This window comes from Coptis chinensis, chromosome 1, assembly GCF_015680905.1.
Source record: "Coptis chinensis isolate HL-2020 chromosome 1, ASM1568090v1, whole genome shotgun sequence".
NCBI classification, from domain to species: Eukaryota; Viridiplantae; Streptophyta; class Magnoliopsida; order Ranunculales; family Ranunculaceae; genus Coptis; species Coptis chinensis.
In genome coordinates, this window is record NC_141456.1 from 6,849,316 (window position 1) to 6,921,404 (window position 72,089).

General features: G+C 37.1%; 3 protein-coding genes, 1 long non-coding RNA gene and 3 pseudogenes across 5 annotated transcripts in view; 6 read left to right on the plus strand and 1 right to left on the minus strand.

Annotated features, from left to right (window-relative positions):
• The window catches only part of LOC147521746 (uncharacterized), a 1,962-nt gene extending 1,258 nt beyond the window's left edge, over window positions 1-704 (minus strand). Inside the window, exons 1-3 of the long non-coding RNA XR_015194477.1 lie at window positions 565-704; window positions 408-472; window positions 177-316 (exon numbers count right to left, since the gene is read on the minus strand). This is a non-coding gene — a long non-coding RNA (uncharacterized LOC147521746). The remainder of the gene's footprint in view (window positions 1-176; window positions 317-407; window positions 473-564) is intronic.
• Window positions 705-4,781: 4,077 nt separating this feature from the next.
• LOC147521747 (peptidyl-prolyl cis-trans isomerase 2-like) lies at window positions 4,782-5,800 on the plus strand (annotated as a pseudogene).
• A 7,163-nt stretch (window positions 5,801-12,963) lies between these two features.
• On the plus strand, window positions 12,964-15,767 carry LOC147521748 (GDSL esterase/lipase 7-like). The gene is made up of 5 exons (XM_086559138.1): window positions 12,964-13,439; window positions 13,613-13,740; window positions 13,919-14,167; window positions 15,119-15,371; window positions 15,488-15,767. Exons 1-5 carry the CDS (start codon window positions 13,112-13,114, stop codon window positions 15,706-15,708), a joined length of 1,179 nt encoding a protein of 392 aa, XP_086415264.1. The 5' UTR covers window positions 12,964-13,111; the 3' UTR covers window positions 15,709-15,767.
• Window positions 15,768-36,533: 20,766 nt separating this feature from the next.
• LOC147521749 (uncharacterized) lies at window positions 36,534-40,620 on the plus strand (annotated as a pseudogene). The gene is made up of 7 exons (XR_015209716.1): window positions 36,534-36,968; window positions 37,281-37,317; window positions 37,418-37,655; window positions 37,762-37,809; window positions 38,802-39,307; window positions 39,412-39,499; window positions 40,029-40,620. The product of XR_015209716.1 is annotated as an uncharacterized LOC147521749 (transcript).
• A 1,967-nt stretch (window positions 40,621-42,587) lies between these two features.
• On the plus strand, window positions 42,588-46,064 carry LOC147521750 (putative TPR repeat-containing protein At2g32450 pseudogene; annotated as a pseudogene).
• Window positions 46,065-55,055: 8,991 nt separating this feature from the next.
• Window positions 55,056-55,925, plus strand: LOC147521751 (uncharacterized). The gene has a single exon (XM_086566273.1). The coding sequence runs from the start codon at window positions 55,056-55,058 to the stop codon at window positions 55,923-55,925; it is 870 nt and encodes a 289-aa protein (XP_086422399.1).
• Window positions 55,926-65,540: 9,615 nt separating this feature from the next.
• On the plus strand, window positions 65,541-71,496 carry CR88 (Chaperone protein htpG family protein). The gene is made up of 19 exons (XM_086585437.1): window positions 65,541-66,040; window positions 66,336-66,409; window positions 66,544-66,669; window positions 66,755-66,848; window positions 66,964-67,047; window positions 67,205-67,348; window positions 67,433-67,549; window positions 67,720-67,764; window positions 67,839-67,919; window positions 68,036-68,140; window positions 68,218-68,358; window positions 68,491-68,583; window positions 69,230-69,307; window positions 69,394-69,648; window positions 70,069-70,171; window positions 70,295-70,469; window positions 70,590-70,695; window positions 70,899-70,988; window positions 71,109-71,496. Exons 1-19 carry the CDS (start codon window positions 65,768-65,770, stop codon window positions 71,298-71,300), a joined length of 2,376 nt encoding a protein of 791 aa, XP_086441563.1. The 5' UTR covers window positions 65,541-65,767; the 3' UTR covers window positions 71,301-71,496.
• The last annotated feature ends 593 nt before the right edge of the window (window positions 71,497-72,089 follow it).

Genomic DNA, 72,089 nt, shown 5'->3' on the forward strand with positions numbered 1-72,089 from the left:
TCTTCAGTTGTTCTTAGGTGGGTGAGGTATGGCCATATGATAATCAGCACTAAAAGCTATGAAACCGCCCTTATTCAACTTCGCAGGAAGGAGACTTCTGTCACGGATAAGTTTACATTTTACATTCAACTCTTTCTTCCCATCATTATCACATTTTCCAACAGAATGGGTTGCACCTGAAATCTTTGAAGCATCTCTCTCAAGTCCATTATTTATAGTGTCCTTCATTACGGAAATGTCCCCAGTACCATTTTCCTTCCTCCAAGTTGTTGTTTACTAACCACAGCGCCCGCTGCCGGGCTGCATCAAGAAGCTCCTGAGGACAAAAATTAAGTTGGTTTAATGAGCAAAACAATAAGAACACTAGTTTGAATAAATTATAAATGAAGACTGTAGTCCTTAACTACCTTGTGGAATGATACAACACTTCCATCAGGCGCCGCTACATAAGCCACTTTCGTCGTCTCAAGAACTGAAAAAGGGGCCAGGACTGAATATTTAGAAGTTTAATCTTCCATAGAAAACTGATCACAAGACACAATTACATGAAGTGTAAGTTATTACCTTGTTGGGCATCTGTAGTAGAGGCCCTAAGGACATGCAGATGAGTAAAATGAAGCCATAATACTAAGCATAAAAACGTCAAAGGCATCATCACGTTCTTCCTTCTTTCCTTTAGGAATATATGTTGGTTTTCAGCAACAAAAGAGAAGAGAAACGGAAACCAAAACTTGGGTTTTATAGAGGAACCAAAATTCAAACCCAAGTCAAACCTAGGGTTCCAATGTCTACTTTTTCACCATTATCATTATAATATGATCATTGGGAGTATAGAATTTACTATCACTTCAAGAAAAAAAATTATTTTAAGCTTATAAAGTTGAATGTGGTGTTGTGGGCAAGTTTGAAGATGTGTACTATTTCGTGATATTGAAGGTACGGGGTGTTGAGCCTGTCTGCCGCCATGCATGCAACGTTGGTAGGTTGGCCACCAACTGAACCTAGGGTTTCGATGTTTATAACTATATATTATTTGATTCTCCATTCCCCATGTGAACAAATATTTAGGCTAATGTCTAGAGTTGTTGTTGTTGTCGTTGTTTTTTCTTTAAAAATAAAAAAATGAATTTGTGAGCTCTGGAAAAGAAAGGTCATGGCTAGCTAGAAGAGATTCAGACCATCTTGATCTGCTTACGGGATACTTCTTAATGGCATAAACCAGGGTGTTGCAAATTGCAACGGGTGGGGAGTTTTTTCTTTTTTTTTCGGTTTTTGATTGAAATGTCACCAATAATACACCAAATTAAAATTACCTTCTGTAGTGAGGTAGTATTTTTTGAGTTACCATTTGACATGGTTTGACTATCACGCGTTTTAGGTTGACTCTAGATTCAGTCAAGTTCAATATACCTGCTTAGGGTGACAGTGAATTTGATTTTTTTTTTTTTTAGAAATGATGCTCGCATTTTGCAGAGCTCCATCTGGATTATAACTTCTCATAAATATCAGTTACATCTTCCTCTAGCTACTATAGAACTTAATCTATTACATAAAGGGGCCGGGGTGTAATTAAATACAAGAGGCTGCAAAGATTACCGAAAGTTTTGCCAGATGATATGTTGCTCTGTTTTTCTCTCTGTAAACATGAATTAAATTCACTTCATCATGAAGCCTTAGTAAGAGACTTTTAATTGAAGTTATGAGATTTCAGTACGTCCATGAAGGTTGCTCAATCTCTATTTCCTTTAGAATTTGTATTAATCTCAAAAAATCTGAAGCTACTACTACCTTTTGTGTAATCCTAGCAATATTACACAAGCTAATCCCAATCTCCACGGCTTTCAATTCCAATCCCAATATAATCCCAATCTGTATTGGATTATTAACGGCGTGTGAACATGAAAGTTGAGATTTGAGACAGTAAATTGACCTCATAAGAGGCAATTACTCTAACAGTTCAGCTTGTACGTATAGAATCTGACAAGCAATCCAGCTTGTTTTGGCATAGACCAAGGCAAGTCTTGCAAATAGTCTGAATCTTGGATACCTGATCTTCCAAATGGTAAAATCCCACCGGATATAACATATAACCATCTATATACACATGTATCTGATCTTATTAGATATAAATAATAGGGCTTAGAAAATAATTAAATATTTTGAATAACCTGTTTGATGTACATACTTCTCTTAAGATACAGAACATATATCTATCAAAGTTCAATCTTAGGGATATAATAAAATTGAGCTTAATAAAGATTGGGAAACATAGTGTAAAATCTATGTATCACCAATTGACTATAAGGACACAAACTAACACGTGGCACACACAACACAACTGTAGCATTGCGGGATAATACCTTGAACCCGAGAGCTACGCTATTTATTTGGAAATGCTATCATTTTATAGTACCAACTAGGGCTGGCAATGGGTCGGGTAAGAACCAATACCCGATCCGGTCCGAACCAATAAAAACGGGTCTGGGACAGGTAGTTAGTATATTGGACCGGTTCTGAGTCTTGAAAATCAGAACCGGACTCTTATTGGATTGGTTCTGGATTAAGTATGTACCGAACCGTTATGGGCCTAATCCAATTAAAATTTTTAGTCTTATTCTTTCTAATTTTCCTCCACCATATATTTCTATTACCTTATACAACATTGTAATATTTAAAGTTCCAAAATAAGATATACAAAATACATATGTAATATTACGATATTTTTTTACATAATAAAAAGATGGTTTCTACTACAAATTTGGATTTCAAATCATTCATTATGCCTTTTTTATTTGTATATCTTGCTTTTGTATTTAGCAAAAAAAAATTATTTAATATTTATATAACGAAAATTAGGATCCAATTATTAAAAACTCGGTTCACCGGGTTGAAATTGAGCTTATTGGTTCGGAACGGATTGGATCCGGAATAAAAAAAAAGTTTTCGATTCAATTCTGGTTCTCTAACTCAAATATCCGTTCGGGTCGGGTCCAGTTCTAGATCTGTATTGTTGAAAAGCGGATCGGTTTTGGATTTGCCTATATCCGGACCGATCCAACCCATTGCCAGCCCTAATACCAACCAGAGATTATCTAATTTAAGTACTATTATACCTATACCAGATAATATTTGCTTGCTCGATTTGTGATTTAGGAACTTACTAATTTAAAGCGTTGTGGTATGCTACTAAATATTAAACTATGGGACTATGATCACCTGCATGGCTGGATGAGAAGGAATGGATACATTTATGGTATAGGCCACCTAAAAACTGGCCAATAGATAAAATAATTGCCCCCCCCCCCCACCACATCCAAGTCAACTGTTATTTTTTTGGTCAATGCATGTAAAAAGATTTCATTGCTCTTTGTTCTTTTAATAGTTTTCTAGCTTTACCCCCCATAATTTAGGCCAATTAGTTTTATCCTCCCAATTATTTCATCTAGAAGTTTATCCCCAGAACTTAAGCCAATTAGCTTTACCCCCCTAGGTCTTTCATTTAGAGATTTACCCCCCAAGACCACAACACATCCAAGTCAACTGAGTTTGACCATAATGTTTTTGGTCAAGACAAATGAAAAGACTCTAATGCCATTTTCTAGGTATAATTACATAAATACCCTGTGACTTTGGCAAATACAAAATTGGAATTCAAATCATCTAGGACACATGTCACGATATTGTATGTCACGATCTTGTGAACTATATCCGACGGTTATACACCATCACTACCATTTATGGGTGCAAAGGGATAGGTTCGGATTCGGATATGGCTGTATCCGAATCCGAAAATTTATACTGATATCCGAACCCGTATCCGAATCCAATGAATATTAAAAAAATTATCCGAATCCGATTTCGGATATCCGAATCCGATATCGGATAAATATCCGATCCGAAAATTAAAATTAATTAAAATTTTATTTGCTTTGAATAATTCATTTTACCACTATAAAAACTAGTATAAATATATATATTTATCATTTATTATTATTATTTTGTTATTACAATTTTATATTATTAGTTTATGATTTTATATAATATTTTATACAATAAATAAATAAATAAATAAATTATATATTTTATATATTTTATATATTTTGTTATATATCAATCCTTATCAAATGACATCCACACCCTTAGAGTGGTGTATGGCTGTCGGATAGAGTTCACAAGATCATGACACGTGTCATAGATGATTTGAATTCCAATTTTGTATTTGCCAAAGTCACAGGATATTTATGTAATTATACCTAGAAAAGAGCATTAGAATCTTTTCATTTGTCTTGACCAAAAACATTACGGTCAAACTCAGTTGACTTGAATGTGTTGTGGTCTTGGAGGGTAAACCTCTAAATGAAAGAACTAGGAGGTAAAGATAATTGGCTTAAGTTCTGGGGGATAAACCTCTAGATGAAAGAACTAGAAAGATAAAGCTAATTGGCCTAAGTTAGGCGGGGTAAAGCTAGAAAACTATTAAAATGACAAAGGACAATGAAGTCTTTTTACATGCATTGACAAAAAAGATAACAGTTGACTTGGATGTGGTGTGATCTTGGGGGGTAAACTTCTAGATGAAAGAACTGAGAGGAGGATAAAACTAAGGGTTATTTAGACTTTGGTCCTACTTATTTAGGGGTATTTAGGTTTTAGTCCTAAAATTATCGATTATTAGGCTTTAGTCCTACTTTCATCTATTGACCTTGAGTCGTCTCAATTGACTACGGTCAAACCATTTTATAATAATATATTTTTCATTTTTTTATCAAAATGGCCAAACTACCCTTCAGCGTGCTTGACACGCTACTTTATATTGAATTGTTTTTTAACACCACGTGTCAAACTGTGAGGGATGAAATTATATAAGTCTTTTGATCATTTCTTATTCGCATCTCGAGAAAATAGGTGAGATAGAGAGACTCCCCCCATTTTGTTCGACAGTTCGTCTTCTCTCATAAAACCAAAAAATAAAATAAAAAATCAAGATGGCAAACCCTAAAGTTTTTTTCAACATGACCGTCGGTGGGGCACCAGTCGGGCATATCGTGATGGAACTATACGCTGACGTAGTCCCGAAAACTGTTGAAAATTCCGTGCCCTCTACCACGGGGAGAAAGGGTAAAGGTGGCGGTAAACCACTACACTACAAGGGCTCATCATTCCACTATGTGATTCCGGGTTTCATGTGTCAAGGCGGTGACTTCACTCCGGGAATGGAACAGTGGTTAATCAATCTATGGTGCTAAGTTTTCGATGAGAATTTCGTTAGGAAACATCTTGGGCCGGAATTCTCTCAATGGCTAACACTTGGACTCGGAACTAATGGATCTCGTTTTTTTCATCTGATCGATAAGACTGCTTGGCTTGATGGGAAACATGTTATGTTTGGGCAAGTTGTTGAAGGTATGAATTTTGTGAATGACGTTGAGAAGGTTGGATCTCAATCTGGAACTTGTAAAAGGCCTGTTGTCGTTGCTGATTGTGGTCAGCTTTCTTAGATCATCGAGATTTAGTGTATGATCTGGGATTTAGTTGGTTTAGGTTATGGATCTTGTCTTTTGATGTTATGTAAGTCTTGTCAATGGGGTGATGTTATCTTTGTTTCTGTTGAGATGAACATGAGTTTCTACTTCTAAATAATTTTGGCTTTACTCGCTTTTTTAAATCTGATCTGTTTGGAGTTAATTGTTCTTGCTTCGCTTATCTGATATATGCAATGTTGATCGAGTTTTATTGATGAAGATCTGGAGATAACGTTGTAGATCTTTAGATCATTCATTTGATCTGTTAATATTTTAGAGTGGATGATGATTTATTAAAAAAAAATTGTATATATTGTGTTTAAATTAGTTGCGGGGGAATCGATGCCTTCTGATTTGATTTTATGCAATTATTTGTTCTGTATAACTCTAAATAAGAAATGTGAATAAGAAATGATCCAATGGTGGTACGCTGAAGGGTAGTTTGGCCATTTTGATAAAAAATGAAAAATATATTATTATAAAATAGTTTGACCACAGTCAACTGAGACGACTCAAGGTCAACAGATGAAAGTAGGACTAAAGCCTAATAATCGATAATTTTAGGACTAAAACCTAAATACCTCTAAATAAGTAGGACCAAAGTCTAAATAACCCTAAAACTAATTGGCCTAAGTTCTGGAAGGGGGATAAAATTAGAAAACTGTAAACTTAATATTGATGCAAGTTATAATAAGTACACCAACTGTATTGGCATTGGCTATGTTCTACGAGATAATAATGGTTTATTTATAGCCACAAACACAGGAAAGGGCAGATCTGCAGAAGAGGCAGAATGCCAAGGACCTCTCAAGGGGATGCTAAGGACCTCTCAGTACTTCAGTAATAATGGTTTATTGGCTATGTTATACGTAATATAACATAGCCAAAGCACTTCAATTAGAGGACCTCTCATAGCTAAAACACTTCAATTCGATTTTGGACCTAATGCTACTGAAGAACGGAATATTACGTATATGTGTACATACGTACAATGTGTAATTAAGCCCCCCTGGATTAATCTATAAGCAATCTTCTAAAATATCTAAACTCACCGGCTGATCGATATGTAAATTTACAGGCTGCTTTCTTATCAATAAAGACACATACACATTCTTTTGGCCTATACTGCATGCATACTGCATCTATATACCTGCCATACTCTCTCTTAAGTCTTACCTTACATATATTAAGATCTTTTTTACTTCTCATACATTTCGATTATGCATCTAGACTGTTGAGCCTAATTATATATAAGTTCGTTTACACTTTAAACGTAAGTGGTGTTTGATCCCAAAGGTTCTGTTGTGCGCGCTGATCAACAGTCAAAGTGGTCTACCCTTATTTCCATATTAGGGTTGTTACTCTTTCTTAAAAGAAAGCCAAATTTCGATTCACATCTCACGTATCTCTAAATTAAAAGTTTATGCATACCAAATTACCAATTGATTGAGATCAATGAAAACTGTATTGATCAGTACATTATGGTTGCTTATAACACCGACCACATCATTTCAAAAATGTTTTCTCATACACCGTGCTCGACCTTAACAAGCGAACAAGTGGCAAGACATGTGGTCCATCTCGCATGATTTCGACTATGACACGCCGTGTTGCGCGATTTCCGATGTTGATGGAAAGATCTAGATTGTTTTAACTTTTCTACTATGATTTTAGCATGTTGAACTCACACTGTTCTCCATGGACGCTCACTAGTAGAAAGTTGGAGGCTACGCCCTCGTGTTCTAAACTCTTCTTTTATTATGTTTTAAACTGTTAATCATGATGATGGGTGGGTTTAGTGATTCGATGTAGTAAGCACTTAATTTGATGGTCATAAACTTTGGTAACTAATCACCAATTTCCATCCAACAATCTCAATACAACAAACATCAAGTCCCCGGCTGCCAGAGGTCATTGCAACCTGCCAGAATGTTAAACCAAAGGATTCAATTCAAGTTATACATTTACTTGATTGAATTTTAAAGAGGTTATAATTGTTTATATAGAGGTTACAAAATAAGAAACAAAACAGTCGGTGATATGAAGAACACGCAGGTGGTGGGTCGCTCTGCTTTATCGGAGACGAAGCTGGTCGCGCTTCTAGTTATGGAACTTCGGTCCGAGGCGCAGGTCGCTTCTATACATGTTTTATCCGAAGCAGGCCGCGCTCTATACATAAAAAGCAATATACAACTTTCTACACTCTCCCTCAAGTTGATGCATAGATGTCAATCATACCCAACTTGTCAACTGAGCTGTCAAACACCTTGTGAGATACACTTTTAGTAAGAACATCAGCTAATTGCTCCTCTGAGGTTACGAACGGAAAATGAATAACCTTCCTGTCGAGATTTTCTTTAATAAAATAACGATCAACCTCCACATGCTTTGTTCGATCATGCTGAACTGGGTTATGTGCAATTTGAATGGCGGCTTGGTTATCACAATATAAATCCATAGACTTTTGAAGCTTGAAGCCCAATTCCATCAAGACAGTACGGATCCACAACAATTCACATACTCCCTATGCCAGACCTCGAAATTCAGCGTCTGCACTCGATCTAGCAACAACTTTCTACTTCTTACTACGCCAAGTTACAAGATTTCCACCGACAAAAGTGAAATATCCTGATGTAGAATGTCTATCGGCTTTTATCATCACCCAATTCAATCAGATCCGGTGTATCCTACAATATCCAACACATTATATTTTTCAAACAGTAAACCTTTGTCAGGTGCCTTCTTCAAATACTTCAAGATACGATAGACTGCATCTATATGTTCTTCACTAGGACAATGCATAAACTGACTAACCACACTCATAGCATAAGCAATATCAGGTCTAGTATGAGAGAGATAAATTAACCTTCCTACAAGATCGATACCTTCTTTCATCGATAGGAACTTGATCGGGGATGAATGACGAGTCCATGATTCATCTCAATAGGTGTCTCCATAGGTTTGCAATCCAACATTCTGTTTGCTTCAAAGAAGCAAATCTAGGACATACTTCCTATGTGAGAGTGAAATCCCATTTTCAGACCTTACAACTTCAATACCCTTAAAAATACTTCAGCTTGTCCTAAATCCTTCATTTCAAATTCTTCCCACAAATACTTCGTAATTCATTTATTTTCTTGGATTATATCCTTTAAAGATCATGTCATCAACATACACAATTAGAGCTGTAATCTTACCATCCTTGTGTTTGATAAACAAGGTATGGTTAGAATTGCTCTGTTTGTACCCAAAAACTCTCATTGAATATGTAAGTCTTCCAAACCAAGCTCTTGGAGACTGTTTCAGACCATACAAAGCCTTCTTCAGTTTACACACCTTCCCAACATCTTTGGGATGATTATTCACACCTTGAGGCATATCCATGTATACTTTTTCCTCCAAATTCCCATTTAGGAATGCATTCTTCACATCAAGCTGGTGCAAGGGCCAATCTTTATTTGCTGCAAGCGAAATTAAAATTCGGACCGTATTGATTTTCGCCACAGGTGCAAAAGTCTTCTCATAATCAATTCCATAACGCTGTGTATATCCTTTGACAACCAATCTCGCGTTATATCTATTAATAGTTCCATCTGCATTAAGCTTCATAGTAAACACCCAACGACATCCAACAGTCTTCATTCCAACAGGCATATCAACTACCTCCCATGTTACATTCTTTTGAAGGGCTTCTAATTCTTCATTCATTGTTTTCTTCCATTTTGAATCTTTCAAAGCATCCTGCACGGTACTAGGAATAGATACAATAGATAATTGATTTATGACAAGTGCATGTGACTCAGAAAGGCTATGGTTAGACATAGAGTTAGTTATAGGCTGGATATTTGGCATTGGCTTTGATGTCTGGTTCATATTGTTTCTTAGGAACTCCCTTACTAGTTCTTTGTGATTGTCTAGGTTCAAGACTTTCTAACCCAACAAATTCATTAACGGTTATAGGAGGTACCTCAGGCAGATCATTCAGATCGAGATCTTCAGTTATTGATGTAGAAGGGGAAATGTCTTGTACTACAGTTTCAAATACATCCGGATCATGTGCTTCTCGCCTCTACCGCTATGGGATCAATTTCGCTTCAGAACTCATCGTTCCTCCAAGTGTTTCAATTCCCCAAAGACATCAGGATTCCCTTCACCGGTACTCTCCCCCTGAAGGGAAGACTGGGAAACTCCCCCTGAGTAATACGGGTTGGATTCATGGAATGAGACATCAAGAGATATATGCATCTTGTCAGTAATTGGATCATAACACCTATACCCTTTCTGAAACTCGGCATAACCCACAAAAATACACTTCTTCGCACGATGATCAAGTTTACTTCGTTCTGGTTGTGGGATATGGACATAAGTTGTACATCCAAACACCCGAGGCTCCAAGTTAGGCAAAGATGGGATGGACAAAAGTGTATGGAGTTTCTGATAAGGATTATGAAACTCAATTACCCGCAAGGGAGTACAGTTTATGACATAGGCTGTTGATTTCCCTGCTTCACCCCAATAGGATCGAGCTAGATACATTCATGCCAAATAAGGAAGCACGAACAACTTCTAACAACTGCTTGTTCTTTCGTTCTGCTAAACCATTTTGTTGGGGGTACCAGAATTGGAGGTTTGATGACGAATTCCAATTGACCGGCAAAATTCAGATATGAGGTCATTCACAAATTCGCCACCATTATCAGACTGAAAAACCCTGATAGATTGTTAATACTATGTCGCCACTATTTTGTAAAACCCAGTAAACATCTCATATACATCACTTTTGTTTTTCAGTAATGACACCCAAGTCATGCGAGTGCAATCATCAATAAAAGTCACATAATAGCGAACTCCATAAAGTGAAAAAAGTTTAGCAGGACCCCAAACATCAGAGTGAATTTTCATAAAAGGAACATGACATATATTAATACTTGGTGAATATAAAATACGGTGGCTCTTGGCCAGTTCACAAATGTCACAATGAAACTCAAAATCACTAACAACTGAAAATAACGGAGGTTGCAACCTCTTAAGATAACTAAACGAAAGATGACCTAACCTACGATGCCATAACCACACAACTTCTTTTGCATTCTTGACCCTATTGACCTGATTAGCTTGCCCTGAGGAGAATTCTTCTGCTTTCCGGTTTACATCAAATCTAGATAGTAGTTTCCCCTTCTAACATCATAACCAAGGACTTGTCGAGTCAGAATGTCCTGAAAAACACAGAATGATGGATAGAACGTCACAGTATATGTAAGTGCTAGAATGATTTGACAAACAGACAATATATTATAAGCAAGGGATGAAACAACTAAGACAGAATCAAGAGTGAGGGTTTTAGATAACACAATATAACCTTCTCCGCTAACCAGAGTTGGAGTGCCATCTGCAATAGAAACAACGGTTTGAGATGAAACTCTAAGACTTTCCACAAGGCTAGGGTCATTTGTCATATGGTCAGATGCACCCAAATCAATTATCCATGTACTATTCGAAATAACCTTACCATTCATACCTGATTGAGTTACATTAGCCGAAGCATGGTCTGGATGTCCATGCACAGCATTAGCAATGGCACCCTTGCTTATATTCTTTCGTGGCCTCTTTGCGAAGTCCCACCAATTAGGATAGCTAATCACTTCATAATATCTCTCCTTGCTATGACCCAATTCTCCACAAACACTGCACTTTTTACCTGCATAAGGATTGTATTTACCTTTAGGGTGGCGTGAAGAACCAGAGAAATCGGGTGGAGTAATTGTCTTGCTATGAGAAACCAAGATAGAGGATTCAGTTGATACAGCGCGCCCCATAGCATGTTTCGATCTCCGATTGCACCTTGTGAATGTAAGCATAGCTTTGCTCCAAGGAAAATTTAGGGTCCTTGCGAAGAATCTCTCCACGCACCTGATCATACTCCGAATCGAGTCCACGTAAAAACATATGAACCCGCAATCTAGACATTGTTGACGTGTCCTGGACTACAGCTGTAACATTGTTATTCTGTGAGGTCACCCTTTGATCAATCTCCTGAAACATGGCCACCAATTCGTTGTAATAGGAAGGAATATGTCTCCTATTATGCTTCGCTTCAAAACACTTCGTATTCAATTCAAAAATTCGAGTTTCATCAGAATCATCATAGAAGGTCTTCTCCACAGCCTCTCAAATGTCTTTTTGCAAGTAAAAGATTTAATATATCGATTCATAAGAGAAATCTCCATAGAATCAATAAGTCAACTTTTCACCTTTTCATTATCTGTTGCCCAAACTTCATATTCGGTCGAATTCATATCCGGTTCAACCTTTGCGCTAGTCAAAAAACCAATCTTTCCCCTTACTCCAATACGCATCTGCATGAGAGGAGCCTATATGGTATAGTTGGACTCATCTAATGAAATAGATTTTGGGAACGCTGAGTTGTCTTGTGGGGTGTAGTGGTGATGAATGACGTTTGAAGAATTGTTGTCTGATCAAGCCATTGCAGGGGAACACGAAAGGGTGGCTTGAATAACAGCTGGTCCTAGGCCTACTTCATGGTACTACTTAGTGCTGAACATGACTAATTATTGTACGTTTTCTACCTATTAATTTCAATCCAAGTAAATTATTATCAATAGAAATTGTGAGTGTTGCCTTGAAGTGTGTCCGAAGCCCAAACTATCTAGTCTGAAATTCAGAATACTCTTTACTCTGCATCTAGCCTAACTGTCTTTTTCTACAGAATAAGCTAGTTTTTATTACTTGAGATGTGGCCACATGCAATATCAAAGATTTGACTAATACATATATGGACCTAATTTTTTACCCCTTCATTGCAAATGTTGACTTTGCACATATGGGATTACTTCTCAGTTGCTCCAAATTGTACAGCTCCTATTTTTGTTATTGTTGGTTGTCCAACACTCAATAGGGATGATTTGAAGGACAGGTAAGTATTGAAATTGGAACGGAACTATTGACTGTTCCGGTCACGGGTCATTTCGTTCAAAACCAATGGAATCCAGGACAACATGATAACCAAGTGACCAGCCTATGTAGAGTATTAGTGTATCACCGTAACCAATGGAAGTGTAAAGATTTTTGCCAAGTAGTCTTTGGCTCTTCATGAGGGTACATTTCATATACTACAAATTTTCGATTTTGAAATGTGTATATCGAACCTATCCTGAATATAAAAAAAATAGTATAAGTTATTATGATAAAATTCCAAGTTATGGTCAATTGTGCACAGTTCAAATCCAACAATTACTTTTGCACCATTGTTCGGCCATTTTTTTCCATGAATAAGATGGATAGCGGGTTAGGTCTGATCAGATCATGCTGCACGTACTGATGAAGTTATTCTCCTCAGGCAGAGCTTTTACTGACCATGATGGGCATTTTTAAGATTTATGCACTTCATTTAAAGTTGGCACACAAAACATTTATTTTACTTAGAAGAAACAGTACCAACTATAGACAACAGATTCACATGGTGACATAGGTGCAACAGTTGGAATTAGTAAGAGAGTTAAAGGGTGATCAGGTGATGGAAACTTACAACCACCAGATGGCTACCCACACTGCAAGTACAAGACTCATTCATGGATGCGTTTCTTATATCACCTCTGCATACTGAACTAAGAAACCAAAGACGTACACATATGGAGAGAAGTGGCGTAAGAGCTCCAACTGAACTGCTAGTACTGGTTCTTGTGATGTTCGTAAATCTGTTGGGAGATATTCATGTTATCCATGCTGAACCCAAACCACTTGTTCCTGCTTTTTTCATTTTCGGAGACTCCTTGATTGATACTGGAAACAACAACTATATTCTCACGATAGCACGCGCAAATTATCCACCTTATGGGATTGATATTGGTTCTCCCACTGGTCGTTTTAGCAATGGTCTGACCGTCGTGGACTATGGTGGTAATGTGCTTATTTGCTTCAGTAAATATAAGAATGTGTAGTATTCGATGACTGGATCATAGTGCATGACTATTGTACCGTACGCCATGCACAATTCCATTTTACACACCTACTGACAAAAACGTTGTAGATGGTGCTTACCTTTTGTGTTCATGTTTTGTGTCGACTTACAGCTCGTTTCCTAGGATTACCACTCATACTACCGTACTTTAGTCCATCTGCAAGAGGTGGAAATATCCTCAATGGACTCAACTATGCATCAGCAGCAGCTGGGATACTTGAGGAGACCGGAAGAAATTATGTAAGACCACCCTTTTTCTGAGTCTTCTATTTTCATGCAAATTGCCTTTTTCTAGTTTTTTTTATTATTGTATTTTTTTCTTCGGGGATTGCATCTTTGTAGAAATCTCTGTTACATATATTATGCATTTATGCTTGCCACGCCAAAAGTTTTCTTTTACATTTCATTTTCTATGCAGGGTGCAAGACTATCATTCAGTGGTCAACTACTGTTGTTCGAGAAGACAGTGAATATGGATTTACCGCCTTTATTCCAGACTCGCGAGGCGCTCACCAATTATCTTGCGAGATCCATTTTCCTCATCAATATTGGTAGCAATGACTACATCAACAATTATCTCCTCCCTGGTCTCTACTCAACCAGCCAAATGTTCAATGGTGATCAGTTTGCTAATTTCCTCATCACGGCATACTCTCAGCAAATATCGGTACTCTACTTAACCGGCCTTTTTCCAAGTAGTGACTAACATAGTAACATGGTTGATTGGGAACATATGCAAAGTCTGATTTGTACAATTTAGTTTGTGTTGGAAACTTGGAACTTGGAAGTGATGGGTTGAAAGTTATGGCCAAGCTAGTCCTCAAAGTTAAAAAAGTGTCCTTAAGTTTCTTAGGCACCATCCCCTTCTTTATTCAGATAGATATCTCTTTCTTTGATAATATTAAAACATCTTGGGACTTAATTGGGAGTACTACCCCATGTACAGCTACTCCAAAGGAAGAAAGTCCGAAAATTATACTGAAGTCATCAGGCAACAGAACTGAGAAGTTCACCCTCTGTAGTACTCTGTAAGTCTTCATTTGAAAATTAAAACCTGCTTAGTGCTCGCATAGAAGTATTGAACTATAGGAGGAAACTCTTATTTTTCTCCCTATATTAGAACTACGCACTGAGTCAGGTGATCTTAGTGGTTAGGATCACCCTCTAGCTCGCAAATGCTGACTGAATCAGTAACTCTGTAAGAGCACTATCCTAGCATCATTACAGTGCATAATGAACCTAACCAGGCAGCAAGTTTGGCTATATACGCTTCAGAAATTAATTTGGACATAACCACTCTTAACAGCTTTTATATCTGTAACTTCATTACCTTTTCAACTTTATATGGAACTTTTATGTTTTGGATAATTCTTGAATCATGAGTACCACGTAACATGGATAGTCTGTGGAAAACTAGAAAGTAATATGTGTGGTAGTCTGGTATAAGTGTATAACATACAGTCAGTACACTATCTGTTTAATGCATAATTGCATACTTAATCAATTTTCTTACCGGGATGAATATTCCACCTAGATCGACATTGTCAATTTTCAAGTAATTCCTCTTAAAGAAAAAATATATTTTGTGGTTAAAATGGGATTATTGTCGTCTTTGCAGCTATTGCATAGCTTAGGTGCAAGGAAGATTGTGCTGACTGGTATTGGACCATTAGGATGTGCCCCAAGTCAATTATCCATGTCCAGTGGCAATGATGGTTGTGTCCAAAGGGTCAATAATTTGGCCAAGATTTTCAACGGTCGGCTTCTACAGATGATGAAGACGCTCAATGCGTCCCTACCAGGGTCTTTTTTTGTCTACCAGGACACCTACAGTTTTATCTCCGAGTTGATTAAGAACCCTTTCAGATATGGTTAGTACACTTACAAATCAAAGCCAATATAAGAAGTTCATTAATTTTTATTTTGGTTTAAAGTTACGGACTATTGAGATCTTAATAACTTTGTTCGGACTTATGTGATGTTGTAGGATTCAGAGTACCAAACCAAGCCTGCTGTGGAATTGGAAGGTATGGAGGATTATTTACCTGTCTTCCCCTGCAACCGCCATGTCTAAACAGAGATAAGTACATCTTCTGGGATGCCTTCCATCCTACTCAAGCTGTTAATGCCATTGTGGCCAAGAGATGTTACATTCCTAACACGACTGACTGCTATCCAATCAGTATCTTGGAGCTAGCAAACATATAGTGAGCTAGATATGTCAATAATCAAACTACTCATCTATTTCAATTCTTCTAGTTACTCTCTTACTTTTCTTAGATGTGTATTATGTGGGAACTGTTAGAATAGTTGTATCAACACAGCACCTAAAGTAGAACAGAAGGAACAATAGACAATGATAGAATTAACAGGTAATAACCAAGATGCGGATTAGGTTGTCCTTAAGGAAAGATTTCACCCCTTCCAATGGTGCAGAAAGGCAGCAGTGACGTCTTCCTCACAGGATTCAATGGTTAACAGCAGTCTGACTTTGCACTAGAACAGACTACCCTCTAGAACAACAATATAACTCTCTCTGGCGGCTACAGGAAGAAGAGAAGAAGAATATGATAGGTTATAGTTTCTGTTTCTTTGAGATGAGTTTCTGATGAAGTCTCTCCCCTCTATGGATTCACAATCCTATTTATAGAGGTTAGGTCGGTCTCCTAAACAGACAAGGAAGAGAGACCAACTCCTAATAGAACACCAAAACTTGTTGCTCAAGAAAAAAACAAAACAAGTTTAGGCAATTGGTTAAACCACTACCCACAACAGTAAGCTCAAGCCCAAACCCGACCCCGACCCCGACCCCGACCCGATGTGATGGATAACCAATGTGGGACTATCTACTATGCACTAAAGTGGAGAGAATATCATTTGTTCATCTCCTCCACTTTGCACACACACACTAGTATTTAGACATACACAAGAGATTCCAACAATCCCCCACTATTTCAAAATACTAATAGTCCCCCACTATTTTGGAATAGGATATTACAAAAGAAATGGGTTAACTAAATGCCAGAGAGAATCGAAAAAACAATGCATAAAATACTGGTGCTTTACGGGCTTGAACCAATCATAGGATAACATGTCTTATAATACGTGAAAGTGGTGGATTAAAAAAAATATTTGAACCAACATTCCCTTGTAGTAAAAGTGATCACATGCACCCATACTGCTCTTTCATTATATGCCCTGCGAGGGTGTTGGCTTTTTTGGCCCTTGCGTTGCTTTGTGTTCCATGAATGCTCTAGTACTTTGCCCGTGATACTCATAAGAACCTAACCCAATTCTACATTCACGTGGGTGGATATCCATCAAGTGTACATTGCAATTAAAATACACTATCTCATTATAAAATGGACTATGGATTTCAAAGAAGAGTAAAATAACTCATCCTTACTCATTGCAATTCTAGTTATACAAAGTATACTATAGTACCATCTCGCCATAGGGTGAGACGCGTCTCATAAATAAATAAGACGATAGTATCTTGCAGATCTAATGAAGTGACTTGTTTTTCCCTTTGAACCTACTTCATGGGATCTCCATTCACATAGGTAGGGTTGCCGTCAGTGTTGCCCTATATATGGGCATAAGTCCCATCCCCCTCGACGTATAACCACTTGCCTCCAAATAAGTGGTGCGGTCAGACATGTGGCCAAACTAAGTCCGACCTAACATAATCTCTAGCAACTGCTTGATTAAGTTATATCTCATACTTATGTATATACATTTCCCATTGCACATATTCTTTATGTCTTAGCTATTGCAATGAGACAGTTGCAAAGTATAAACACATCAGGAGGCTATTTAGAGCCAATGGGAAGATTTGCCAAGAGGTTGCTAACCCACTCAACATCATCACATGCCTTTTATAAGACAATTAGCTTGGATAATATCCAAGACACTTAATTTCCACCAAGGGTAAACACATAAACATTACTAGATCCAGTTTATAACACATTACCCTTCCAACAATGATGGAAATCTACTAAATATAAGTCCATAATCAATGGCTCCGCTATAATACTTGGATAAACTGACAATATACATCCAATGTTTATTATAAAAACAATGGGTTATCAACTCAATATGCCATTAATGTAGGCAATGTCATGTCTCACATATATAATTCATCAAGTACAATAGGCTACCAATGATATTGACATATTTAGTATGAGAAAACACAAGTAGATTATTTTTCATAAGATGGATATTTGCCACAAAAGGTGTTAACGCATGCTTACTATCAGAATACCCATACTTTTCAATGAAAAATATTTCTACTACGTGCTAAAACAATTTAATAAGACCAATATGAGTTATAATTCCTATATTCACCAGTCATTCAATTATGTAGTGCCCGAAATTCCTCTAAACCATTCGGCCGGTCTGGTTTAAGGTACGATGTGGGCTTCAATCATATTCAAACGTCAACATTTGAACAACTGAATATAGCAGTTACAGAAATGAGTTTAACAACATAATGAACTATCATTTTCAATGACGATCTATTATGTGTTTCAAATAGAAATTTCTCTGTCTCATACACATTCTCAATGCTAGCACTCATGATATTAAATCATCTAAACAAAGAGAGATTAACACATATGCCTTGCTTTACTCTAAAAAAAGGACACATTTTTATCAACAACGGTACTTTGACATCCATACGACACCAATATGTTGTTGAATTGCTCATGCCATTTATAGGCGCTTGAATCAACTCATACAAAGATTTAACTAAATTGTATACCTTAAGCTCATCACCTGGTACTACTTGGTATTGTAGTTCCTCACAACTACTCAACTAGAGTCTTTAGAATTCTAAAGAAGAAATTCTAGTTACATGAGCAAGGTTCCAAAGTAGTATAAATCTTGTCTCTGAGTGAAACCCCATGGCTATTATTATTAGCCTTGTATTTTGCAATACAACTATCATGTTTTAGTTTTCTCTTGAAGATCCAATTCAACCTATAGATCCCCCAATAAATCAAGAGTCCAATTTATAGGAGTTGTATCCTTCAAAAATGACACTTCTCATAGACACACAACTTCCTTATAGGTTAATGAATCTTCCTCAAGAAACATATAAACATCATCACCGTGAATGGTAGATATACTCACTGATAGTCTTCAAAATTTCTTATTCATAAATTATGGGATCCTCTTATGTAGTTCATTATGAACATCCAACCACTCTATGCCAATTTCACAGAAAGCACATCCTCAAATAAAATTAGCATATAAGACATTCAATAATAGTGTGGTATCTACAAAATTGTTATCACGTATGACAACTAAAACAAACATCACTATTATGAGTTTCACCAATGAACATCTACTAGATAGTTCTAGGTCTAAAAAAAAAATCTTTTAGATTCATTCACAATAGCCTTGGCAAGACACCCTCCACATTTTGAAACATTTTTGGATAGACCCAAGACCTTTCCATACTTTGTAGTTCAGAGTCTTTCCAATTATCTTGTAAGAAGAACTATGGTAAAACAGTGTCATGCATATGGGTCACCACCCCCCACAGTTCAATGGTTACTCAATGTTTCGACCAAATATGATCAAAACACCAAGTGTTGATGAAAAAGACGAAGAACGTAGAAAAGTAATTAGAAAAATGATGGTGATCGGGGGAATGATGAGACTGTACCTTGCGGTTGCCTACGTACCCAAATTATCAGTGGGATCAAGTCTCAAGAACGTAGTTCTGAATGAAAAATAGATATGTATTTATATAGGTAGAGTAGAGAATCCTTGTAGTTCAAGTATTCTTGTAGCTTGAGTCATTGTGATAGAATATAACTCTCAACTGATAATTATCTCTTTGATAAGAAATGAATCGGACATAAATCAATGTACATTAGTGGCAAGCCATGTGGCTAAGGTTGACCTTTTAGACACATGAGTTAATGGGCCTAATACATTGATCCATGGTATTGCAAATTGGGCTTTAGCCCTGTCGATTAAATGAATAAAATAGAGACTCCTACCAATGGGCGTTAAGCCCGTAGGTGGGGGGGTCGAAACACCGCCCCTCTTTGTCATGCGAACAAAGTTCACATGGCAAAGAAGAGAAAAAAATCAAAGGAAAACTTGGAATAAAAAAGAGCAAAGGCGGAATGTATAACAAAGTGTCGTGTGGGCGTAAATGATAGGAAAATGGACAATCGGAAAAAATTCGTGAATTATTGGAAGCGAAATAATGTCAAATTAACGCATTATCTGAAAGTGTCGTGTGAAGCGTAAACGATAGGAAAATGACAATCGGAAAAAATTCGTGAATTTATCGGAAAGCGACATAATGTCAAATTAAGCGATATATAGGACGCAATGTAATAAAAGAAGGCCGAAAAGGCATAGAAAAAAAAAAAATATGCACAGAAATAAAATTGCAAAAGAAATCGATTGCCGAAAACTGTATGCGAGCGAATCACGAAAAAAATCTGAAATTTGAATTGACGGACGGCGTGCCAGCGGAATAGCGATACTTGGATTATACCGTTGAAAATTAAACGTAGGGGCAGTATAGTAATAATAATAATAAAAGGAAGTTAAAACGTAATTGGACTCAAAGTGTTCGGATAAGATAAGAATTGAGTGTAGAGATGAAGTCGGAGTTGGAGAAGAATCCCACCAGCACTGGAAAACCTCGTAAACCTATATAAGTGCTGTATCCGCACATCCCACAATCTTATATCATATTTAATTAGAAAGCAACAAGGCCTTGATAGAAACACTGACAGAGAAGAAGAGTAACGCATCTGAGAAGGCGGACAACCAAATCTATAGCCATAGAGTAGTCCATTTCGTTCGGTAGTTTCGTTGTAGCCTTTGCCATAGAGTTAAGAAGTTTGGTCTTGGCATGACCAGGTCGAAGAGCACGTAGAGCATCACAGACATTCTCAGGTTTGATTTCTCCAACTAAAAGTCATACACGTTTACTTCTAATATGAATTCTTGATCAAGTCGGTTTAACTTGATCAAACAGCTGGAAAACTTTCCCTCAGTGTTTCGGTTAGAATCCTCGTTTTTCAAAATCTGCGAGTTCCTGTAAGAATGTGATCAGTTAAAGTATATCGATCGTGAATAATTCCCTCAAACCCATGCAAAGTCGTTCCTGAGTTTTGGAAATCTTGAATAGGTAGTTGAACGTCCACACTCATTGGTTGCGGGATGAGCTAGAACTTTGCTTTTTGGAATCAGTAATTGCTACTGGCTTGAAAAGAAAGGAGTTTGGAGGTTTAGACCACGGTGATGATCAGGCAGCATTGCTAAGCTTAAAATAATTCCGCGCCCTATCCACGGTGATGATCGTTGCATTATCAGTAATTGCTACGTTCTGCTCTTGCATTAGTTCATTGGTTTTTTTTTTTTTTTTTTTAAAACTGTTGAAGCTCCAGAGGAGCCATTAATGGCGTCGACCTCGATTTTGTCAGTATAACAAAATCGCGTTTTGAGGGTATCGGTGGATAGGGGTTTTCTGAGAGAACCAAACCCATTTGGGTTCTTTTGTGTAAAGGTGGCGGTGGTGGGTAGTGATTAAGTGGTGGCGGATTGTTAGTGGTGATGGAGCTAGAAGATGAACGATAATAACAAATCGAACTTGGGCTTGGGCTTGGGTCAAGACTAAAGTGGGTCGGTTAAGGTTTGGGCCGGATTCTATTTTAAGTTGTGTGGGTCGTAATTTAAATGTTTTGTTTGGGCCCAATTTAATTAAGTTTTGGGACCAGTTGTATTTTGTTTTGTTGGGCCGGTTTCTGAGCTTTCTGACCCGATTTTCGACCTATCTGACCCGATGTTATGTGCTTTTTTTCAGGTAGAAACTACCGTAATATACGGATGAAATATAATCGAGAAGAAAAAACTTCGATGTGAGCTAACGCAGACTTGGTGAGGTGGAAAGAAGGTGGCAGAATCTGGCGACCATCGGAAACGCGTCGATGGTAGCTTTAAGGAAATCTGAGAAAATACTAGGACTTCGAGAAATTTGAGATGGATGAAGTGTCACGAGTTTGAAGCGAAAGTCGAAGAAGATGAAGTAGTAATGGCTTACACACAATTAAATTGCGAGGAGCGCAATTCCGTTGAGCAAAGAAATAAGCGCAATTCTTGGAGTGGTGGCAAATTGCACGGGACAACTGCCAATATCGTTACGGCTAATCTTCGAGCGCACCGTTTACAAAATGAATTTAACGAGAAGGTTCGGGGCTCAAGAAATCTTGGCGTTGATCTGACCGAAAGCCATCTCGACGAAAGGGTACATAAAATTTGAAATTGAATTCAAGGATTCAAATAGAAGTTTTAAAAGGGTTTCAAAAGTATACACGGATGGGATAGATTTACGTACGCTTGCGAGGAAGTGGAATCCGGCCGAGTTTAAAGTGCGAACAAATTTGAGGTAAGCCAAAACATAAGTATTGAAAACTATACTACGAGTAAATTTGTTGACTAACACGAGTTATTTTTGTGTCTAACAGAAAATCGCGAGTATGCTACCGGACATTGAATTGGACAAGGAAGTGGAGAGCAATCTTGGTTCTTCTTTCATGAATGCTCGATGAAAGATTGGTAGATCGAGCTACTTTGATAATATCGTCGATTTCGAAATTATGGGAATTATCGAACAACGGCCCGATAGGTCAAAAGGAGACACAAAAGCGAAATGGCAAAGAAGAATAAGAGTCTCGAGAAATGCAATATTCGGCGGCGGCGGTGATAGTGAAAAAAGAAGATGGAGCGGAGTTAAACGGCGAGAATTAGTCTTTGAGTTTGCCAAGCAAAAAAGTGAATTGTACAAAAGAAGATGTGCCACAAGAAAAGCGGGGTGACGGAGACCAAGAGAGACAACCAGCGGTACAATGTATGATGCCTCGAGGGGCGAGACTACAATGCACCAAACATCAGGGCGAAATATAATACATACGGAACACCAAGAGGAAAAGGTATGCACCGTAGAAAACATAGATATGTAAAAGTGTGGTGAAATGTAATATCTCGTTACGGTTTGGTATATCTGAGAGAAAAAGAATGAAAACGGTGATCTGGACAAAAGATAGTGCAATGAACACAAAGTCGGTGAAAGAAAATAAGCGGCAAAGCAAAATGCGGGGAACAACGAATCCAACAACCAGCGGCAAGTGGCGTCGGGGTAATACTACGCATGGAGGAAAACCACGAGAATCTGTTAATGGTAAGTTGATCGTTGATTTTTTATAATTGCGTTAGGGCGGTAAAGAAATGAGTGTCAACACTAATCCGATGAAATTGGTAGTTGAAGCGAGAGATGTTCAAGTCAGGAAGAGGCGAAGTGAAGGAGTCGCCCGGGATTACGCCAATGGAAGGGCTCAAAAAAATATCAAAAATGTGACCGAATCACGAGGAGAACATCGGAGAATATGACGAGCAATGTCAATGATCTTCGATAGTATAAACCAGGTATGATAGTATTATTTTTATCGGTTATTGCAAACTTGTGTTTAAGTCAGAAAAATGATGAACTCATATTTTTTTTCGCGGAGTTAAAACGGCGGAAATGCGGGCCAAAAGAAATTCATGAAAAAGTCGTGAAGAAAAATATCCTTCGAATGAAGTCAATGTGCCTTAGAAGAAATAGAAAGTGAAAATACTCAACCAAAAATTGGAAGAGACAAACAAAGCGTTAAGCGGAACCATCAGAGAGTTAGAAGGCGAAAACAAAAACTTAACGAAAAACCGGACGGAAGAAGCCGAAGGAGAGATCATCTGAAGACTTTGGGAAAGCCCGTGAAATAGCGGAAGAACACAAACACTTAAAAGCAGATGTGATAGAATTAAAGGCACTTCGTGGCGACCAAAGATCGAGGAACTTAAGCGGCGCAAAAAAAGAGGTGAGAAAAATAACAAGCGAATGACCGATTTAAACGGCGGCTTGGCCAAGATCGCGTGCAAATGGCACATTGTGAATAAATCCGTAAGACAATTGACAGAGACTTTAATAGAAAGCGGGAGATGAACTAGAGCGTGAGAAGATGAATTACAAAGATTTATGCGAGTTGTATATGCGAAAAGTTTGTAAGGAACCATTGGATTTGCCCAAACCAATGAACATGTGATTTTTCGCGTTGGTAATACCATAGAGCTAAAATTCTTTTTGAATAAAATAAAGTATGTGTTGGCAATTGAATATCATTGTGTTGTCGGATAACATACGTGGAAAAGCCCGACAATGTTGTTGAATTATATAGATGACCACGAAATAGAATGAAAGCCCAATGCTAACTTTAAGCTTGCAAAATTATATTGAGCGGAAAAATGCTTTCCGATGCGAAACCCGAAAAATAAAGCGGGTAACGCGTCATCGGATGTTGACATAAGCGTGAGTAACCAACTAAAAGCGTAAAATCGTTCAATTTAGATTGACGAAATTAAGCGTGGTAATTTTCGTCATATATTTTGTTGTAGCGATTATCGACTAAGCGGCGTAAAAGCGTTCAACTTAGGACCGACGAAATTAAACGCGTGGTAATTTCGCCCGATTTTATTAATAGCGATAATCGACTAAGCGGCGTAAAAGCGTTCAACTTAGTAGGACGAAATTAAAAGTCGCGTGGTAATTTCGCCCGATTTTGTTGTAGCGATAGTAACGACTAAGGGCGTAAAAGCGTTCAACTTAGACTAACGAAATTAAACGCGTGGTAATTTCGCCCGATTTTTTGTTATAGCGATAGTAGCGACTAAAAGCGGCGTAAAAGCGTTCAACAGACTAACGAAATTCGCGTGGTAATTTCGCGGTCGGATTTTATTGGCGATAGTAACGACTAAAAGCGGCGTAAAGCGTTCAACTTAGGAATTGACGAAATTAAGCGTGGTAATTTCGCCCGGATTTTGTTATAGCGATAGTAACGACTAAGCTAAGCGTAAAAGCGCGTTCAACTTAGGGACCGACGAAATTCGCGTGGTAATTCGCCGGATTTTGTTTATAGCGATAGTAGCGACTAAGCGGCGTAAAAGCGTTCGACTTAGGCGGCGAAATTAAACGTGGTAATTTCGCCCGGATTTTGTTGTAGTGATCATACCATTGAACGAAGTGAAAGAACCGCTTCTTTATTGATTACCAAGTCTTAAAAATGCAAAGATAACAACGGAAAATACATGCTTGGGCGGAAACAAACTAAATATTGTATTATTTTATTTCTCGGGATAGCGGAAAAAAACACAACTAAAATCTACTTATAGAACTTGCGCGGATGAAACGCGATTCCCGCGGCTTATCGAGAACATTCCCATCTAAATCTCGGAGAAAATAAGATCCTTTGGTGGCGGGCGATCTATGATGTATGGACTGTCAATTTTTTCTCAAATTTACCGGAATCTATCAACCTCGTCTTTTCGATGAGTACCCGATCATCTTTCTCAAACACTTTTAAGTCGAACTTTCTTGTCATATTTTCGTTTCATATCGACTTGATAACTTGAATTAACTGTTGAAGACCAACATCTCTTGTCTCATCTATCAAGGCTTTGGCGAGCAAGTGCTTGATCATTTGACTCTAATTCCACGTTAGAAGTTAGGTGTGGTTGGTGTCATCAACTCTGTAGGCAAGACCGCTTCCGTGCACCGTAAGCAAGATTAAGCGGAGAAAATCGGTTGAATGCTTAGGTGTGGTTCGATAAGCCCACATAACGCGAGGAAGTTCCTTAACCCAATTTCCTTTGGCTGTTGAAGTCGTCGGCGAGCATTGCAAGAATGGATTTGTTAGTAGCCCGGCTTGTCCATTAGCTTGAGGATGGTATGGTGAGAAATTGTGACTAATCTTCAAGTCGAACAAAATTGTCGAATTTCTTGACATCAAATTGTTTACCATTGTCGGAAGTCAATGATGTTGGAATACGAAGCGACAAACAATGTCTCGCCATAAGAATTTTTAACATCGAAGCATGGATCGGGCTAAGGGCATAGCTTGAGCCCACTTGGTAAAATAATCGGTTCGCGACGGTAAAAAGCGAACTTGCCGGGGAGCTTTCGGAAGAGGACCGGCGATGTCAAGACCCCACTTTGCAAAGCGGCCAAAGGGCTCAAAATTGGATGAAGTTCCGTTCTTTGGAAGATTTCCCATGTTAGCATATTTCGACAAAGGAACACACTTCTCGGACAAAGCGCTTAGCATCCTTTTGCATATACGGCCACCGGTATCCTTGTGTCATTGCTCTATGGCGAGACTTCGCCCGGGGAGTGGTTCCCACATAGGCTGAATGAATTTCCGCCCGGGGCGAGCAAACCTTCCGACTCTGCTGGAGACAGCGAAGCATAGGGTTAAGACTTGTGCCTTTGCGATAAAGTTGCAATGAACCGTTCGAAGTCGATATGAGACAATATTTCCAAGCATCGCGTTTTACGATCACCCACTTTATGATCGGGAGGCAAGATGTGATCATGTAAATATGTGATATAAGGAAGGCGCCAATCATCTTCGTCACAAGGTGTAAGTGGAAAACTTAGCTCTATATCGGGGAACCTCGGAGCATTGTCGACTTCATGATCGTCGTCGGTATGAACGAGACAATATCATTAACGAGGATCATTGTGGTCATCGATAGCATAAGTTGTGGATCAAAGCGTTTTCTCTGCAATGGCGACTTGATTATCAAGATCACGCTTGCGCCCGAAGTCGGCCGCGGGGAGATATCAAATTGGCATAACATGATTCCTCGAGAAAATGTCTTGATGAAAAAACAACTCGAGTGATGTACATATCGGCGCACATCCTCGATGGACGGTCGATACTTTCGGTTCCTTTTGAAATTCAATGGTTATCTGGCGAGGCTTATCGACTTAAGCTGCAGCGGATAAATAAGCAAGAGAATCCGCATGTCGCGTGCGTCATGCGCGGATTTTACCGCAATCTTGATAGAATCAAAATTTCGAGCAATCCGATGAATTAAGTCCACATAAGCCGCCATTCTATCGTCCACGAGGAACTGCATATCACGATCCACCAACCCGGCTAGCGACTAACTTAGAATCTGAATGAATAATTGTAGCTTAGTAAGCCCCAAGTGAAGAAGCGGTCATGAAGCCCGCAAATGGCTTGACCCGTACTTTCGGCCTCATTATTTGAAGCGTCAAAACCAAAACGACCGTGACTTCTCGATTTTTTTCTCCATTCGGTTGCAAGATTACACACCCAATGCGGAGCCATATTTATTATGCGAACCATCGGGTGTAAACAATCCAACAATCAGCGGATACATCGATAAGTTTGGCAAATCATCATCCACGAGAGGTAATGGCGTGTTGTCGGCGACATTCTCTTAGATCTAGTATGTAGCGTCGGACATAAGAATATCCTCAATTGGAAAATCAGCCATTAAGCGAAGCCAAAGCTTGTCCTTTCTCGGCGATGCGAGTTTCAAACACAATGCTATAAAGCTAAGGTAACTTTCCCATTCTGCGAAGGCGACTTGATTCACGAGCATTACGAAAAGCTTTCGCGATGGATATTCCGTATAAACTTTGGCGACTTCGTCCACGGAAATAAGGTTTAAGGCGTCGCAAAGCATGAACCAAAGCCAATGCAATTTTCTCCACTCGAGAATATCTTGTTTCAGCAGTTGTAAAGAGTCTTGCTAACAAAGAATATAGGGCGCCCATCGCCACCGTTGACAAATAAAGGCGACACTACGGCATGATCGATTGGCAAAAAATGAACCTATAAGGCTGCCCGTTCTTTGGGTCGGGCAAGAACTGGAGGTTGGACTAAGTATGCTTTCAAATGGCGAAATGCAACTTCCGCAGTCCTCCGTCCAAATTGATCGTCTTTCAATGTTTGGAAAAAGGGCGGCATCGATCGAATACCAAGAGATAAAGCGATTTAGGGCGTGCAAAGCGTCCTGTAAGTCGTTGAATTTCTTTCTTTGGCGTCGGAGAAGGCATTTCAAGGACAATTTCGAATCGATCCGATTTGCTTCAATTCAGCGTCTAGTCATCATGTATCCTAAGAATTTACGGATGATAAACCGAAAGAACACTTAGCGGATTCAAGCGCATGTTGACATTGGAGAGTGTCGAAAACAGCTTGCAAATCGATAAGATGATCAGTGCTTTTGTAGATTTGACAACCATGTCATCGATGTATGCCCGAATTGTCTTTCCAAGTAGGTCGAGGAAAAAAATAGTGTTGACTAGCTTTTGATATGTGGCTCCGGCGTTTTTCGGACCGAAAGGCATTACACGGTAACGATGAAATGCCAGTGCGTAATGAATCGATGAACTCTTGGTCCTCAATGAATAGCGGAATCGATGATAAGCGGAATAAGCATCAAAAAGACAAAGCGAAAACCGGATGTTGCATCGACCATTTCAGATATCTGAGGCAATGGATATGGATGAACCGGACAAGCCTTATTGAGATTTGTGAAATCGATACAAACCGTAATTTGCCGTTCTTTTTTAGGCGCTGCGACAACATTTGACATCCATGTTGGATAAGTCCGCGGGCCTTATAAAGTTAACGGACAAAAAGGCGGTCGATTTCGTCTTTCACTTTCATCTTTCTATCGGGGGCCATCTTCCCGGGGCTTTTGTCGGCTGGTTTTGCATTAGGATCAATGTCGAGTTTATGACAAGCCACCGAAGGATCTATATACGGGCATTTGCTCTCATAAGCCAAGCAAACACATGATTATTCTTCCTTGATAACAAAATAAGCTCTTGTCTCTCCTCTTACGGAAGTTAAATTTGAAATAAAAGTAGTCTCTCTTGGGGAGTTGGCCAATTTGAACTTCTAAAAGTGGATCGATTGTCGGGGGTCCTTCAACATTTCTATTGGCGAGAGTAAACCGAAGGTCCGGATCTTTGTAATTGCTATTTGGCGTTGGAACTCGAGAATAGTTAGATCCAACAACTTCGGACTTCTTATAATCATCGAGAACATTGTCGTGGCAAATTAGAGATGCGGTTGATCATTGCGCACCTTACATACTTTTTATTGAATGGGAACTTGATGGCTTGATGATATGTTGAGGCGGCGGCTTCCATATAATGAATCAATCTCTACCAAGGATGACATTGTAAGAGGATTTACAATCCATCAATAAGAAATCAATATTGACTTCTTCGCATAAGAGTGACCGGGAGAGACACCTTTCCAACGCAAATGAGTAGCGGTACCATCAAAACCAACGATAGGTGCATTTTCGGGGTGACCAAGTTATCAATAAAAGGAATCTTGCGATAACACCGGAAAACATGACGCTTAGCTGAACTACCGATTGTCGATCATTATATGTTGTACTGCGCATACAAGCGATATCTGCAGTTATCCGCGACAAACATCATAATGAGGAACATGCTTGCGCCCATTAGATCTTGGTCGAGTGAAACATAATGGTTCATCTTCAATAGTCTCCGTCGCGAAAACCTTCCGCGAAATTGATCCGTTAACCGTTACAAATTAGGCGGATATTTGACTTTAGAGCGGCGAGCGGTTTTCGGTGAGTATTGGACAATGAATCAATAATGGCATGTCCAACCTTAATGACATTGTGATCGGTGATAGTTAAAGCTTGAGTTGTTACTTTCTTACGCACATATTGATCAAGTTTTCCATTACGCACAAGCTTTTCAATTCTTCCCGCAAAGATCGACAATTCTCCGATCTCATGACCATAATCATTATGAAATTTGCACCATAACGATTTATCGCGAGTCGTTTTTAGTCGTCGGCGCAATGGAACGCGGCGGAGTGAAGCGGACTCTTATCCTTGATTTTGTAAGTAAACTACATATTTGGTATTAAAGCGGAGTTAATTCAAAATCGGTAAAAGGCTTTCGATCCTTTCGTGGAGTCTTCTTTCTTATCACGGAGGCTTCGATTTGGGTTGTTGTTGATCAAAAGTCGGATTCTTACGTTTATTTAAGCTGATCATTGAAATCCTTTCCTTTATTATCTTTGTCACGAGAAGTTCGAGAGCCGTGTCGTCTTCAACATTGATAAATTGTTGAACTCATTTGGTATAACGCCGCGTCGGGAAGATGGAATATCGAACAAGAGAGTTGTATAACCCATCTTTATCAAACAAGATAGCTTCTTTAAAAGCGTAAACCACCATTAGATCGGATTGTTCGAAATCTCAACTGCGGCTTGGCGGAAACGCGATAAAACTACGGAGAGTTTCCTCCGTTGTTGCTTGATGTTGAAAAGAACTTCGGACTCCATTTGGACGTTTGAGATTATGATGAAAGCGTCTTGAAAACTTTTCGGTTAAGTCCTTGAATCGACGAATAGAAGCAGCGGAGGTAATTAAGCTAAACCATACCAGCGCTTCCCCTTTTAATGTAGAAGGGAAAAGTTTGCATTTTAAAGCATCATCACCTCGATAAAACCGGTTTGTTTGTGAAATTAATCACATGAAGCATAGGGCAACCCTCGACATCATCATATTGATCAAACTCTCGGTTGTTTGAAGTCTTTGTTATGAGTAGCCCTTTGGGACGAGAAAATTTGTCAAAATACCATCTTCATTTGCCAGATTTTCTAGTGTCGATTCAAAGGATCATTTGTCGAGGAAAGAGCTTTTTAATCATTTCTCGACACGTTGAGGAGTCATCAGATCCATTATCTGTTTGATCGTGATCATAGTCATGATGGCGCCTATGGGAGTGAGCGAGCGAGAAGAAAGCGGCGAAGATTCATCGTTTCGTGTCGAGATGATTGTGGATGAATGCGTTGGGCTTTCGATGCGATAATGTTGAATGATAAGAACAGCGTTCTTTGAAGTGTTTCACCATCTTGATGGTTACGATCATGAGTCGCGATCATTATTACGTTAGCCATTTGAATTCCTTGGGACTTGCCGAAAATTTGTAGGACCGTGGGAGTGCGATCCGGACGATTATGAGCGACCTTACCTTGGTGAACGCGTGACCAAGTGGGTGGAGATTTTCGGTGGAGGTCGGGAATTAAATTAAGCCCATTACTCTTAACTTGTTGATGGCTGTTGCGAATATTGCGAATCTCATCCTCACCACTTAAGCGATCCCACACACTATTATGTGGTTGGCGTGTGTGGCGTTGTGGTGTGACGGATACAACATCATCTATAAAGTGGAGCGTCGTTTAAGATGGCGCTTTGTAGTAATTATTCTTTTCGCGGACCGGTCTTTAACTTTTGAAGAAGTGCTTCTCGAGACATATGACTTACATTATCGCATCGAATCGATAATGGAGAATCGTCGAAGCAATAACCTCATTTGAATAATTTGGCATTGGTGGAGCAGCGGTATTTGAAGGTATTATCTTTGTCGGCGCCAAGTTGTCCTTGACCATCATGTTCGTGATGATGCGTCGATAATCACATCGGGACCTTGAGCTCTTCGGTATCGTCATAACTTTTCGCGAGCGTGATCGGGGTGTAGTATAAGAACATGACGGCGCCAATTATGTTTCGACCAAATATGATCAAAACACCAAGTGTTGATGAAAAAAGCGAAAGCGTAGAAAAGTAATTAGAAAAATGATGGTGATCGGGGAATGATGAGATTGTACCTTGCGGTTGCCCACGTACCCAAATTATCGGTGGGATCAAGTCTCAAGAGCGTAGTTTGAATGAAAAATAGATATGTATTTATATAGGTAGAGTAGAGAATCCTTGTAGTTCAAGTATTCTTGTAGCTTGAGTCATTGTGATAGAATATAACTCTCAACTGATAATTATCTCTTTGATAAGAAATGAATCTGGACATAAATCAATGTACATTAGTGGCAAGCCATGTGGTTAAGGTTCAGCCTTAGACACATGAGTTAATGGGCCTGTACATTGATCCATGGTATTGCAAATTGGGCTTTAGCCCTGTCGATTAAATGAATAAAATAGAGACTCCTACCAATGGACGTTCGCCACGTAGGTGGGGGTCGAAACACTCAACCTAATCAAACTTACATGCAAAACACATTATACCGCTACAAACACTAAAAGAAACACCAACAATAATATGCACTCTTATGACAAGAATATACTTTACTCAAGTCTATGATTATGGATCATATTAAATATAATCATATTATGTTCATGCTATCTATATGAAAGAAAATCCACAAGTGATTCAAATGAATTTTAAATAATAGAAGAATTAGATGAAAAAGGTTTTGCCCAAGATAATATCATTATCATTCTTCTTTTCATCATTCAACATTCTAACTTACATAGAGAGACAATCCACGCACTTGTACATCACCTTGGCTATTTATTCATAGTCATAGAAGGATAATGCCTAATAAGACAATCCACAAGCGTTACATCTCATTGTCTAAAATAGTCACTGGAGGATATTGTCTAAGAAGACAATCCATAACCTTACATCTCCTTGACTAAATTAGGTTTAAGAGGATATTGATTGTTTCCCATATTGTTTCCTCTCGTAGACAACGATGCTCATTACTTAATAATATATGACATGGTTAAGCTTCATGCAATTTTAAATAATGTATTCATGCCAAACATGGTTAATATCATATCATAGGTTCAAGAAAAGTAAACTTTAACTGTACCCCTCACAACAAAAAGTATACGATATTTAAGTAAATCTAGCCACTGAATATGCAAAACAACTGAGGACTCCACCTCCTCTTTTTACATGAGTTTAAGTAAGATATATGCAAAACAACTGAGGACTCCCCTATCAACAAGACATCAAGTACTACCACAACATCTAATGGCTCAAACCTTTAATGTCTTCAATTAGAAAAAATTACCAATAAACTATCATCAAGTTCAAAGTAAATCCACGGTGATTAATATCCAAAACTAGCATGCTACACAACTTTAACATATGATATATTGGATATAAGTTACAAGTTACTTCATCTAACATGTAGTATCAACACAGCAACTAGAGTATAACAGAAAGAACAGTAGACAATGACAGAATTAACATGTAATAACCATCGTCTAACAACACGTACACTCAATAGAGGTAAGCAATTATGCATTGAATATATTATAATTACTATCCAAGATTTGAGTGTGGTGGATATTAAATATCTTAAGGTCTCTCTTAGACCATCTACATACATCTACATATGTACAAAGAAAATTAATATCAAACTACTTCTAGTCAAACCGATTAATATATTAGTGATAAACACGTATAATTTGTTGACTCGGTTATTAAAGAAGTTTAAGCTTAGGGATTTTCCTCCTAAGAAAAACTAGCATACAACTCAAGGCAAGAATATCACCATATAATCAAACCTAAATAATTGCAAAGAGTGAAAGAATACGATATCTAACCAATTGAAAAATCGGATTACCATATTTTCCTTCTTCTAGTAAAACAGTTCAAAAGAACTATAATTCTAAACCAGCCCAGGACGAATTGGGTATCAAGCTTTATACCACTAGAAATCTCTTTGAATCAGCTATCCAACACAAGAAGCATATTGCAAAACTGAGCTCTAAGCTGAAATTTACAGCAGTTTCCGTAACGAGTGACGCAGCTGTCAAAAAGACGAATTTTGACGTTTTTCTTGATAGAAATCTCATATTTGACTCCCACAAACGTAGGAGAAAGGTCTACAACCATATAGGGTTTGATAAACCACAAAAGATCAATAAATATTCAATCTTTAATTGGTTTCCCTAACAAAAACGAACTTATCAGAAAATTTCTAAAGTCATAACCCAATAACACAAACAATAACTCAAAGTAAAATACTTATCTTTTGATTGCCGTATTAAAGCACTTTCCTTTGTTCTACTACGAAATTCTTTCCTTAAGATTGTTAGAATAGTTGTATCAACACAGCAACTATAGTAGAACAGAAGGAACAGTAGACAATGACGTAATTAATGTGTAATAACCAAAACGCGGATTAAGTTTGGCATTAAGGAAAGATTTCACCCCTTCCAATGGTGCGTAAAGGCGGCAGTGGTCTCTCTTCTCACGGAATTGATGGTTAACAAAGAATCGACTTTGCACTAGAACAGACTACCCTCTAGAACAGCAATATAACTCTCTCTGGCGGCTACAGGAAGAAGAGAAGAAGAATATGATAGGTTATAGTTTCTGTTTCTTTGAGATGGGTTTATGATGAAGTCTTTCCCCTCTATGGACTCACAGTCCTATTTATAGAGATTAGGTCGGTCTCCTAAACAGATAAGGAAGAGAGACCAACTCCTAATAGAACGCCAAAACTTGTTACTTAAAAAAAGCAAAACAAGTTTAGGCAATTGGTTAAACCACTACCTACAACAGTAAGCCCAAGCCCAAGCCCAAGCCCAAGCTCGAACCCGACCCGATGTGATGGATAACCAATGTAAGACTATCTACTATGCCCTAAAGTAGAGAGAACACCATTTGTCCTCCATTTTGCACACACACACTAATATTTAGAAATAGACAAGAGATTCCAACAGGAACCAGTAGAACATAGATTATGTTTAGTACGTTGTGTTCCCTCTTGTTAAAGTTGTATTATTATGGCACTCCACATTTCGTGGGCATGTTCATGTTTTTTGCTAAAGGTGGGCATGCATGTTCATTTGCAGAACTAGATTGAGAAATCTAGCTAATAGCCAGACTGATCAAGTGTCCTGAAGTAACATAGATGAAGATGGATCTCTCCTCGTCATTGTGTTTTATTTAGTTCATTGAGGTCTTATTAGTCTAATTATATACTTCGATCACAATATTATAAATGTGTATAGCTAAATCAACCATGTACATAACCAAATGATTTTCACTACCCATTTTAAAGTGTTAATGCTGGGAGATTAGATGCCAAATAGCTACCTGGTTTCCATAAAGTACGGGTGTGCACGGGTCGGTTTGGGTCTGGTTTGGGGTTAAACCGGCAACCAAACCGACTCTATCGGTTTATATTTTTCTGGAACCAAAGCAAACCGGCTGTATTATACTAACCGAACTAAATCAAACTAATTTCCAATTGAATCGATATCCGAACCGAACCGACTGAGTTATGGCTTAACCAATATTAACCGACCAAAACCGGCCAGTTTTTACATATTGTTAAATTAAATTAATTATATTTATTAGGTCGGTTTGGGTTTATAACTAAACCGATGACCAAACCGACCCTATCGGATACTGAACTGAATCGAACCGACTAATAAATATAACCAACCCAAAACTGACTAATTCGGTTTGATTAGGTCGGATTTCTCAGTTTGGCCGGTTTTTTACACACCCCTAATATCAAGTTAGGTTCGTATCTATCAAATGAGTTATGAGTGCATAGTGCATAGTGCATAGTGCATACTGGCATAGTGGCATGTATATTTATTCTTTGCTTTGAGACGGATGGTGAAGTAACATAATCAAGAGTGTTCCATAACTCTTATGGAATAAAAACCTATTAACCCGACAAAGAAATATAAAAAAAAATTAAGTAGATGTATTTTATAAGAGATAAAGCTAGGTAGGTCATGACCACGAAAGATAAAGACCAGAAAATGCAAGATGAGTATCATTTCTATTCTAATGTTGGGCCATAAGGTAGAAACACACTTCGCCTAAAGTATTGTTTTTCGGGTAACTACCGCGCCTAAAGTCAAAACGAACTACTTGAGTGCAATTATTTTTTGTTGCTTACGTCCCATTCTTCAGTCCAAATCAGCATCATCATCACTGGTATATTTAGTTATTTTTGTCTTTGAATGTCTTTATGATTCAAATCAACCTAGATCTTGATATATCATTAAATTACCCCGATTGAATTCATAAACATTTAATATTTGAGACCTCATACACTGCAACAGTGCAACTTGTATACTGTTAATGTTTAAAATGATACAAATATATTATTCAACAACTTTCTTTAAAAGGGAATGTGCCAATTGTGATATGGATTATACATTTGTACTCGGGGAGTTGTTTATTTTGGCAACTTTAGGGAGTTATGCTGCATTAGAACATCCGGTGCAGGTAATCAATTTGTTTATCGCTCGTGTAGTGTGCTGGTTACACGACTGGAAACGGCACTTCGTAGTCTATGACCACTTACAAGAAAAAGGCTACTTTGGCTGATTCCTCTGTGAGGCATTCTTGTCTGTTCCGTCCTTTTCTTACAAAACACAGAGATCTCCAAAACAGTTGCTCCATGTCCAGCAGCACTTTCTTTATTAGAGTTTAGGCTATGTACGCCCATATAACTCATATTAACCACTAGATCACCATGTTGTGTCCAATAACATTGCATCCAACACATTCAATAAGAATAAGATTATATTATATCTAAAGTTTTAATTCTTTAATGAGAACTTAATTATTATAGCCAAGGAATAAAATAAAGGTGGTACTGTACAGAATATTGTTTTTCTCATTTTTGATCATGCATGGTAGGCCATCTTTGGACTATCCATTTCAATGGGTATGTACAAAACACATGGGCCCGTCTATAGATGATTGATTCAGTTGGCCCACATCCATGATCCATCTAATGATTCTCTCAAACTGCTGCAGTATACACATTGTGTTTTGGAACAAATATTGGTTGGAAAACCCATTTTTGCATTTGATCATCACCCTCTTACCTAAAAAAACCGAAATCGGACAATATTAGTCTATTACTATTTTTTTAATTTATAAAATCAGACTCTTTCAGTATAAAATAAGCATGATCATAAAAAATAAATACAAATAATAATTGCAAAAATCTTAACGATATATATCTCATTAAATCAGGCATCCAATTATGATTTTCCGACATATATACATTGCACCTAGGTGTATCTGATCAAATTCAAAAAAATGAGATGCTGTCTCATTACTTTCTTACTTTAATCATTCCACACGTGCCATTCTCCTCTTCTTCGCCGAAAATCTCTCTACAGTCTACACTCAAAATCTCTTTTACACTCTTCTTCTTTCTCTTACAAACAAGCAAGTCAGAAAAAAATTTCCTAAACCAAATATCCAACACAAAGATTTCACTAAACCAAAAAAACAATCTTACTCAAAATCACCATATTTTCCATTTTTGCATCTCATTATCCAATTCCCATTCCTTAAATACCCCTCATTTTGACATTCTTCTTCACACTAATCCATTAAATGAAGAAACTAAACTTATTTAACTGTGCCCACTCTCATTTTTTATTCAAAACAGCTTAAAGATTAAAACTTTAGTTTGACCAAATAAAATTTTGGGTCAAAATGGGAGGTGTGACTTCATCAATGGCAGCAAAATTTGCATTTTTCCACCAAATCCACCATCTTATAACATTGTGGAGGATGAAAAGAAAATGGGGTTTACTAATATTGAGTTAAAAGATAATGTTGATGTTTTAAAGATACATACAAAGAGAGGGAATGAGATTGTCTGTTTATATGTGAAGAATCCTAATGCTGCTTTAACTGTTTTGTATTCTCATGGTAATGCTGCTGATTTGGGTCAGATGTGTGAGCTTTTCATGGAGCTTAGTATTCATCTTGGTGTTAATTTAATGGGGTGAGTTCATTTTTCACTTTTATAGATTTTCTTCATTTTACATTTTTAGCTTAATCCATGACTGTTTGTTTGTTGATTTGCATGCTAGTATTGTGTGTTAGATCAGAATTTGAATTTGTTTTGATAGATTTTCAAATTTTGGAATCTGATTTGGATGTTTTAGCTTAAACTGTCTTAGGTAGGCCAAGATATAAAAATCCTGTTTTGCGCGCTAGTGATTTTAAAGAACAGTCTTCGATTAATTGGGGATTGGATTAGCGCCATTTGAAGAGCTTGTCATTAATAATTAGTTTGCTTTGTTATGCTTTACAGGTATGATTATTCCGGGTATGGGCAATCATCTGGAAAGGTATTGTATCGTGTCATAAATTTTTGCATTACGTTTATTTGGTTTCTAAGTTTTGTTAGGTTGGAGGTAATTAATGTAAGATTTTATTTGCAATTTATAGCCAAGTGAGCAAAATACGTATGCTGACATTGAGGCGGCGTATAGATGCCTTGAAGAGAAGTATGGAACAAAGGAGGATGATGTTATCTTGTATGGGCAATCAGTTGGTAGTGGACCTACTTTGGATTTGGCAAGTCGTTTGAATAGATTAAGAGCTGTCATCCTTCACAGTGGTATTCTTTCTGGTCTGAGAGTCATGTACCCAGTGAAGTTTAACATACTGGTTTGACATATATAAGGTCAATTACTCTTTCATGTAGGCGATAAGTCTACCTTCTCTTTATTCTTGGTCTACTTGGATTTTATAATACATAGTTCACTGAGTACATTCTGTTCTATTTGCAGAATATTGATAAAATTCCCTTGGTGAACTGCCCAGTATTGATAATTCATGTGAGTACTATTTCTGGTTCTCTTTTTTTTTTTGTTTTACTTATGGGTAAGTTACTAAGTCCTGAAGAAGAATATGGTGGCATATAGTAGTTCCTCATCCATGTGGAATTGGTTGTGAAAATATTTCTTGTAGTTCCATCATCCATATAGAGTCGATAGTTAAAATGTTTCTAAAACACTATGGACTTAGTTTGCTATTTTTTTAAAGTATCAACAACATTATTCTACTTAATTATATAGTTCATTGATTCGTTTGAAAGTGTGTTGGTTTAACTAGGGAAGTATTTTACATGCACGTATTTAGTGTACTAGAGCCCTATTAGCGCATTAATATTGAGGGCATACTTTATTATTTACTTGAGGTGAAAATCAGCTAGTAGCCCAAAAATTATGGTTTGCTCAATCAGTCTATACTATATACTCCTCTTCCTGTATCCATTGCATTAGGTGTAATGATAGTTCTTTTTTCTTTTCGAGATTGCCCTTATGCCCACCCTAGTTTATTAAGTAATCGGTATGCCCTAGATCAGAGATGTGTCTCTGTTAAGTCTGTTTAAGTGTTGTTCTTAGTTCTTATCCATGACATATGTCCTCTTTGCATGATAGAGAAAACTGAAGTAAATGCATTGTCTGACCTTACGTGTACATAACTGAATTTCCTGTTTCCATTTGCACCTAGCTCAACTAATTTAGTAATTCAACATGCGGTCATAGAAGTCCAATTCTCCTGAGTTATTATTGATATTTTATACTGGAACTAGGGCTTAGGAGTGTAAACAGAATTAACTACAAAGATCAAGCCTGAGTATGCATTTTACCAGAGCCACTTGGTCTAATTAAATTAACACTAATTGGCTCATCCACAACTGCACCAGTTGTTGCAAGTTGGCCATCTTTGGCTTGAATGTATATGTATAGAGTATCATTTCCAGCTAATTCAGCTAAAGGTGACTACTTCTCGAGCCACTTGACCTTGTTTTCGATTCATGCAGGGAACCTCAGATGAAGTGGTCGACTGTTCTCATGGGAAGCAGCTCTGGGAGCTCTGCAAAGAGAAATATGAACCTTTATGGCTTAAAGGAGGGAACCACTGCAACTTAGAACTCTACCCCGAGTATATAAAGCATCTGAAGAAGTTTTTGTCTGCAATAGAGAAAGCACCAGTCAACAAGAATGTTTCTGGGCAGGTTGCAGATCAGTCAGAGCCTCGAAGGAGCAGCACAGACTGTAGAGAGAAATCTAGACCAAGCATTGAACAGAGAGAGAAATCTAGACCAAGTATAGAAAGTAGAGAGAGATCTAGGCTGAGCACAGATAAAAAAGAGAGGTCGAGGTCAAGCACGGATAAAAGAGAGAAGTCCAGGCCTAGCACAGATCTTAGAGAGAAGTCACGATCTAGCACTGATAAACGAGAAAAAACAAGAAAGAGTGTGGATCAACCTGAGAACTCTAAAAATATTATCGAGCAGCAGGAGCGTGGGAGGAAAAGCATTGATCGGTCAGATATCTGCTTTCTCTTTCTTCCTTTGATTGTTTATGACCAATATCTTATAAAGTGCATATAGAAACTTTTTGTTTACTGTTTATATGAAATGCTGGCAGATTTGGAGACATGGTGAGATCAGTCGCATTGTGCAATATTGATTGTTTCAAGCCAACTAATCATAAAGTCTTACAGGAAAAGAAGAAGGTAATGTATGCTTTTGTTCTGGTGTTTTATGCTGCTGTGGTTGTTCTTTTTTCCTCTTTCTTTTTAATTTCCTTCACGAGTTATGTTGTATTGCCGTATTGCTACATGAAGCACTTGTTTTTCATGCACTCCAAAGTACTGACAAATCAATGCTTTTATATAAATAGATATCCATTTGTATGGCCAGTGAAGTTGAAATCATCAGATAGGGTAAACAAGTTTGGTTTAGAGTGTTTAAAGAACTATGTAATGTTCTGATCTTCTAGATGACAGTATGTGTTCTCGCCAGATTTAGCATATAGTTAAGGTTCTGTTCTTGTTAAGATGGAGTTCATCGTTGTTTTGGAAGAACTAGTTGTAGATTGTACAGAAAGATTAACGAGTAACTAAGACCTCGTGCAACTCAGTATCCAATTTGATTTGGATTTTTATTCCAGGGATCTCCCGGTCTGGCTGTATGTGTTTTTTTATATAGATTGTCTATTCACAGATACAACATTTTAACAGTGAAAAATATTTGTCTATGCAGCTTGTGTGAAAAAGTTTATTGTACAGACTGTTGCATTGGTGCACATCGAGCTGAATTATATACATTATAGAGGTGGCTGGATGGGTTAGCAGTGGAGCTTTGATGTTCAAGGCTGATCAAAGTAGAGAAAGTGATTAGAAGATCCATCTTGCATCTGAAGTGTAGAATCCATATACCCCAAGAGAGATTTTTCTGTCATAGTAAACATCTGCTGGATCATGAGATCCCTGCTCAAAATTCCAAATAGATAAATATTGGCTGCTCAAAATGGACCAGCAGTATCTTTGGTGAATCTCGATCTGTCTCAAGCGAGTCCATTTTCCTCTTACATCTTTATCCATTTTCCACCTACATCTTTATCTAATTTGAGGGAATTCCCTCCATTTTTTTTTCATCTTGTTTTCTTTTAAATCTGTTGTTTACTTGTTTACCAAATAACAGAAAATCTTTATTTGTGACAATCACCTAAATGACTGGTAAAAGTGGCATTGTAGTCGAGCTGTGGCCTTTCTGGCAAGTGTTTAAACTCTTGCCGGTGCTGCCTTGAAATATTTCTGAATGTTTTACCAATTATATAGGGTTATTTCCTGAAGTGATTTAAAATTTAAAATACGGAGTAGCCCAGCCAACATTTTTAAGGTAGAATGGATGATGGTGTTTGTTCATGGTCTGATAAAAACTCTAGTCAAAATTTGTTCATGGGTTGGGTGATTGTGAGTTGTGACCATATAAAACTCACAACGAGTCAGAGGCCCACGTAGCCACTACGGAAACCCGCTCTCTCTCAGTACCTTTACCACCTGGGCTCTCAAAATTTACAAAGCCCACCGAGATTTGACGCGGGTTTCTTTTATCTCTTAAAATCTCGACTTTGTTTTCAAAATATCGACTATTATATAGCTCGGTGGGCAACCGGGAAATTAGATTTGTGTTGCGCTGGAAACAGCGGGAAACAAATTCGAGTTGAATTCAGACTACGATTTGACATCAGAGTTTTCCTGAATTGAAAGTAGACATGAACTCCGAGATTGTGTTGAACTCGTAGTGAGGACTCCAAGTTCTCATTGAGAATGAAATGGCTTCTACGATCTTTATAAATAGAGGCCAAAATCACAGAATATGGCATTCGATTATAGAGCAAATCAACCATGGCAACTTTATTCTCCACCTCCGATTCATCATTAAGATATAATCTCTCCATCTTGTTCTTGTTATTAGCTCTACAGCATTGTCATCCACCGTTCCAGCTTATCCAACAATCCGACCCAATCCTTCTTACCAATACCTCCGACTAGGGGTGATAAAAGGGCCGGGCCGGGCTAGCCCGCCCTCAAACCATAAAAACCTTCATGATGTTGAGAGCCGGGTCGAGTAGGGTTAAACATGAAAACTCAAGCCCTTAACCCTCCCCTCGACTCTCATTTTTGAGGGCCAAATGAGGGCCGGGTCAGGCCCGGTCTAATTATACTTCACTAGTTTACTATTTCTTTTGTGTGTGTGTGTGTGTGTTTTTTTTTTAATCGACTTAATGATATGTATATAAGTATACAAAACTAATTCTTATGTCTTTAGAAAAAAAATAGATAGAGATGGTGGAAAAGATGATATTCTTAAAATATCTATATTTTTCATACTTAACTATGTTGTTATGTTAGATTTGCTTTTATGTATGATTTATATACATATCATTAAATCAATTACAAAAGTGCATATGTTATATTATGTTATAATTTATCTCATATTGAAAACTAATTTAATGATTTTTTTATACAATTTAGATAATTATAGTATAATACATAAATATAATATAAAATAACAAGAAAATGTGGTTTTCTTTTAGGGTTTACACAAATATATAGTATAATACATAAATTATCACCCCTATTTTGGGTTTACACAAAATAATCACAGTTCACTTTTCTTTTTACATTTGACCTCTTTTACTCAAATTACAAAATACCCCATATGATATGTGGTAAACTACCATTATTAAACATTATTTGTAGGGAAAATATTTAGTTAAAATAGGGATAATTGTGACCGCATTATATATATAATGTAAAAAAAATAAAATATATCTTATCGAAAAAAAATAGTGAGGGCTTGGTAGGGCCAAGTGAGGGCTTGGTAGGGCCAAATGCGGGCCGGGTCCATGCTCCAGAACCTAGACCCTAACCCGCCCCTAACAAGCATGAGGGCCGGGACAGCCCGCCCCTCAAATCTGTGAGGGCCAACTTTTGAGGGTTTTGACGCACATTTTTTAGGGCTGGGTTGAGGGCCTGAGGGCCAAATTATCACCCCTACCTCTGACTACCATTTGGCGTGGTTGGACCAGAATCTCTTGATTTTGACTGCAACGGACAAGGTCCTTACACCACCGCGGTTCGATGGTCGTATTCTTAAGTGGGAAGCGGTGTTCGCCGTTAGAGGGAGTTTGCAACAACCGTGCCGGGTACACAAGAAGAAGGGCTTTCTCTGCGATGGCAACCGCGGAAAGGCGATGTGGTAAACCTTTAGGATTAAAGTTCAACACAAAACGCGTCGACCTTTATATTGCCGATGCCTGCCGGGCTCATTAGGGTTGGACCGAACGGCGGACAAGCTACGTTACTTGCTTCTACAGCCGGAGGTGTGCCGTTTCGCTTTACAAATAATTTAGTCATTCATCCAGAGACTGGAGTGGTGTACTTCACGGACAGCAGCACCATATTCACGAGAAAGGACCACTTGTGCGTCACCTTAACTGGGGACATCACGGGAAGGCTCATGGAATATAATCCAATCAGTGGAGAAGTGATAGTACGTACTAAAGAGTAGGCTCAAGTTTGCCAATGGGGTCGCTCTAAGCGAGGACAATGAATTTCTTCTCGTTGCTGAAACCGGTGGTGCACGAATTTTAAGGTTTTGGCTCGAAGGTGCAAAAGCAAACACGGCAGAAATCATTGCTGAACTTCCCGGGGCACCCGATAATATAAAGAGAAGAGCTAACGGAGAATTTTGGGTGGCAATAAACAATGGTAGGTCAATCCCTTCTTACAATGCTACTGAAATAATAGGTGTTCAACTTGACAAAGAAGGCAGAATACTTGAGGGCCTCCACGACAATGGGATTTTGGAATAAGTTACCGAACTCGAAGAACACGGTGGTGTGATCTTGGTAGGCTCTAATATTGCACCGTCTGTTGGCGTTTTTAGAATTTGATTTAGTTTATTTGCAATACTTCACTACGAGGATTATTTGTAAATTTTATCATAAAAGTAATTTATTCACAATTTCCCATCATAATTATTATTAATTTGCTACAATTTTGTTATGAATGTGATTCATAAGTTTCTTATTATGAGTTTGTTATGAATGTGATTTTGTATAAATGTTATATCTCTACTAGTAGTATAGCCTATAATGATTGTGGCCTCTTAAATTCATCCGGGTCTTTTTTCGATGCATAATACTCTTGATGAATAATAAAATCAGATGCCTAGATATTTATTAATGAGGACTACTTGGTCTTTTTATGTCTTTATAAATTCTCAGTACCGATATTGTCTTTAAATTAAAATGTTGTTTAACACCTTTGAATATGAGCAATCAGTCTTTTCATGTGGTGGTATATTAAAAAACCAATTCCACGCCCATTTTGAATTGTACGTTTACCATAAATTTACAATAAATGACATTTAATTAGTAATAACTAGCAATAAATACACCTCTACGTCTCCCCTCCCAATCTCTACCCCTACGTTTCCCTTCTTTTGCAAACAGTACAGAAAAATAAGTTTTGCAACAAAAATTAAACAAAGCCATCATTCTCTCTCCCCCTCTCTTCAAATTGAGTTCTCTCACTGCAACAAATTACAACCATTCATTTCAATTGAGGTAAAAAATCTAAATAGTTGAAATAGTGAGTACTCTAATCTAGAACTGAATAGGCGAATGGCGAACGAATCTCTGCCATTATCTCTCTATTGCTTATGAACCTCCAGTTAGGTATGATTGTTTTCTTCACTTCTTGAAATTAGTCAATTTGCTTTAATGCATGAATTCTCTTAATTTCCAGATTGGTTAATTTCTAATTGGGTACTTTAATTGTTATGGTCTTTCGAAAGGTTTGTTCTGATTGAGTTTTGGGTTTGTGGTTTGATATAGATTAGTTATTTGGATTTAATTTCCACTTTATTTTCCAATTCATATTTCATTTTAATTATAAAGTGGATTAATAAATTGAAGAAAGAATTCCTAATTGATTTTGGCTCACACATTTGAGGTTGATGATATCAATGGCCATATTGACAATGTGTGTTGTTTCGCAAAACCTGGTTACCAATAGATGTTGACTTGCTTCCTCCAATGATGCATGGTTACAAAACTCCTTTTAGACTTCTTGCTCCAATCATTTTACATTAAAGAGGTTGAAAGTGAATGGGGATGATTTTGATATATTTTTTGAACTAGGTTGGTCTTCTGAATTTAGACCATCTACTGAATTTTCAGATATAGGGGTTGTTTGGGATGAATCTGGGAAGGATTATAGTGGTTTTGTGAAGAAGTTGGTGGTTTTGAGAGGGAGAGCAGAAGACACAAAGTCGGAAGATGAGATGTTTGATGGGCATATGGCAATTGGCATGGTTTTGTATGAGCTCCATTTCTTTAAAGATGATTTAGTGAGTTTCAAGAGGTCTTGTGAGCTTCAACTGGAGAACTTTAGACCGCATTTTCGTGCTGGGAATTGTTTGTATATTCTTGGGAAGTGTGGAGATCAAAGGAAAAGAGGAATTTTTGTTGGCTTTAGAAGCGGCACAAAGCGGTGGTAATCACTCATTTTACCTTCTTCCTCAAATTCATATTAATCTCGAGATTTCGCTGGAAGGGGAAGGTATGGCTTTAAGTGCTTGTGGGCATTATAGAGGGGTTGTATCTCTTTGTCCAACACATTTCAGGGCTACAAAGCTTTTAGGTCGCGGCTTTTTTGGAGTAGGGAGTATAAAGGCCTGAAAAGGCTTTGGAAAAGGCTATTTTCTTGAAGTCGGCTTATGCCGATGCACAATAATTTTGATGATCTAGGGTCGACTTTGCATGCAATCGGAGAAGATGAGAGAGCCATTCAAGAGCTTCAGATGGCATTTGATTTGAAGCCTAAGCATATTGACACATTGTACAATTTGGGTGGACTTTATATGGATATGGGGAGGTATCAAAGAGCTTCCGAGATGTATACCAGGGTTCTAGCTGTTTTGCCAAATCATTAGCGGGCACATCTTAACAAAGTTGTAGCTTTGTTAGGGGCTAATGAGGTGAAGGAAGCAAAAAAAACCTTGAAAGAGGCTTTTAAGATGACTAACAGGGTTGAGTTGCATGATGCAATTGCTCATATGAAGCAAATGCAGAAGAAGCCTGCCAAGGGGAAGGATTTTGTTGTTGTGGAGCCATCAAATTTTAAGTGGGGGAATGAAGAGACTACAAGTAGGGAAGACTTGGCCAATGCCTTTGAGATCAGAGCCTTTCAGAGGCTCACCAGATTGGGTTTCTGCCATGTAGATTTCTTGATGAAGGAAATAAGCGAAATGAAGGTTCCAGTTTCCTACGCTTGTATCGTTGGTCTTGAGAAATATGTTTGGGAGTCTGCACTGGAGGCAATCCTCCGCAATCTGCTTCATTTTTTGAAGCCTGAAACGTTCCAAGGGGCAGTAAAAGCTATTAAAAAGAGAATTCTATCTGTATTGAATAGTTGGGAATCAAGTAAGGTGGACTTGGGCATGTTATGTGCTTTTCTTGCTCCCATTCGCAGTGGTCCCCCAGAGCAGCGCAAGCGGACATTTTTTGATGCTCTCCTGTGGCGATATGTTGGTGAAGGTAGTTTAGTGGTTAAGAAAGTAGATGCCATGAGATATATCAAATTGCTTAGAGCAATTTACCTTTCTTCTCAGTCAACCAATAGAACGTCGGAATTTTATGGAGAAGTTGATGTTTCAACAGTTTCTTTTTCCAAGTTCCTGGAGATGTTTGATAATCTGGATTGTTGTAAAAGTAGCTATTAGTTTTGACTTTTCCTACAAAGAGCCACGGATATTGAATTTATGTATAGTTGTTTATGTGTTTTTATTTAAATTATGATAAATTTTCTACTCGACTTCAAACCATTAGTCATTTTTTTTTCTAGAAATTGACTTTATGTATCAATGAATGATTTATTTGTTAATTGCCTTCTATAAGAAATTGTTTTCACTTGGGAATGAAGTCTTTGTATTAAATTTAGTGGGTTTTTTTGTTAAATTATATTTGATCTTCTTAATTCAATAGTAGGTGCTTATTGAAATGGATTCTATGTACTAACTTCTGCCTTTATTTGCAGGTTGCTTTTGATTAGGAGTTAGCCAGCTAATTCTCCCCGCCTTGCCAATCTCTTTGTTTGCCACTTTTATCAGAGCTCCCATCAAGCCAATCGTTTAGGTACATCATGTTCTAAGCTCTTTTGGGCCATGTTTAAGTCATTGCAGGCTAAATTTTTTTAAAGCCCTACCTTGGACTCAAATTCTACCTTCACAATAATTTGTCCTCTTTGATGACTCCCCCCCCCCCCCTGTGTTTTGAAGAGTTAAAAGAAGAAGTTGGAAGATTTGGGTTTCTAAAATTCAGTCATATGGTTATTTATTAATATGCAATTAATCAATTAGGTCTTCCTCTTGCTGCCTTAGATCATTGCTCATCAAACAAAGGGAACAATGGAGCTTGGTGGCTATAAAATGTAGGACATTCAAAGCTGCGTGCAAATGGTCTTCAGTAGCGTTTGAAACTCAAGTAGTTTAAGTGTCAGATATTCGTCATTTGCAACTTGATTTGAGTAACATCAGATTTTGACTCTTACTTCATATGTTCAAACTTGATCTAACAGACATAACATTTCAAAATGTATATGATGTATAATACACAATATTCTAGGTGTTTATTTTGTCATATATATATCTAAAGATTAGTTAATATCAACTTTGAATTTTAGGTTAACCGGTGATATTTTCTCTGCAAGCCATATTGTGCCCTAGAAGGAATGTTCTCCGTCTCTTCAATATTTACTGAATCAAGAACAAAATTGCATAAGGTATTAAGTTAGGTGGAGCATACCCATGTGAATGGCATGTACACCCTACAGTTGCAGAGCACTTCCAATGATATACTAGAGTGCTTACATATTTTCGACGGTATTAAATATTCAAATGAGAAGGGCTGGTTTGAGTTATGGGTATCCTTATTACCCATCACCAACCCCTCCTAGCTATTCAAAGCGAGTTATTTTATCATAGCTGATAAGCCATCTTTGTCAAGGGGAAGTGCCAGTGGAAACAATAATAGGTTAATGTTGTCGAAACCAAGCCACCCAAACTCAAAGGGGTTTGTAGTATGGAGGCATCCCTGCTTCTGGCTATCAAGACCCCATATTCAATTTCGATGGGCTGAAGTCGCTCTTATACCTTGGCTGGGGCCTAACTTAGATTGATGGGAAACATACACCTGCACCTGCCCGCTTCCGAATCTTATGGTGAGCATTGTCTGCTTCCATAATTTATTTTGTAATTTTCATGTGAATTAACTTGCTATGGAACTGCTTATTAAATTGCTTTACTCTTTGAGATTTCATTACATTAGTACTATTGTGTTTAGCGTGCAATCTCACTTGATACAGGAGGTTGTCGATTGATAGCAAGTACAAACCTTAAAAGCCAAGGATATGGTTAGAGGTTTCTTACTCTCTTTTTCTCCCGCTCTCTCTCTTCAATCTTATTTTGTTTTATTTTTCTTTTTGTGTGTAAGTGGTGATTCAATGTGTTTTCTGTGAAAATGTGTAAATATTTTAGTTAAGTGGAAAGGTTGTTCAACAAATAATCCAAGTATTGGGTATTTGGTACAGCTTCCTTAGGTAAGGGCCGAAAGTATAAATAAATTATTTCTAATAAATAATTTTTTTCTCAAACAAACATGAAACCCTCTTTTTTTCACAATATATATGCGGTTAATGGTATACCAGTTTTGATATTTTGATGTTTCTTTTTCTATTTTTGGATGAACCGTTTTACATGGTTGTGTTATTTGATAATTGGTATGGGTTATGTGAAAATAGGCACCTTTTTACATGGCTTTGAAAGAGGTTTTTAAGAGTTTGTGAAAATATTTGTTTTTCGCGCCCAAGCATTGTGCTATTGTTCTTTTGGTTTGATTTGAATGCTTAATAATTTTTGTGCAAAAATCTATTAAATTAGACATAATTTTCATTGTTTCTACCTCTATTGCAGGTTATCTAAACCTGGACACAATGGATTGGGTTTTTCACTTCGCTAGAGGAACTGTGACCTTCCACCCTTTGAACCATGTGACAGATTTTGTATGATTAATGCAGTTTGTCACCCTGTAACAAGTGTTCGGATCTTATAAATTTTGTATATACATATTACATTTTGTTATCATGGTGTCTTCTTAGTTCATATATTTCAAATACTACTATGAATGGTACTTCAATATTGGAACTTTGAATACTAGGTTTGTAAAAGTAGCATTTCTTCCTATTTTTAGAAAGTGTAACCATGCCATGCCAATTGACGATCATATTATGAGCTAGATTTTCTTTTTGTGGTAAACATATGAATTAAGCTTGGAGAATGATTTACCACCTTACCAAATTGTTGTAGACATTGGGGGTGTGATTAAATTGAGGAATTGGGGTTTTATCTAGTTTAATTGCTTTGCTATTTTGATTATAAAATATGTGTTCCTTGATGTTGTTGCCTAATTATTTTACTATCCTATATCCAAGTCGATTGAAGGTTTGTAAGTGTCTTCTTCTATAAAGAGTCTTTTGTTATCTTTGTTCAATTATCCATTTATTAAGATTGGTTCTTTGATCTGGATTTAGTGCCATTGTCTACATACGTTTTTTACTTAAAAAATTTATAATATGTAAGTTTTTACCTATTTTTTTCACTAATGTAAGCTAATGTTGCATGTGAAAAATATAGCTTCTACATATCTGTTTTATATATCGGTAGCTAAGATTTTCAAGAGCAGAATATAGGCGAGTATAATAAATTGGTACCTTCTGCATATCTGTTTGGGACGTGGGCATGATGGGCTATTACTAGAACTAACACCATACCATAAATTTGAATAAACCTGATGGTAATTTTTCGCTGCAGATGGAAGTGTTTTGTCTAGAGCCTTTTTTGCTAACAATTTAAGTGAAGCATCAGGCAATAGAGATTGATCAACGGTATGTCAGAGGCTTCTCCTTCTTCCCTCACTTAGCATTTAGAACATATTATGGTGGCTATTAATTTTAGTATATGAGTACTTTGGACTCTATTTTTGTTCCTTTTTTGAGGTTTGACTGGGTAACGTGTTCTTGATAATGCGAAGAGCTGTGATTTCTTTTGTCAATGTAAAAATGAATTTCTTATGTTTGTTTGCCTATTGTTCATTTGGGTCCTTTGTAGATTTTGTCTTCACTTGATTCCAATTTCACTTCAGGACTTGAATTATTTATGAATTTCACTTTAACTCCGTCAGATTACCAACAAAAAAAAAACACTTTTTGATTCTTATAGCTACTCAAGAGGAAGCAAAGAACTGCATATGACATAGTAGCAATCGAAAGTACATCAACAAGTCAAAAATGTACCACTTCTGTATAAAAGTGTAAGTGCAATTTTCTTACAATTTAAATAACTTTGCTATGAAATATTGTTATCTATAATATATGCATTGATACATAATTCTCTTCTTGCTTTGCCAGTGATGACATCTGGGAGGAACTTTGCTGTTATATCAAAGACATGTTCCGATCAAATATTTGGTTGTTTTGCATATGTATATCTACATGACATTAAGCTTTCTATTATGTGTTCTTTACTGACTACTCTGTATATGATATTATACATCTGTAGATCTATATGATGTTTTGCTCTTCTCCGTTTTGTTCACTGGAGAAGCATCAGAACTTTTTAAGCTATTTTAAGACTTTTGCATCTCTATTTTAAGTTGATTCTAACAAAACCCACCATCTTCACTTCAAGAAATGTGTGCTGATTTGTTACTTCCCTTTCTATATGCTCAATGTATCAGGCCAATGGACTAGGGCCTGTTATTGATCTACAGAAACAAATTAGCCTGAAAATTTAAAAAACCTATTGAAAAAAAAAAACCCAGAATGAACAGACCCAACTTAAAAAGGTCTTAAACTAACAGCCCCGGCTTCACAATCTTTGGCTTTCAATGTCTCGAGTTCAAAAAGAAGCTTGGATGACCTCTTTGCAACCAATTTAAAATAACAAGACAAGGACAATTAGATCTAGTACAGGAATGTTTTTGCATCAACATCTTAAAACACCACAGGAAAAAAACATTGGCAGGATCGGTGGTGCCATATCCTCAATGCTGATAAAATCCTACAATTTTCTTTTATGAATCAAAAGCAGGCTTAATAATATTATTCGTAATTCATTATCTGCAGATCTCATAAATGTGGGTGTACTTTTTCACAGAAATTGGAGTCTAGGTTGTCTAGGGTGTGTCCAACTGGGTGGTGAGGTCGTTTGGTTCATGTACTACTAGACCTTTCACTTTGTTGCGTTATCGGCTATGGAGTCATCCACCTTTTGCAATCCTGTGGGATATATGGCTTGAGTGGAATAGAATACATTTTGAAGGGACCATAACTACTATGGAGGAGACCATTATGTATATAAAAGCCCTCTTATAGCAGTGGCCTAAGGTGTTGAGAAATTGTCATTAATTCTGATCAATTCGTGTTTAGATGGGACCAATTGCTATTGAATATGCCCTTTTGCAGTGGCCTAATGTGTACAATTTGAACAAATAAAAACTACAAATAACGAATGTGTACTCAACAAAAATTTGAGAATGTGGAACTATTTTCACCATAAATAATGCGGTATAAAATTTCGCACGCATCACGACACTTAATCATTCTTATTCAATTAAAACAATGTGTTGACTCCCAGAAAAAGCGTATGGTAATTAACAATCATAATGGGCTTGATGACCTGATGCATGCTCACTTATAGGTGGGAGCATGAATGTTTGTAAGACACGAGCATTAACATTCTTGCAGACAAAACGGAGAGTTTGGCTAGCTAATGCTTCCATTTTATTCCCATTTAGACCATTTTCCTTTGACTCCAACTTCGAACTCTACAGGAAATGTTCCAAAGGCAAGGAACATCCTCATGATGTCCGAAAAGCAGAATGATGGCACAGTAGCAATGCAGTATGGAGATATAGATAATAATGATTTTCAATTTCTAGAGGATCATATGCCTACATTGCCAAATATAGTGAGTTTCCTTTACAAATTAGATATAGTGTTTCCTGACGTCCCTCACGGCATAGACTCACTATTTTATTCTCCTTGTCACATTAGTACTATGCGGATTTGCTTGGGGCAATTCATTTCACTGGTAAGTGTATATTTTATTAGGGATGCAAACATTTCCATTCTTTTTCTTCAATCGTGTGTTCTATCTACATTTTATTTGCTATGACTACTTTGTTTTTGTAGATGATACGTGAATGATATCAACATACCGATGATCAAGTTCGACCAAAACCAACTGCCAGTCTCGCCTCTAATACTATATCCAATGCTTCTGCCGTCCCTTCAAGTGGCATGACAGTTGAGATGCAGCAGTGCCCAGAAACTAATACGGTCATCCCTTTTTTTCTCTTACCCCATGTATATCACCATTTTCTTTAATTTGCTGTCATGTATTTGAGATACACACATAAATTTTTTTGTTTAAATATTCAAAATTTTCATTGTCTACGTTCTACAGCACATGGCATCGTGCCAACTGACATTGCGAAATACCAGACCCAATGTCCTCGGTTAAATAGAATCAATTACTCAAGACTACCTCTCCAATTCAGGCCCAATGTCCTCGGTTAAATAGAAGCAATTACTCAAGACTACCTCTCCAATTCAGGCTCATCGAGCGTGCCCAATTTACGTAAGGGTTGGATACTGATTTCAGTGAATAGCGTTACATAGATTCTTTTGATGCACTAATATTTTATCTTTGTCGTTTGCAACGTGCACTTGCTAGGATGAGAGACTCAAAGTACATGTTATTTGGAGCTATACTTAAAAGTTTATTGCTTAGGTATGTCTGGAAATCAAATAGGAATAGAGTTTCATTCAATTTTAAATTTAAACGGCTGCCAGTGTGTCTGCTCATACATAATGTCAATTGTAAGTGTGCTCACCCAAATATGTTTACACTTTTCGACAAGTTTTGTTTAACATCGCGTGCATAGCATGTGCATCCTGCTAGTATATATAAGGTCTTAGAGTCAGTTACCGAACTCGAAGGACACAATGTTTTTTTTTTCCGCAAAACAAATCACACATTTATATATTATGGAATTAAAGGGGTACACTGAAAGTCTGACCAATATTTTGGTAAAGTATTCATGTCAGAAGAACTATAAGACCATTTAGTTAGATCATGAGCCTCACCATTAAAACATATTCTTAACCATCTAAAACATGAAAACTTAAAATTATTAGCAGTTATGATAATTGCTTTCGTAATGCTTTGTAAAAACCAAGCAATACTAAACTCTTGGGAGCTCAAACTGTTGATAACATTCTTTAGGCTGGGTGCAATGACTCTCCATTCCCTCAAAAGCGAAGAGAGTGGTGGTGGTTTTTTCCCCCTATCTCAATATAACTCTCTATTTATAGAGAGTGTTATTGAGGAATAGAGTGACATTCCACAGGTGGTTTGTAAAAATCCTTGTTTTGTGTCCCCACCAAACCAAAAACTAATTATGACCAAAATTATTTTGTGTCTCCACCAACCCAAACGGCACCACTTGAAATGGCGTAGAATGGTCCAAACCATTAGGCTAAGTCCAATGGTGCGGCAAAACACCAAATTTAACGTAAAATGTGATCCAATGGTACGTTAAAACGTTATACTGCCAACGCTATCTTTATAAATTTCTCTATTTTTGCAGTCAATTTTAACGTTATAAGCGTATGCTCAGACGCCATTGCCAATGGCGGGCAATCAAAAAATCCAAAATTCCATTGACGCCAGAGCGATTGGCGGTTAGGAATGTGATTTAATTCAAATAATAACTTACACGCCACTCACAATGGCGTACATAATTCAATTATGATTTTCCACCCGCCACTCCCAATGGCGGTTAGAATTGATTCTTTTTTTTTTGTTTTTTTAATAACTTAATTTATGCAATTACCATTCTATCCTACCCTTTTAAATTTTGTTGATTTAGTTGTATTTCTTTGTTATAATTTCAATTTTAAGATTAAATTTATTCCAATTTGCAACAACTTAATTAATTATTTAAATAAAACATTTATTGAAAATAAAAAAAAACAACAAATTAAAAGGAAATACATTAAAAATACATCAAATACGTACGAAACATTTAAAATTCTTAATCAAATTAATCAATCGCTTTCTCCGTATTCTTCAAAGTGTAAATTTCTTGAAGAAGTCCGTGCATTGCGAAGAGTTTGATCTTTCAAAATTTGTTTCTTTGCGTTTTTGTACCATTCTTTTCCTTGAGGTGTCATAGTCGATGTATTTGTGCTCATGATCTCCTTTTCCCATGCCAATGTCTCACGGAATTTTTTTTTTCTGCAAGTTTAATCCTTGAAGGATTAAACGCTTCACTTTCATAGAATTTTTTCCCACGGTCAGTTGCTGCCTCAATGGCCTCCATCGCTCGTTGAGATTGTCACGTTAATTCTTTGAGGGAAGTTTCATTTTGACTATCAACTTTTTTTTTTGTTTTGATTTGTCTCTTCCACAATCCGGTCTTTTTGATGAACCAGGTCTTTGCATTTCAGAATCAGGTGTTCCCCCCATGCCATCTTGTTCGTTTAATGGAGCTGGAGACCCGTTATAAAAATTAGTTTGAGAGAAACCAGGTGTAGTTGGAATTGAATGGCGCGCCCATTTTTCGTAGTCTTTCAAAATAAACCATGCATGATCAAATTTGAAGGGTTTATTATCTGAAGACCTGGTGACATACAACTTCTTTGCTTGCTCCATCTGTAAAAGAAAAAAAAAATAGTTTGAGTTTAATCAATTATATTCTAGCTAAATAATTGATATATATATATATATATATATATATATATATATATATATATATATATATATATATATATATATATATATATATATAAAATATCTTACAATGTCCATTTCGTTAGTTCCTGATCTGTTCATATCCTCGGCTTGATTCAAGCATCCATGAAATAAAGTAACTGCTTTATTTATAAGTTGTCAACGACTTGTAACACTTCTCATAGTTCATGCCTCTGTAAAACCCCGTATCATCCTCTGATTCTCAAATTGTTCTTTAATTTTATCCCACAATATGTTGCCTGATTGATTTGTTCCGGTAATTTGATCAATTGAATTATCCAACCATGCTTGGCATAATACTGTGTCTTCATCAATGCTAAATGATGATCCTCTGCTTGACATTGTTACTGAAAGAGTGAAAGAGAAAGAGATAAAGACAGTATTATTGACAATACAAAAATAAAATATTACTGATGTTTGCGGGAATGTGACTTTGAGAGAGGAAAAGACATTCTTTTTATAGGGTCAGATTGAATTATTGAATTTTACTTTCTTGTGGTCTGTACGCTATTGATTAGGGTCATTGAGTTGTGGGCAAGATTGTAATGAATTATGTAAGAAATTATTGGGGGTGTGTGCAAGATAAAGAATTGTGGGCAAGATTGAAATGAATCATGCATGCATGGAATCTATTTATTGGGGTGTGTGCAAGATAAAAAAATTATGTAAGAAATGCATGTAATCTATCTAGAGTACTAGAGTACGCATGTTGCATGTGTACTCTCCTGGCCCTCCACCAGCATATATAACATAACTCTCCGCAAGAAATTAAACTAATTTGCTATCTCACACAATTTTTAATATTTTTAATTTTTATTCCATAATTTATTTACTAGCAAAATGAATTCTGATAGTGATAATGATTATGATTCTGATTTCCAGAGAAGACGACGTATTGAAAGACACTTCATGCATGAACAAGAAGTGTTGACAGCAGCTGCACTCGTAATTCAAATAAATCTTGTTACAGCAGCTCATATCATTGAAAACTCTAATCAACCAACTCTCCGTATTGGGTCTGTCCCAAGACGCGCTTATAGGAACCGTAATAGGGCAACGAGAAATGCTCTCTTAAAGGCCGATTATTTCGGTGTCAATCCCACATATGATGAAGTTTTATTTCGGAAGCGCAACAGAATGAGCAGTCACCTATTTTCGAGGATTAGGAGTGGCCTTAAGGAACATAGTGATTTCTGGATGAAGAAATATGATGCAGCCAATAAACCCGGTTTGTCGTCACGCGGCAAAATAATGTGTGCGTTGCAAATGCTAGCAAACGGAAGCCCAGCTGATTCAATGGATCAGTATTTTCGTATTGTGCAGTCAACAACACTCTCTTTTGTTAAAATATTTTGCAAACATGTGGTGGAGAGATTTGGTGCACAATATCTGAGATCTCCAAATGAAGAAGACATTGCCAGATTACTCCGTGTTGTTGAGTTAAGAGGTTTTCCTGGCATGCTTGGCAGTCTAGACTGTATGCATTGGACGTGGCAAGCATGTCCAATGGAATGGGCAGGACAATATACTGGACGACATGGATCAGCAACTCTTGTACTCGAGGCAGTTGCTTATTTCGACATGTGGATATGGCATGCTTACTTCGGTTTACCAGGTACTAATAATGATGTTAATGTTTTGTGGCGCTCTAATCTTTTTCACAAACTAACATTAGGTTTAACCCTCCGCAAACTATTCTCTCATGGGTAAGGACTATACCGGTCGGTTATTACTTGGGTGACGGTATATATCCTCGATTTGTCTACACTAGTGAGTGAAGCTTTTTAAAAAGGAATTCTAAATCAAGAAGAGATAAATTTTTATCTGATGCAAGAATCTTATAGAAAAGACGTTGAACGAAAGCATTTGGAGTTCTTCAATCTCGCTTTTGCAATTGTTAGAGGCAAAGCTCGCTTGTGGGACAAAGATGTGCTCCATGATGTTATGTCGGTGCATTATTTTGCATAACATGATTGTTGAGGAAGAACGACCACTATACCAAAACAGGATATTTTGCCAAAACCTTACTAAATTTTTATGGAGACTCGAACCTATTATTAACCATGATTACTTTGAAAATCCTAATATAGCAGAAATTGTTCCCCGACCGAAACCCCAATTCAAATGAATTTCGGCAGAGTCTTTAACGCTGCGTGGCATATGTGCATAATAGGCACGAGCATGTGGAATTAGAGCAGCGTCTGATTAACCATTTATGGGAATGGCGTGATCAGAATTAAGATGTTTTTATGTTGTGCATTTCTTATATGTTCCCAGTGTATGTTTACTCGTGCGTTTACTCGTGTACGTTTACTCGTGCATTTATGGGATGATACCACTTTGAACTAATCGTCCTTCGTGAAAAATCACAGGCCTTAGAAGCTTGGTCATAGGAATTGGCTCGCATTTGGTTCCCGGTACAATGTAAGCTTCCTATAGTAGGCACACTCCAGTGAGATGACAAATCAAAAATACATGCCCTCTAACAGTAGATAAGGAACTACATATAATATTTCATTTTTTTTTTTTTGGAAAAGAATGCCTTTAACTTCCCTGTCTTTCCGAAGTCCCTAGAAATAAGAATTCAGATTATCTACACTAAGTAAGCCGTGTTTTATCACTTTTATGTACTAGACTAGGTACAAATACAATCATTGTGTTTTTGGCAGTGTGTTTTTGGAGTTACAATATCAATATGTTCTATAGTCTGATTGATACTTGACATGGTATGATTTGAATGATAATGCCATTGTATTAATCTTTGCTTGTAAATGCTAGATTAAGAAACTTTTCAAACAGAAAAAATAGTGTGTAAAACTTTGTGTTCAGACTTCAGAATTCGTGTTCTTAACTTCTACTGGTATCGATCATTTTTAACTTCTACATGTTATTTATAATGGAACATACAACAACGTGCAGCACTAAAACAATTGGCAAACTCAACTGACAAAATTCAATATAAATTAGTACAGAGTTAGAACAGTCCATATTACCACCAAATGCCGCCCCTGGACCCCTTGGTAAACATTCATTCCCCCCCTTACATAAAAACTCAGTTCAAAAAATTCTGATTCAGAGTCCTAAAGAAATAGTATAAGATACGCTTTCTGAGAGACATATAAGATTTACTTTCAATACAAAATAGAAGTAAATAGATAGAAGGAAAGATATGAGACCCGATAAGGACATGGAATTTTTTCAGAAGACGTTAAAGACCTAATGAATTAACCCCTGTTAAAGCTCTACTTCACCACATTCTACATCAACCCACATAAGCTGACAATTGTACCGCTTGGAAGGTCTACCAGATGCATTTTGACGGCCTCGAGAAAAGGCTTAATGTCGAACTCTGCATCCCCCATTTTGTCATCCATGCTGAAAGTGTCTTTGTCGTTTGCAAGCATACCAAAGCCATTAAACTAACCATCTTCACAATACGAACAATATACTGGTGTTTAAACTACAGAAATCAAAGGCTATGCAAATTTAAAATTTTTATGAATTCTACAGAAACAATTCAGATAGCCAAATGAGTTGGGCCATTTCATGGGTAACAAGACGAAGCATGGCAATGATGGTAATAGTGGTGTTTGTGATGTAACTGCTCAAAGGGTCTTCACATGTGGGACCTAAACCCCCAGGGATCCCCACTTAGATACTTATCCCATAAGCAAATATCTTTGACTCTCAGTGATCAAATTGATTCTATTATATCAAAGTAATCAAAGGTTCTATCTCAGACTCTCAGTGATCAAATTTTTCTGACACCATTATAGAACTAACAGTAATGTTTCTTAGCAAACCAACTTATATAAAAGGATGGGAAAATTTTCTTTAGTTGTTGTATCAGAGATTGAAGACAATAAATACCAAGTAGATAGGATGGCTTACAAGCTTGACTGGAATACTAATAGAAACCATAACTGCTATTTCCTTCTCCCTGTGAGCTCGAGTAACACATGGATGGATCAGTTGATTCACCCGCAAAATGAGGGACATATACATCCTCCCTTGAGATAGATGGCCGAGTCTGAACTTGTGGGGTGGTCATATGAGGCGCAACTACTTCAGGGTATTCAGAATATGAAATGTCATGACGATTCAATTCTTGACGAGCATATTCTAATATATCATCCTTACTATGGTGCAACCCACTATTCATTTTGCAAATAAAACTAGCCATAGAAGCCGTGGCATGCATATAGTCCTCTAACATCGTCTTCAACTGTGCCTAAATTTATACCATAATTAAATAAATTAAATGTTTATACAAAAAATAAAATAAAATAAGCTATTTAATTTACTTACTGGTGTCAAGTTGGCATCAATAGGGAGATGTGGCACCAAATCTTTGTCAATTAGTGGAACACGTAAATTAAAGATTTCACCATTACGACAAGTAATAGGGATAACCCAATTAGCTTCAGGAGTAACAATTGCCTCAACTTGTGACAATGGAGGATATGATGAGCGATTAAGGGTTGCCCCCATCGGCTGTGAGATACCTACATCCTCTTTAAGACCAGATGCACCAACAAAGTCCACATTCACACCTCTATAAGTTGGGGGTAGAAGCATCCCCACTGAGACACGAGCCCAATAGTCAGTGTATTGCGCGCTCACTAACCCGCCTAATCAAGGCATCAACGAAATGCCGCCCATGTTGTACCATTGGAGCAATATATCACCGCATCCGTTAAGATTCATATGCGAAGGGGATCACAAGGAACCTGAAGGAACGCTAGTGACTTGGCTTAATGACAACGCTCTCCTAAATACCAAACATTTACTAACGGTCCAAACAAGATGCATCGCCCGACTAGTCAACTCTAATGCTTTCGAACATATGGATGATTTACGCATTATGCATGTGGAATCTACCCATGGTAGCCATACAATAGAACTCCGAAAGTACGAGACTCTATCTCTTTGTCGCTTAGACTTAGATTACAATGGGCTTTCACCGCAACCTTATGATGTTAAGTTGGACCCCAATTATTTATAGCAGAAATTGGTCGGGCTCTTCAAGTATCCGAACGTGCATGCCATTTCGAAAAATAGGAATAATACCATCTTGAACAAAACAAATATATTAGCACATAACTAACTAATCAAATCCATTTAAAAAATAAATAACTTTAATTACCTCAATGACTTGCCACATCCCCACCACAGCTTTACTACCATTGCCAATGCCAAAACGACATACCAAGTCTAAAGACATAATCAAATGCATATATGCAGCTCCTCCCCAGTCATAACTACCGATCTCATCTATCTGAATAAGACTAGCTAGATATCCCAAACGAACCTTGCTATGAGAATTTGTTAACAATACATTTCCAATAACATACAACATGAAAGCACGAAACCCTATTTCTCTTTCATTAATATAATCTTAACCTTTGCATAAGGCGTATACATCTCTAAATGACTTCGGTTTGATGCTGCCACTATAAATCATCATCCTCCGTTAAAAAGGTAAATATTTGATGACCTCATCAAATAACTCATGTTTTGAATCAAAAGCTACAATCTTTCCTTCTCCAACACGCAACCCCGTAAGCATTGAGAAATCAAGGGGCGTAAAGCCTATCTCGCCACATGGAAAATGAAATGTGTGGGTAGAGTCCCACCATCTCTCTACAATTGCTTCAACTAACTGTCTATCGGACTTTTCAATATCAATTTGAGCAAAGACGTCAAAACCAACATTTTGAAGCATCAATTGAAATTCTCCAAAGTTCACTTGGCTCAACCATTCCATAACAGGGCCCAAAGTCCCTTTCTTACCGACTTTTTCCTTCGTTCCACCACCTTCACGAAGAGTAAAGGATATGTGTGTACTTTCCTCTACAACAACACGTTGATAAGAACTAGGATCAAACTCAGAATAAGAAGTCCCTACACGTACATCTTCTGGATTTGGGGCATTTGGTGTCCCTGACTTTTTTGACTTTGTACCCTTACCTCTGAATTTGTGTAAAATGCCGGACATTGTAACTGGTGAGAAATAAATTAACACTAAAATTAAACATAATTTATAATATGAAACTAAATAAATTGGTCTTGCATTACGACAAATAAAATTAAGTGCAAGTTATAATATGACACAAAACTAGATGATATGGCATTACGACAAATAAAATTAAGTGTCACATTTTCTTTCTACTGATGGTATGACACAAAACTAGACCACACTATAGTATTCTACGTATATCAACACACAATCGTAGTCTCCTTAACCTAGAAAAACTCCAGTTATCTTTCAAAAGGATACTAACACATCATTTACCAAATCAAGTGGACGATTATTGTTTGAGACTTAGACAATGTGTTTCTAACCTTGGCTTCGAATGAAGGAGCTTCGCTAATATGTATTGAGAATCCAAGTCAAACCGCTTGAAGAACCGGGCTTGCAGGGAAGTTATTAGTGACTAAATTGTCCCACAAAACTTGTAGCACATCAATTGAAACCCCGCCATGGTTTTATAACACATCATTATAAATTAACGAAAATCTAACCAAATTATAAAAGCATAATTTGGTGCGATAAGAAAGTGAAATTATAAAAGCATAATTGAGAGAACAACATCAAAGTGAAATATTGATAAATAACAATTGAAGCTCTTAGAGATTGAACATTTCGCTATCACATAAAGATGACTTATTGTACATACTATAGCACTTAGATATATGCACATTTGAGGAGAAATAAAAGAGAATAATATGTTGAGTTCTCTCTCTTTAGCTTGATCATGCATGACCGATTTGATTGTTTGGAGTTGACATCCACCTTTACTAAGGTCATAAACAATGCAATGAACCGATACTTCGACCCTCGGGGGTGTGATTATTTTGCGTGGCTGCACTCACTCACTCACTCATTCATTTTAAGTTGGCCCAAGTTTCACACATTCCAAGAAACTTATCTATCGACGTAACGTAAACAATTTCCGAAACTTATTAGAATAAGAAATGGCTAAAAGCGTAAAACAAAAAAAGATAAGAAAAAAATGCGGCTTCAATGGATATCTCGATGCCCACAGATCGGATACTCCCCAAGCAATGGACACAAAGTGAAGTTCTGACTAAAGATTACATTCACGGTGTTCTCAATGAGAAAGATCAAGAAGGGAGTGCCCATGAAGAGATCAAAGAATGTTAGAAAGATGAAAGCCATCAAGAAGGCTATATCCAAAAATGAGAAGTCAAGAAGAGAAAATTACGAAGAGTGGAAAAAATATGTCGAGAACTAAATCTGCAAAATTGTTGCATCGAATAGAGTTTAAACACCCTTAATATTGTTGAGAGCGCGTTAGAATGCTACAAAGGAGATGATCCGTCGCGAATGCCCTTGGCAATCTAAACATGTCCATATCTAGATAAAGTGTTATTACCTCTTTTTCATGCATGCGGTCATCATTTACCCCGTACTAAGTTTTACATAACAAATTTTGGAATTGTTTGACCTATGGAACAAAGTTAAGGTAACCACCCTATCGTGAAAAATGCACACTACTTCACACCAGTTTTGTTTGACTTAATTTCCATTTGATGGAAAGTGATTTATACATTTCCATGACCATGTAACAAATATAGTGTGAATGTCGCACTACTCTTGGTTGTATTTGTACCATCTTTCAAAAAAAAAAAAAAGTTTTCACGCGATTTATATGTACCATAAAACATGTTTCACGATTGGTTGTAATTGTGTAAAGTGAAGAGAAGGAGTTGGAAGTGCAAACATCAAACATGGAGGTGGAGGTGAACAAGACCACCGAATAATGAGGATGAAGACAACATGACTCACGGCTAAGCTTTGTACAAGAAAAAGTTCCATACACCTTCCCATGGTAGTTTCCGATCAACTGGGACACCTTCAAGCTATAAGTTTAAAGCAAGCATTGCTAGATGATGATAAGACTACGCGATGCCCTAAAGAACGTCGCGAGAAGAAGTTCGGGCAAATCTAGACCCTGAATTCCCAAGCTTTGTCAAAACTATGCTCCCATCACACATTAGTGGTGGATTTTGGTGGGAATTCCTTCCAGCTTCCGCAAATCACACCTCCCAAAAATGGATGCTACTATGACTTTGGTTAATGAAAATCGGAAGGAATACCCGACTAGGTACCCGCCCATAAAGATTGGATTAAGCGGTGGGTGGAGGGGTTTGCTATTGCTCATGAGTTGGTTGAGGGTGATGCCCCCGGTCTTTCGCTTAGTCGAGGCTACCAAATTCAGTGTTTATTTTGAAAAGTTATTTGTGAAACCTTATGCTTGAATTGGTAACTTGACGTTTCTGAACTGTGTTCTTTTCAAGGTCATATTGTATGGAAGAGGTGAGTCTAGTATACTAACACGAATTCAAAGGAGAAAACCATCTCAACATTATAATTCCACCATATTTCGTTGAGTGAGGGACACCATCTTATCAATTTCATTCCACCATGTTTTGTTGAGTGAAGGATAGTAGGAAGGGGACAAAACTAAAAAGGACAAAATTCCGAAATAATGAACCAGAAAACCCACCCGCATTTCAAAAACACTCTCAAGGACAATAGTTGACTTTTGTCCGAAAAAGACAATAGTACCCTGGTATGCACAGGTGTCGGTGCATACCACCTTAGTATGCTACCTTAGTATGCACAAACATCAATGCATACCAAACATCACAAAGAAAATGTTATGCACAAGTGTCATTGCATACTACCTCTTGGAATGCGAGGTATGCACAAACGTCAGTGCATACCAAACATCACAAAGAAAATGGTATGCACAAGTGTCAGTGCATACTACTTTGGTGGTATCGCGAGATATGCGGAGACATCGGTGCATACCAAACATCACAAAGAAAATGGTATGCACAAGTGTCGGTGCATACTACTTTTGGTATCGCGAGGTATGCATGCAGACATCGATGGATACCAAACATCGCATACGAGGAATTTGATTGTGGAAATGTATGTTGGCGAATGGATGAAATTGTTAGTTGCAACTTTCAAGTGCCAGCGATGTATGTTTTGTTGGATAATGAATTTAAGTTGAAAACAAGTACTTTTTTAATGAATGTTACAATCTTTGGTTTACATTATATATTTTTCTTTTAATGAATTTAATTCATGCAATTGAATATAGTATAAGTATTAATTGTGCATTAACCAAGTTTACATGTTGTGGTTTTGTACAAAACAAACAAAAAAAAAATCTCTGGTGCATACCATGTCAGTGTAGGATACATTATTTCTGAATTAATTGGTAATGTTTCAACCACACTACTTGTCTCTCCTCATGGATTTGCTTCAATGCAGCTTGAGATGGTTGTGTGTATGTATTGTGGTAGCTGACAATTAGTTTTTGTTGATGAACTACCACCACCAAAAGGCAAAAACTGTGCGGCACACCCCAAAAGAGGGTATGCACCAAAGTCCGTGCATACCCCTTCAATTGTGCAACCGAAAACTACGCGATACCCTCTCACATAAAAATAATGTGGGTGGACAGGAGATGAAATTCCGGGATAGATATCGTAAACAAAAAATGGAACCAACAAACTAAAATAAACTTTTATTGAATTTCGGTAGAATATCCAATAGAGAATCATGTATGTTTACTTGAATGTATGTGCAACTTCCTCTATGTTTATCGACATTGGAAAAAATAATTGCAACATCGTAATGCCTCACTCCTTTCCCCCCTCATTCCACTGCCCCTCATTCTTTTGGAGTCCAGATTCTTTTTCCCAAAGGCAAGTCTTGCGATTGTGGTGGTCCGTCGAATGACATTTTCGCACTTATGACGCTTTTTGCGCATTGCACCCATATTCTCAATTCTCTTAAAACATGGTCTACCAGGACCCCTCTTGACATTTGGTGGTAGCACTGCAAAATCAACCAACCACATCATTAAAAAAATGTGGTATGCACAGTTGTTAGTGCATACTCAAAAAGTTAGATCCATAATGAATCGAACAAAAAAAACATCGAATCAAATCAAAATAAACATATATTAATAAAATAGTTAACAAAAACAAACAGTAAAAAAACCTTCTAATTCAACAAACAAATAAAATGAATCAAAACAAACATCGAATCGAATCAATTTCGATTTGAATAATAAAGTTGAGACAAACCTTCAAATCGAATCAAATGAAATATAGAATCTCTAGATTCAGCTTTAATATTCAATCGAAAACGATTGATCTTGTGTTTCCTTTTTGCTTCGCTCGATGGTTTTTCCAATTTTTTTGTTTCTAGTTCAAATGAATGATGACTTATATACTACGAAACATAGAAGGGTATAATTGGATATTAAAAAAAAAAGTCAAGTCAACATGGACTTGTCCTTTTGAATTATTAAAAACCAAAAACCAGTTTTATTAGTGATTATGACGTCTAACTTGTCCTAACCAATGATTTGTAAATCCGGCTGGTTTTATCAGTGATAAAAACTGGAATTAGGGCCTTTTGGCTTATTTCTTATAGTAGGAACCACTACTAAAATGTTTTGAAAGAAATTGAACAAACAATTGGTGTGCAATCACAAAAACAACTATAAATCAAAACAAAGGGATTTCAAATCACAAAAACAACTATAAATCAAAACAAAGGGATTTCAAGTACAAGAGTACTATAAACAAGCTTGTAGAATTACCTGCTGCAGTTTTTTTGCCTCCCTCTTTTTCAAGCCATTTTTGTGGGAAGTGGCGATGAAAAATCCAAAATTTGGCGCCAATTTCTTGATTTCTATTTTTCTCGCGCGGTAGTGTTGAACGGTGAGAGTGAGAGTGATTTTTTTTTTAGTGAGAGAGAGTGATTTTTTTTTTCTTTTTTGTGTTCTGGGGGGGTTTTTTTTAAAGGGTAATATTGGGAGATAAATAACTACACGCCACTGGTGATGGCGTACAAAAAAAGCTTGTTTTTTTTTTTTATTTCTTGCCCGCCACTGGTGATGGCGTACAAAAAAGCTTGGTTTTTTGTTTAACCGATATTTAATATTTTGTGTTGGACGCCATTGTCACTGGCGGCTGGAAAAATAAACCATTGGATTTGATTTCGCTATCCCACTAACTGTATCTACTGTGCTATTGTGGTTTGGTGTTTTGGTGCACCAAACCATTGGAGTTAGCCTTAGACACCAAAATTGACTCTCCATCTTCAAAACACTGTTTTTTTGGTGGAATGGAGATAGATGGTGGATGCACCATTTGGACTCAGCATAAAGAAGAAAAATCAGTAACAGGTATTCCAAAGTCCTGAAATATAGAAACGGCATCGGACGAAATCCCGAACTATGTCTACGAAAGAAAATTAAAATTAACATCGAGGATAGTGTTATATGTGTTGACATGGCAGAATCTAAGCCTTAGAAATTCCATCGAAAAACTCAAAAAAAAAAAAAAACTTCTAGAATCATCTTTTCCTCTAAAACCCTCAATAGGTTTTAATATATATAAAAAACCCTTCGTTCACTTGAACACTCTAAAAGATTAGGTTCTTCCTCCTCATTCTTACCCATACCCAAAAAAACATTCGTTAATATTTTGTAATCATGGCACCAGTTTTGAGTAGAAGTCTGACTTCTGCTTCAATTGCAACGTCTTTATCACCATCATTTAATAATAAAAACAGTTTAGTCAGATTTCGAACTTCATTTCTTACACAAAATGTGTTTAGAAATGGAGGGGTTGTTTCTTGTGGTAGTGGATTGAAATGGAAAATTGAGAAAAAAGAAGATAAATTGGTTGTTCGTTGTGAAGCTGCTGTTGTTGAACAGGAAGAAGTTGCTGAGAGTTCTGGGGAGAAGTATGAGTATCAAGCTGAGGTGAGGTTTTTTTTCTCTATATGTTTGTGTAAGTTGTTTTATGTTTGAAATTTTGGATTTTTATGGAATTTCATGTTTTGAGAGAGGATTGAGATAAGGGTATTTGAGAATTTATCTTACTGTTGATTTTATATTGATGCGTGTCTTAGAAAGTGTTGGGTTTTGTTGGCTATTAATAATTAAACAATGCTTTTTGGTTGAAGTAGAGTTGGTATTATTTACTGGTTCTTATTACTTATCGTTCACCCACTGTTAATTTTATATCTTATGACATGTAAATTTGAAATGAGTGCAGGTGAGCCGACTCTTGGATTTGATAGTTCATAGTTTATACAGCCACAAAGAAGTCTTTCTTCGAGAACTTGTGAGGTAGTTATCTAAAGTACTTTGTCTATACTATTATATGGTTGTATGATTAATTGTAGTTAAGCACATACATTGAAAGAGAAGCTGATATTGTTTCCCTTGTTATATAAAGCTTATTGGTTGTTGTCCTGTTTCAGTAATGCAAGTGATGCTCTTGATAAGTTGAGGTTTTTAAGTGTGACCGATCCATCTCTTCTTGGAGATGCTGGCGACCTGGAGATCCGCATCAAGCCAGATCCGGACAATGGGACCATCACGATAACGTATGAAAATTTTGATATCTGGTGTGATTTGTTTCTTAATATCATTTGGTAGTATAGTTACATGTGTTTTTATTTGAGCTTGCAGAGATACTGGTATAGGGATGACCAAAGAAGAACTCATTGATTGTCTTGGAACTATTGCTCAGAGTGGTACCTCAAAATTCTTGAAAGCTCTTAAGGTGTTTTTTATTTTTAAGATTTAATTTGCACTATGTCTTTGTGTTTTATTGTATCCTCTTGTGCAAATTAAGTTTATTTTATTGATTTTTACAGATCAAACTTTTAATTATGTAGGATAATCAAGATCTTGGGGCAGACAATGGTTTGATTGGTCAGTTTGGTGTTGGATTCTATTCTGCCTTCCTTGTCGCTGAGAAGGTAAGTTCTCAGTTGCGAGAAGTTTTCCATCACATGTTGTTCTACCTTTTTTTTAAAAAAAATATATATTTATTTATGATAATTACTGTTATTTGAAATGATTGGAGAGTTGAACTTCACAATTTATTATCTCTCCTCTATCTTCATCCAAATGTAGGTGGTTGTATCAACGAAGAGCCCAAGGTCTGATAAGCAGTTTGTCTGGGAATCTGTAGCTGACAGCAGCTCGTATGTAATAAGAGAAGAGACTAATCCTGAAAACTTACTCCCTCGTGGAACACAAATTACTCTCTATCTAAGGGTGTGTATAGTTTGTATCATTGATGATTGATGCCTATAGAATCATTCTAGCAGGATTTGAAATTTCTAACCAACTCTTTTGCAGCCTGATGATAAGTATGAGTTTTCTGAACCCGCCAGACTTCAAGGTTTAGTGAAGAACTATTCACAGTTTGTTTCCTTTCCCATCTACACCTGGCAAGAAAAATCGAGAACTGTTGAGGTCAGTATGCCATTTCTGTGTTCATAATTTCTTGCTGGATTCCCATAGGGAAAATCTTTAGTTGCTACCTTTTGGAGGCAGCCAAGAAATTAACATTTATGTGTCTTAGCTGCAACTTCTTGGTTGGAAGTATAGTAACAAAATATAATTAATAATAACTTTTTGTACAGGTCGAGGAGGAAGAACCAAAGGAGGGTGAAGAAGCAAAGCCGGAGGTGATGATTGGTGATGTCCAACACCGCTAACCTTTTAGTATAACAGCGTCAAGCTAATATATATCTATTTACAGGATGAAAAGAAAAAGAAGACCAAGACTGTAACTGAGAAATATTGGGACTGGGAGTTGGCCAATGAAACAAAACCTATTTGGGTAAGCTTAAGAGTAATTTGTATGTGAATAAAGACCACATTCCTTTGTGTATGACATCTCCGTTGATTATGTGGGTTTCTTGACCTATCTTTTATCTTTATTGTTATCCAATATAGATGCGCAGTCCAAAAGAAGTTGAGAAGGCTGACTATCAGGAGTTTTACAAGATGGCATTTAATGAGTTCTTGGACCCTCAGGCATACACTCACTTCACAACTGAGGTATGTGCATTCCTTCTCGTTGGTTATTGCACTGACAATGCTCTAGTTTGACTTATTTCTTAATTTCAATCTAACAGGGTGAGGTGGAATTCAGAAGTGTTTTGTACATTCCTGGGATGGCACCTATGAATAACGAGGACATAGTCAACCCCAAGACAAAGAATATACGTTTGTATGTTAAGCGTGTATTTATTTCAGATGATTTTGATGGTGAGCTGGTATGTTTTTCCTATCATTACTAATTACTTCTTCTGTCAAAGAACATAGTTTTCATACTTTATTTTGGTACTTCCACACTCATTGCCATGATGTCTGACACAATTTATGTGAAATGGCTTTGCCGCTTGCAGTTCCCAAGGTACTTGAGCTTTGTGAAGGGTGTGGTGGATTCCAATGACCTCCCTCTTAACGTCTCCAGAGAGTTGCTTCAAGAAAGTCGAATTGTGAGTTCGAGCTCTACTGCTGTGTCTGAAATTTTGAAGATAAATATTCAACTCATATTTTACTTGTTTGAATCCTATTAAAATTGTAAGAAATGCTTTATTGTAAAAATGAAAATAATGATTCCCAATTTTTATAGACATCGATATTTAAGTCTAGAAACCAAGGCCCAATATTTCGATGTAGGGAGATATATCGGACCCCCTAAAAACCGATATATATCCTTTTGTTTACCAGTCAAAATTTTGTTTAGTATGTTGATATATCGGAACTATCGCTGATATATACTGATATATATTGGAAATATCACCGATATATTAATAAAAATTGGTCAAAGTCAACGATCTATATCGGATATATCGGTTGATATATATCAATATATATGAAAATTTGATATATATCGGATCCAAAATGTGTCCATATATTCATCTGATATATCGTAATATATCCATATTGGGTACCTCAAAAACTGATATATATATATATATATATATATCACCGATATATCGGTCGATATTTTTGGCCCTGCTAGAAACAACTATAACATCAGCTTATTTTGCTCGACCAATATTTACATGTATTAATCTTTTCCCCCGTTCTCTTTTGTTCTTAGTGTAAGATACTTGTGTCTTGTTCTCATGTTGACAGGTAAGAATTATGAGAAAGAGACTCGTCAGGAAAACATTTGACATGATCCAAGAAATAGCTGAAGGTGAAAACAAGGAGGTACGATTAGTTGGGATTGAAATATTTTTTCTACGGTTGCATCTTTATATTGCAACTTCTAGTGGTTAATCAATCAACTGTTGCAGGATTACAAAAAATTCTGGGAAAACTTTGGGAAGCTTCTCAAGTTGGGCTGTATTGAAGATTCTGGGAATCACAAGCGGTTAACGCCTTTGTTGCGATTTTACTCGTCAAAGAGTGAGGAAGATTTGATAAGCTTGGATGACTATGTGGAAAATATGGGTGAGAGCCAGAAGGCTATTTACTACTTGGCAACAGATAGCCTGAAGAGTGCTAGAAGTGCTCCATTCTTGGAGAAGTTACTCCAGAAGGATATTGAGGTATGTGCACAGAGTCAAGGAAGTGATTGCTTATTTGTTGAATATCTTATTGAGTTATTGTAAACGAATGGCCAAAAGTTGCAATTCTCCAGAAGTTAAATTCTGTAAAAGAAGTGGTATGGTGATTTAGATTGAGCTCAGTTGGCATAAGTGCATATCTTAGATTTTCAATCTTCAAGAGTAAGAGCAAAAGTGTTAAAATATCAGTAGATGGTATGAACAATTCTCATTTTAAGTGGCAGGTTTTCCAGATTTACATATCAATCTAATGAGTCTTCCCCTAGAGATATCTGCATTTATTATTATTATTAATTTTTTTTTTGGTGTTTCTTTGTTCATCTTGTTTTTGAATTTTCCATTTTGATGGGACAAGTGAGATTTTTCCTTTCCACATGCTTAACATAATCTATCATTTTTTAGGTTCTGTATTTGGTAGAGCCAATTGATGAAGTTGCTATTCAGAACCTACAAACGTACAAAGAGAAGAAATTTGTTGATATCAGCAAGGAAGATCTTGAACTTGGTTAGTATTTATTAATCTACGGTCATACACATGCATCCATTTACATGTGTATTTAAGTAAGCTCATCATTTGACAGTTTTATTGTGGCATGGTGATGTCTCATTGACTTAAATGATATTTTAGGTGATGAGGATGAGGTAAAAGAAAGAGAAGACAAGCAAGAATACATTCTTCTTTGTGACTGGATAAAGCAACAGCTTGGAGACAAGGTAGCTAAAGTCCAAGTGTCAAAGAGACTCAGTACTTCCCCTTGCGTTCTTGTTTCTGGGAAGTTTGGATGGTCGGCCAACATGGAAAGGTGAGTTTACCACTTTCCGTGTTCTCACCCTACTGCTAAGGCTCATTGTATTCATTCAGGAAGGACCTTCTTTTTGCATAATGGTATCAGTAAATGTGCATTTTTCTCTCTATTTTAAAGGCTCATGAAAGCACAGACTCTGGGAGATACATCGAGCTTGGAGTTTATGAGAGGGAGAAGAATATTGGAAGTTAATCCAGATCATCCTATCATTAAGGACCTAAATGTAAGATCACACTTCTCACAAGATCTTTGACATATTTATTCAAATTGGAAGCATTGAATAAAGTTGTAACTGTATGCTCTCAGAGTTGGCATATATGCCAACTCTCTTATCTTGCTGATCACTTCATCAAATTACTAACAAATCTCAAAACAATGGGTGCTTTGCCTAAACAAGAGTTCTGATCTCATTGATACAACTTGCAGGCTGCATGCAAAACCGCTCCTGAAAGTGGTGAAGCAAAGCGAGCTGTTGACCTCCTGTATGATACAGCTTTGATCTCCAGTGGATTCACTGTGAGTGCTATTTACCTTTTTTGCCCATTTTTTCTTTGGACACATGACCCTGTTGTTCTAAGAATGGTTAGCTTAAAGATAGCAAAAACTGATATATATTTTTCTGTTTCACTGGCACAGCCCGATAGCCCAGCTGATATGGGTAACAAGATATATGAGATGATGGCAATTGCTTTGGGAGGGAGATGGGGCAGAGCAGAACCAGAAGAGGCAGAACCTGAAGATGATGTAGTTGCTGGAGCTTCGGAGACAGAAGTCGTTGAGCCATCAGAAGTGAGGCCAGAGTCAGAGAATGATCCTTGGAGGGATTGATATGATATAAATTCTGATAAATGATTGATATCATATAATTTTGGTAGGACTCTTAGAACTGTTATTTCGATATTGAAGAAATGTAAGGGCATCCTAATGTGGGATTTTTTGGTAATTGAGATGGATTAAAAGAGTTTAGAACTGCTACTAAATTATATATTGAAGATAGAATGAGATTTAGTCTTCTGGTTTACAAGTGTTGCACGTTCCGGTTAGTGTTGGTATTGCAATGTTTTTCATTTTGATATTTTTAAAATAATAATTTTGTAACTAGTACATGTTTATCTATGCACATGAATTTTGTTGAGAACTACTATGAGAAAGTGAGAAACTACTATAAGAGATGACAATTATTTTCATGTCCGACAGTCCGAGAGGGAAACTACAGGGAAACTACTAAAAGTATAAACTATAAACATAAATTGTACTGATCATATTTATCTCAGTATTACGTCTCTTTTATAGATATTACTAGATTTTGGACCCGGGCATACGCCCGGGATCTATTAAATATTTTGTGTCCTGAAGCGACTTTATAAAATGTCTCACACAAATTTTCGAATCAGAATATATTTTTATTAAAAATAAACCGAAATACGTTAATGAAGCGTGATTATAATCATAAGTCTTTGGAAACTAAGGGATCAAATTGAAATAGCCTCTTCACTTTGTGGTTTAGGATATTAATCCATAAATTTCAAATATAATTATCTTAAACTCGATTTAGTTTGTATAATAGTTTTCTTAGATTTATAGTGATTTAGCAGGAAATTTTTGAACGAATATATT

Bases quoted from the DNA above. Each gene is read 5' to 3' on its own strand.
- LOC147521748 (XM_086559138.1), top strand. From the start codon at position 13,112: ATGGATGCGTTTCTTATATCACCTCTGCATACTGAACTAAGAAACCAA. The intron at 13,741-13,918 runs GTAAGACCACCC...TTTTCTATGCAG, and splicing joins AGGAGACCGGAAGAAATTAT to GGTGCAAGACTATCATTCAG. The intron at 15,372-15,487 runs GTTAGTACACTT...GTGATGTTGTAG, and splicing joins TAAGAACCCTTTCAGATATG to GATTCAGAGTACCAAACCAA.
- LOC147521751 (XM_086566273.1), top strand. From the start codon at position 55,056: ATGAATTCTGATAGTGATAATGATTATGATTCTGATTTCCAGAGAAGA.
- CR88 (XM_086585437.1), top strand. From the start codon at position 65,768: ATGGCACCAGTTTTGAGTAGAAGTCTGACTTCTGCTTCAATTGCAACG. The intron at 68,584-69,229 runs GTGAGTTCGAGC...TCATGTTGACAG, and splicing joins TGCTTCAAGAAAGTCGAATT to GTAAGAATTATGAGAAAGAG. The intron at 70,696-70,898 runs GTAAGATCACAC...TACAACTTGCAG, and splicing joins CTATCATTAAGGACCTAAAT to GCTGCATGCAAAACCGCTCC.